This window comes from Arachis ipaensis, chromosome B5, assembly GCF_059453495.1.
Source record: "Arachis ipaensis isolate K30076 ecotype BB chromosome B5, ASM5945349v1, whole genome shotgun sequence".
Lineage (NCBI taxonomy): Eukaryota > Viridiplantae > Streptophyta > Magnoliopsida > Fabales > Fabaceae > Arachis > Arachis ipaensis.
This window is the reverse complement of record NC_142440.1, coordinates 139371996-139444084: the sequence shown is the minus strand read 5'-3', so window position 1 is coordinate 139444084 and position 72089 is coordinate 139371996. Positions and strand designations below refer to the sequence as shown.

At 40.9% G+C, this 72089-nt stretch overlaps 3 protein-coding genes and 1 non-coding gene across 4 annotated transcripts; 2 read left to right on the top strand and 2 right to left on the bottom strand.

Moving 5' to 3' along the window:
- The first annotated feature begins 14115 nt into the window (after positions 1-14115).
- On the top strand, positions 14116-14673 carry LOC148565949 (uncharacterized). Its single transcript, XM_088487312.1, has one exon. It carries the CDS (start codon positions 14116-14118, stop codon positions 14671-14673), a length of 558 nt encoding a protein of 185 aa, XP_088343438.1.
- A 21914-nt stretch (positions 14674-36587) lies between these two features.
- On the bottom strand, positions 36588-37836 carry LOC148565948 (uncharacterized). Its single transcript, XM_088487311.1, has 2 exons — positions 37719-37836; positions 36588-37624 (listed from the first exon to the last, which is right to left on the bottom strand). Exons 1-2 carry the CDS (start codon positions 37834-37836, stop codon positions 36588-36590), a joined length of 1155 nt encoding a protein of 384 aa, XP_088343437.1.
- A 16513-nt stretch (positions 37837-54349) lies between these two features.
- On the top strand, positions 54350-54453 carry LOC148565947 (small nucleolar RNA R71). Its single transcript, XR_015885523.1, has one exon. It is a non-coding gene; the product is annotated as a small nucleolar RNA R71 (small nucleolar RNA).
- Positions 54454-64971: 10518 nt separating this feature from the next.
- Positions 64972-71771, bottom strand: LOC148565946 (uncharacterized). The gene is made up of 3 exons (XM_088487310.1): positions 70722-71771; positions 65396-65827; positions 64972-65304 (listed from the first exon to the last, which is right to left on the bottom strand). Exons 1-3 carry the CDS (start codon positions 71769-71771, stop codon positions 64972-64974), a joined length of 1815 nt encoding a protein of 604 aa, XP_088343436.1.
- Positions 71772-72089: the final 318 nt, after the last annotated feature.

The window sequence follows — 72089 nt, the reverse complement described above, 5'->3', positions numbered from 1 at the left end:
ATAAGCCAGACCAAGAAAAGATATCGTTCATCACACTAAGAGCGAACTATTGCTATGTGGTCATGTCATTTGGATTAAAAAATGCAGGAGCCACGTATCAAAGGCTGATAAACAAGGTGTTTGCACCTCACTTGGGAGAACTAATGGAGGTATATGTCGAGGACATGCTGGTGAAAACTAAGGATGACGCCATCCTCTTGAACAATCTCTCACAAATCTTCCACACCATAAGATTGCACGGGATGAGACTAAATCCTAACAAGTGTACGTTTGCAATGGAGGCTGGAAAATTTTTAGGATTCATGCTAACACAAAGGGGGATTGAAGCTAACCCCAATAAGTGCAAAGCGGTCCTAGAAATGAAGATCCCGACTTGCTTAAAAGAAGTTCAACAACTGAATGACTGGTGCACGAATTGTGAATCACACTTTTCCCAACTCGTACCACTAACCAGCAAGTGCACTGGGTCGTCCAAGTAATACCTTACGTGAGTAAGGGTCGAATCCCACGGAGATTGTTGGTTTGAAGCAATCTATGGTTATCTTGTAAATCTTAGTCAGGAAGTCAAATATGTTTATCAGTTGAATTGCGAATAATCAAGAGAGCATAAATTAAAGGTTACTTGTTATGCAGTAATGGAGAATATGTTGGAGTTTCGGAGATGCTTTGTCTTCTGAATCTCTGCTTTCCTCTGTCTTCTAATTCACGCACGCACGTCCTCCTATGGCAAGCTGTATGTAGGGGGTCACCGTCGTCAATGGCTACATCCCATCCTCTCAGTGAAGAATATGCTCACATGCTCTGTCATAGCACGGCTAATCATCTGTCGGTTCTCGATCATACTGGAATAGGATTCTTAATCCTTTTGCGTCTGTCACTAACGCCCAGCACTCGCGAGTTTGAAGCTCGTCACAGTCATTCGATCATTGAATCCTACTCGGAATACCACAGACAAGGTTTAGACTTTCCGGATTCTCATGAATACCGCCATCAGTTCTAGCTTATACCACGGAGATTCTGATTAAGGAATCTAAGAGACACTCATTCAATCGGATATAGAACGGAGGTGGTTGTCAGGCACATGTTCATAGTTTAAGGAAGGTGATGAATGTCACGGATCATCACCTTCATCACAGTTAAGCGCGAATGAACATCTTAGATAGGAACAAGCGTGTTTGAATGGAAAACAGAAATACTTGCATTACTTCATCGAGACACAGCAGAGCTCCTCACCCCCCAACAATGGAGTTTAGAGACTCATGCCATCAAAGAGTACAAAGTTCAGATCTAAAATGTCATGAGATGCAAAATAAGTCTCTAAAAGTTGTTTAAATACTAAACTAGTAGCCTAGGTTTACAAAAAATGAATAAACTATGATGGATGATGCAGAGATCCACTTCTGGGGCCCACTTGGTGTGTGCTGGGCTGAGATTTAAGCAATTCACGTGCAGAGGCCATTTGTGGAGTTGAACGCCAGTTTTTGTGCCAGTTTGGGCGTTCAACTCCAGCTTTTGATCCTTTTCTGGCGCTGGACGCCAGAATTGTGCAGAGAACTGGCGTTGAACGCCAGTTTAAGTCGTCTATCCTTGTGCAAAGTATGGACTATTATATATTGCTGGAAAGCCCTGGATGTCTACTTTCCAACGCAATTGGAAGCATGCCATTTCGAGTTCTTTAGCTCCAGAAAATCCACTTTGAGTGCAGGGAGGTCAGAATCCAACAGCATCAGCAGTCCTTTTTCAGCCTGAATCAGATTTTTGCTCAGCTCCTTCAATTTCAGCCAGAAAAATACCTGAAATTACAGAAAAACACACAAATCATAGTAAAGTCCAGAAATATGGATTTTTTCTAAAAACTAATGGAAATAAACTCAAAACTAACTAGATCATACTCAAAACTATATGAAATTAACCCCAAAAAGCGTATAAAATATCCGCTCATCACAACACCAAACTTAAACTGTTGCTTGTCCTCAAGCAACTAGACAAATAAAATAGAAGACTAATAGGTTGAGAAGCAATAATATCTCAGAGTTTTTGAGTGAAGCTCAGATTCTAATTAGATGAGCGGGACTAGTGGCTTTTTGCTTCTGAACAGTTTTGGCATCTCACTTTATCCATTGAAGCTCAGAGTGATTGGCATCTATAGGAACTTAGAATTCAGATAGTGTTATTGATTCTCCTATTTCAGTGTGATGATTCTTGAACACAGCTATTTTATGAGTCTTGGCCGTGGCCCTAAGCACTTTGTTTTCCAGTATTACCACCGGATACATAAATGCCACAGATACATAATTGGGTGAACCTTTTCAGATTGTAGCTCAGCTTTGCTAAAGCCCCCAATTAGAGGTGTCCAGGGTTCTTAAGCACACTCTTCTTTTTGCTTTGGACCTTGACTTTAACCGCTCAGTCTCAAGTTCTCACTTGACACCTACACGCCACAAGCACATGGTTAGGGACAGCTTGGTTTAGCCGCTTAGACCAGGATTTTATTCCTTTAGGCCCTCCTATCCACTGATGCTCAAAGCCTTGGGATCCTTTTTATTTGCCCTTGCCTTTTGGTTTTAAGGGTTATTGGCTTTTTGCTCTTGCCTCTTGGTTTTAAGAGCTTTTGGCTTTTTCTGCTTGCTTTTTCTTTTTCTTTCTATATTTTTTTTCTGCAAGCTTTGTTCTTTGCTGCTTTTTCTTGCTTCAAGAATCATTTTTTTAGATTTTTCAGATTATCAATAACATGTCTCATGTTCATCATTCTTTCAAGAGCCAACATATTTAACAGTCTTAAACAACAAATTCAAAAGACATATGCACTGTTCAAGCATTCATTCAGAAGACAGAAAGCATTGCCACCACGTTTAACTAATTAGAATTTCTATTATTAAAACTCGAAATTTTATTGCCTCTTATTCAAAAGATCTACTACTTTATTCATGTTTGCTGATGATGAGAAAAATAAACTATAGCTTAATTGGAGATAAAATCAAAATAGATACTAATTACTACTATATGACTCCTAAGGTAAACTTCTATAAGGACACTGTCACAGATTTAAGGCAGAAATTGAAAATTAACAACCTTTATTCTGGGGGAACGGGGGTTCCTCTGATCCTTGGGGTGCTCGGTCCTACAAGAGAGGACTTTTGGCGCTTCAATTCCCTTAAGTCACGCCCTTGCTCCTCTTGTTCTTTAAACATATAGGTCAGCATTTGACTTTGTTCCTTCTGTTCTTTTATTATTTGCTCCATAGCTTCCCGTATCTTGGTAACAGACGTCTCAAGATACTCCCAGTATTCAGATTGAGGGATCTCTGGGAGGAATTCCTGTGCTCTCTTCTTGATGGGATCATCCTGTGCTTGTTGTTTTTCCATTGATGCTTTGGTGATTGGCTTCTCAATTGAGATATACTCAGTTATTCCCATCCTTACTCCAGCGTCCTTGCAGAGCAGAGAAATCACGCTTGGATAAGCCAACCTGGCCTCTTTAGAATTTTTGTTAGCAATTTTGTAGAGTTCAGCTGAAATCAGCTGATGAACCTCCACTTCCTTTCCCATCATGATGCAATGGATCATCACTGCTCTTTTAACTGTGACTTCAGAACGGTTGCTAGTAGGCAACAGAGAATACCCAATGAAGTCTAGCCATCCTCTGGCGACTGGTTTGAGATCCTCTCTCTTGAGTTGATTTGGGACACCCTTTGTGTTGGTGGTCCACCTGGCTCCAGGGATACATATGTCCTCTAGAATCTTATCCAGGCCAATGTCTGCTCTCATCATCCTCCTGTTGAAGGAGTCTGGATCATCCTTTAGCTGAGGTAGCTTTAAGATCTCCCTGATTCTGTCAGGGTGGGTATGAACAATCTTTCCTCTGACCATGGTTCGATAGTCATAGAAGGCAGTTCCAGATAGTTTATGCTTGTCAGTTTGCCACATATTAGCATAGAACTCCTGGACCATGTTCCTTCCCACTTTCATTTCAGGATTAGCTAGGACTTCCCAGTTCCTGATTCGAATTTGCTCCTGGATCTCCGGATATTCATCTTCTTTCAGATCGAATCTAACTTCTGGGATCACTGATCTCAGACCCATTATTTTAAGATAATGGTCTGAATGTTCTTTAGATAAGAACTTCCCTTGATTCCAAAGTGGTTTTGGAACGCTCTCTTTCTTGCCTCTTGGAGTGGGTTATTTTCCTTTAGGAGCCATGATCTTAGTGATCTCGGATAAACACACCAAACTTAGAGGTTTGCTTGTCCTCAAGCAAAAGAAAAGAAAGAAGAGGGATAGAAGGAGAGCTAGGTGCAATTGTTGATGGAGGAGGAGGGAGGCCGAACCCAAATTTAAAGGGATGGGGGGTGGGTTTTCGAAAAATTGGAAAAGATAAGATAAAAAGATTGAGTTGAAAAAGATAAGATAGAAGATATAGTTTAATTTTGAAGATATATGATAGATTTTTGAAAAAGATAAATCTGAATTTTGAAAAAGATAATATGGAGATTTGAAAAAGATATGGATTAGTTGAAAAGATTTTAGAGTAAAAAAAAGATAGATTTGTTTTCAGAAAAGATTTGAAAAGAGTTGGATTGGATTTGGAAAGATGGATTTTTAGAAATTAAGGATTTTAGAAATCAGGGTTCTTAACATGTTCATGTAAAAATCATGCATTGAAACATAAAATTTGAAATTAAAATGGAAATACGTGTGGAAAAATGAATCTGGCTCCTCCTTGCTATCCTGGCATTTGAACGCCCAAACACTGCCTGTTTTGGGCGTTCAGCGCCCAAATGCTGCTCTCCTGGGCGTTCAACGCCCAGCTGCTGCCATTACTGGCGTTCAACGCCCAGTGGGTGCCCATTTCTGGCATTGAACGCCCAGATTGCTATCATTACTGGCGTTTTCTTGCCAGTGAGCTCTTTTTCTCTATTTTGTGTGCCGAGGTCTTCTGTAAATGATTCCTCACTTTAGTGTCAGTGAACTTTATATAAACAAATAAAAATAAAAAATAAAAATAGGGCAAAATGCTTAGAGGATTGTTGCCCCATGGCTGGGTTGCCTCCCAGCAAGCGCTTCTTTATTGTCTTTAGCTGGACCTTGCTGAGCTCTTAATCTAGCTTCAGCGTTGAGCATTCTTGCTCAATGTTGCCTTCAAGATAATGCTTAATTCTCTGTCCATTGACAATGAACTTCTTATCAGAATCAATATCTTGAAGCTCCACATAACCATATGGTGATACACTTGTAATCACGTATGGTCCCCTCCACCGGGATTTCAGTTTCCCGGGGAATAGCCTGAGTCTAGAGTTAAACAACAGAACCTTCTGTCCTGGTTCAAAGATTCTAGATGACAGCTTTCTGTCATGCCACTTTTTTTATTTTCCTTTATATAGCTTGGCATTTTCGAAAGCTATGAATCTGAATTCCTCTAGCTCATTTAGCTGGAGCAATCGTTTTTCTCCTGCTAATTTGGCATCAAAGTTTAGGAATCTGGTTGCCCAGTAGGCCTTATGTTCCAGTTCCACGGGCAGGTGACATGCCTTACCATACACGAGTTGGTATGGAGAGGTCCCTATAGGGGTCTTGAATGCTGTCCTGTAAGCCCACAGAGCATCATCCAAGCTCCGTGCCCAATCCTTTCTACGGGTATTTACTGTCTGTTCCAGGATTCTCTTTAATTCTCTGTTAGAGACTTCAGCTTGCCCATTGGTTTGTGGATGATATGGAGTGGCCACCTTGTGGCGAATTCCATACCGAACTATGGCAGAGTAAAGCTGTTTATTGCAGAAGTGAGTGCCCCCATTACTGATCAGTACTCTAGGGACACTAAACCTGCTAAAGATATGTTTCTGGAGGAACTTCAGCACTGTTTTAGTATCATTGTTGGGTGTGGCAATAGCCTCAACCCATTTTGATACATAGTCAACTGCCACCAGAATATAAGTGTTTGAGTATGATGGTGGGAAAGGTCCCATGAAGTCAATTCCCCATACGTCGAACAACTCAATTTCCAAGATTCCTTGTTGAGGCATGGCGTAACCATGAGGTAGATTACCAGCTCTTTGGCAACTGTCACAGTTACGTACAAACTCTCGGGAATCTTTATAGAGTGTGGGCCAATAGAAGCCACATTGGAGGACCTTGGTGGCTGTTCGCTCACCTCCGAAATGGCCTCCATATTGAGATCCGTGGCAACGCCACAGGATCCTCTGTGCTTCTTCTCTAGGCACACACCTACGGATAATTCCGTCTGCACATCTCTTAAAGAGATAAGGTTCATCCCACAAGTAGTACTTTGCATCAGTAATTAGTTTCTTCTTTTGTATCCTGTTGTACTCCTTGGGTATGAACCTTGCAGCTTTATAGTTTGCAATATCGGCAAACCATGGTGCTTCCTGAATGGCAAATAAATGCTCATCAGGAAACGTCTCAGAGATCTCAAGAGAGGGGAGGGACGTCCCTTCCACTGGCTCTATCCGGGACAGATGATCAGCCACTTGGTTTTCTGTCCCTTTTCTGTCTCTTATTTCTATATCAAACTCTTGCAGAAGCAATACCCATCTGATGAGCCTGGGTTTTGAATCCTGCTTTGTGAGTAGATATTTAAGAGCAGCATGGTCAGTATACACAATCACTTTTGATCCTACTAAGTATGATCTGAACTTGTCAATGGCGTAAACCACTGCAAGTAATTCTTTTTCTGTGGTTGTGTAATTTTTCTGGGCATCATTTAGAACGCGACTGGCATAATAAATGACATGCAGAAGCTTGTCATGCCTCTGTCCCAATACTGCACCAATGGCATGATCACTGGCATCATACATTAGCTCAAATGGTAATGTCCAGTCTGGTGCAGAAATGACTGGTGCTGTGACCAGCTTAGCTTTCAGCATTTCAAACGCCTGCAGGCACTCTGTGTCAAACACAAATGGCATGTCAGCAGCTAGCAAATTGCTTAGAGGTTTTGCGATTTTTGAAAAATTCTTTATAAACCTCCTATAGAATCCTGCATGCCCCAGAAAGCTTCTGATTGCCTTAACATTGGCAGGTGGTGGTAATTTTTCAATTACCTTTATTTTTGCTTGATCCACCTCTATTTCCTTGTTTGAGATTTTATGCCCAAGAACAATTCCTTCAGTCACCATGAAGTGACACTTTTCCCAGTTTAAAACTAGGTTGGTCTCTTGGCATCTTTTCAGAACAAGTTTCAGGTGATCAAGACAGGAGCTGAATGAGTCTCCATATACTGAGAAGTCATCCATGAAGACTTCCAGAAATTTTTCCACCATATCAGAGAAAATAGAGAGCATGCATCTCTGGAAGGTTGCAGGCGCATTACATAGCCCAAATGGCATCCTTCTATAAGCAAACACTCCGGATGGACATGTGAATGCTGTTTTCTCTTGATCCTGGGGATCTACTGTAATCTGGTTATAGCCTGAGTAGCCATCCAAAAAGCAGTAATAATCATGACCTGCTAGTCTTTCTAGCATCTGGTCTATGAATGGTAAAGGAAAATGATCCTTTCTGGTGGCTGTATTGAGCCTTCTGTAGTCAATGCACATGCGCCACCCTGTAACTGTTCTTGTAGGAACCAGTTCATTTTTTTCATTATGAATCACTGTCATGCCTCCCTTTTTTGGGACGACTTGAACAGGGCTTACCCAGGGGCTATCAGAAATAGGATAAATAATCCCAGCCTCCAGTAATTTGGTGACCTCTTTCTGCACCACTTCTTTCATGGCTGGATTTAGCCGCCTCTGTGGTTGCACCACTGGTTTGGAATTATCCTCCAATAAGATTTTGTGCATGCATCTAGCTGGGCTTATGCCCTTAAGGTCACCTATGGACCACCCAAGAGCTGTCTTGTGTGTCCTTAGCACTTGAATAAGTGCCTCCTCTTCCTGTGAATTTAAAGCAGAGCTTATGATCACTGAAAAAGTGTCACCTTCTCCCAGAAACGCATATTTCAAGGATGGTGGTAATGGCTTGAGCTCTGGTTTAGGAGGTTTCTCCTCTTCCAGAAGAAATTTCAGAGGCTCTTTCATGTCCTCTGAATCTTCTAAATCAGGCTGAACATCTTTAAAGATATTTTCCAACTCTGATTCAAGACTCTCAGCCATGTTGATCTCTTCTACCAAAGAGTCAATAAGATCAACTTTCATGTAGTCTTTTGATGTGTCTGGATGCTGCATGGCTTTGACAGCGTTCAGCTTGAACTCATCATCATTGACTCTCAGGGTTATTTCCCCCTGTTGGACGTCAATGAGGGATCGTCCAGTTGCTAGGAAGGGTCTTCCTAGAATGAGGGTAGCACTCTTGTGCTCCTTCATTTCCAGCACAACAAAGTCAGTGGGAAAGGCGAATGGCCCAACTCTGACAATCATGTCTTCAATCACGCCTGATGGGTATTTAGTGGAACCATCAGCAAGTTGGAGACATATCCGGTTGGTTTAACTTCTTCAGTTAAGCCAAGCTTTCTGATAGTGGATGCAGGTATTAGGTTGATGCTTGCCCCAAGATCGCATAAAGCTGTCTTGGTGCAATTACCTTCTAATATGCATGGTATCAGAAAACTCCCAGGGTCTTTAAGCTTTTCAGGAAAGCTCTTCAGAATGACTGCACTGCATTCTTCAGTGAGGAGAACTCTTTCTGTTTCTCTCCAATCCTTTTTATGACTCAAGATCTCTTTCATGAACTTGGCATAAGAAGGTATTTGCTCAAGTGCTTCTGCAAATGGAATCTTTATTTCAAGAGTCCTGAGATAGTCTGCAAAGCGAGCAAATTGCTTATCCTGCTCCTCTTTCCGGAGTTTTTGAGGATAAGGTATCTTGGCTTTATATTCTTCAACCTTAGTTGCTGTAGGTTTATTGCCTACAGAAGTGGTTGAAGAAGCCTTTTTAGAGGGGTTGTTATCAGCATTTGTGTGTGTCTGATCCCTCACTGGCAATTGAGTGCCAGAGTTAGAAACTGGAGTGACGTGAGAAGCCAACTCCTTGTCTGTTCCTGGCGTTTGAACGCCAGAATTGTGCCCATTTTGGGCGTTCAGCACCAGATCCTGCCCATTTTGGGCGTTCAACGCCAGATCCTTGCCCATTTCTGGCGTTGAACGCCAGTCCTGCTTTGTTTCTGGCGTTGAACGCCAGTTTTGGCCATGGTCTGGGCGTTCAGCGCCAGCCTTCCACCAATTTTCTGGCGTTTTAGCGCCATAATTATTTTTTTCTGGGCTCTTACTGTCTTCAGGTGAATTTTGGGTGGTTTGCTTATTTCTTAGCTTTTTGCTGCCTTGAGGTGGGGTATTTAATGTTTTCCCACTTCTTAGTTGAACTGCTTGGCATTCTTCTGCTGTTTGCCTTGACAGCTGCTGCTTTGTTTGCTTAAACTGTTCGTCCATATGTATATTAGCCATCCTTGTCTCTTGTAACCTGTCTTTAAATTCGGCTAGCTGCTTTGTTAGAAAGTCCAATTGCTGATTGAATTCAGCAGCTTATTTTACAGGACTGAGTTCAGCAGTTACTGTTTTAACCTCTTCATTCATGGAAGGGTTGCTGCTTAGGTACAGATGCTGATTCCTGGCAACTGTATCAATGAGCTCTTGAGCCTCTTCAATTGTCTTTCTCATGTGGATAGATCCACCAGCTGAGTAATCTAGAGACATCTGCGCTCCTTCTGCAAGCCCATAGTAGAAGATGTCTAACTGAACCCACTCTGAAAACATTTCAGAGGGGCATTTTCGTAGCATCTCTCTGTATCTCTCCCAGGCATCATAAAGAGATTCATTATCTCCTTGCTTGAAGCCTTGGATGTCCAGCCTTAGCTGTGTCATCCTTTTTGGAGGAAAATACTGATTCAGGAATTTTTCTGTCAGCTGTTTCCATGTCCTTATGCTGGCTTTAGGTTGGTTATTTAACCACCTCTTAGCTTGATCTTTTACAGCAAATGGAAACAGTAATAGTCTGTAGACATCCTGATCTATTTTCTTATCATGTACTGTGTCAGCAATTTGTAAAAATTGTGCCAGAAACTCTGTAGGTTCTTCCTGTGGAAGACCGGAATACTGGCAGCTTTGCTGCACCATGATAATGAGCTGAGAATTCAACTCAAAGCTACTGACTCCAATGGAGGGTATGCAGATACTACTCCCATATGAAGCAGTAGAGGGGTTAGAATATGACCCCAGAGTTCTCCTGGACTGTTCATTTCCGCTTAGGTCCATGATGGAGAAAGGGAGATGATGTAAAATAGAAAAAAAATATTTTTATTTATTTATTTATTAATTTATTTTGAAAATAAAATAAATCAAAATAAAATAAATAAAAATGAGTAAAAGATTTTCGAAAAAGTGAGGAGAAAGAGAGTGGTTAGGAGATTTTGAAAAAGATATGATGATTTTTGAAAAAGGTTTTAAATTTTGAAATAAAAATCTGAATTTTTAAAGGAGAGAGAAAAACAATAAGATAACACAGGATTTAAAATTTTTAGATCTGAGGTTCCTTATTTTCGTAAATTTTGGGGGGGAAAACACCAAGGAACACCAAACTTAAAAATTTTAAGATCAAGACACAAGGAAAACTTAAGAACACTAAGGAAGAACACCAAACTTAAAATTTTTAGAAAACCAAAATAAATTTTCGAAAAACTCAGAAAAATCAACAAGAAAACACCAAACTTAAAGTTTGGCACAGGATTTAATAGAAAAATTATTTTTTGAAAAATATTTTTAAAAAGAAAATAAGGATTCTAAGATTCTAACACAACAATAAAAAGAGACTCTAAACAAAAAAGGAGAAATTTTTCCTAATCTAAGCAACAAAATAAACCGTTAGTTGTCCAAACTCGAACAATCCCCGGAAACGGCGCCAAAAACTTGGTGCACAAATTGTGAATCACACTTTTTCCAACTCGTACCACTAACCAGCAAGTGCACTGGGTCGTCCAAGTAATACCTTACGTGAGTAAGGGTCGAATCCCACGGAGATTGTTGGTTTGAAGCAATCTATGGTTATCTTGTAAATCTTAGTCAGGAAGTCAAATATGTTTATCAGTTGAATTGCGAATAATCAAGAGAGCATAAATTAAAGGTTACTTGTTATGCAGTAATGGAGAATATGTTGGAGTTTTGGAGATGCTTTGTCTTCTGAATCTCTGCTTTCCTCTGTCTTCTAATTCACGCACGCACGTCCTCCTATGGCAAGCTGTATGTAGGGGGTCACCGTCGTCAATGGCTACATCCCATCCTCTCAGTGAAGAATATGCTCACATGCTCTGTCACAGCACGGCTAATCATCTATCGGTTCTCGATCATACTGGAATAGGATTCTTCATCCTTTTGCGTCTGTCACTAACGCCCAGCACTCGCGAGTTTGAAGCTCGTCACAGTCATTCGATCATTGAATCCTACTCGGAATACCACAGACAAGGTTTAGACTTTCCGGATTCTCATGAATACCGCCATCAGTTCTAGCTTATACCACGGAGATTCTGATTAAGGAATCTAAGAGACACTCATTCAATCGGATATAGAACGGAGGTGGTTGTCAGGCACACGTTCATAGTTTGAGGAAGGTGATGAATGTCACGGATCATCACCTTCATCACAGTTAAACGTGAATGAACATCTTAGATAGGAACAAGCGTGTTTGAATGGAAAACAGAAATACTTGCATTACTTCATCGAGACACAGCAGAGCTCCTCACCCCCAACAATGGAGTTTAGAGACTCATGCTGTCAAAGAGTACAAAGTTTAGATCTAAAATGTCATGAGATGCAAAATAAGTCTCTAAAAGTTGTTTAAATACTAAACTAGCAGCCTAGGTTTACAAAAAATGAGTAAACTATGATGGATGATGCAGAGATCCACTTTTGGGGCCCACTTGGTGTGTGCTGGGCTGAGATTTAAGCAATTCACGTGCAGAGGCCATTTGTGGAGTTGAACGCCAGTTTTTGTGCCAGTTTGGGCGTTCAACTCCAGCTTTTGATCCTTTTCTGGCGCTGGACGCCAGAATTGGGCAGAGAACTGGCGTTGAACGCCAGTTTACGTCGTCTATTCTTGTGGAAAGTATGGACTATTATATATTGCTGGAAAGCCCTGGATGTCTACTTTCCAACGCAATTGGAAGCATGCCATTTCGAGTTCTGTAGCTCCAAAAAATCCACTTTGAGTGCAGGGAGGTCAGAATCCAACAGCATCAGCAGTCCTTTTTCAGCCTGAATCAGATTTTTGCTCAGCTCCTTCAATTTCAGCCAGAAAAATACCTGAAATTACAGAAAAACACACAACTCATAGTAAAGTCCAGAAATATGAATTTTTCCTAAAAACTAATGGAAATAAACTCAAAACTATATGAAATTAACCCCAAAAAGCGTATAAAATATCCGCTCATCAATGACCGACTTGCAGCTCTATCCAGATTCTTGGTAGGATTAGCATTAAGATCCCTACCACTTTTTTTCTCTACTAAAAAAAGGATTCCAGTTCAAATGGACTCCTGAATGCGAAGAGGCATTCCAAGAGTTCAAAAAGTATCTGAGCCAACCTCTCATTCTTTCCCAGCCTAAAGCAGGGGAAAAACTCGTATTATACTTGGCTATCACCGAGAAGGCTGTGGCATCAGCATTAATATGGGAAGATGAGATCGGGTAGCATCCTGTCTACTTTACAAGCAAGGTATTACAGGGCCATGAACTAAAGTATCAAAAACTTGAGAAGTTTGCATATGCCTTGATAATAGCATCTAGAAGGCTCCGACCTTATTTTTAATCTCACACCATAAGAGTTCAGACGAATCATCCCATGAAGCAAATCCTTCAGAAAATAGACGTTGCGGGCAGAATGGTTCAATGGGCTATAGAGTTATCTGAGTTCGATTTGAAGTACGAAACTCAGACAGCCATCAAAGCCCAATGCCTCACCGACTTCGTGGCCGAGTACGCAGGAGATCAAGAGGAGACCTCCACGACCTGGGAGTTGTATGTGGATGGCTCCTCCAACAAAGTCGGAAGCAGTGCTGGCATTATATTAGTTAACCAGGAAGGAACTCAAATAGAAGTCTCCTTGAAATTTGAGTTCTCAACTTCTAACAATTAAGCAGAATATGAAGCCTTGATTGCCGGTCTAAAGCTACCCAAAAAAGTCGGCACAACCAAAGTAGTAGCCTTCAGTGATTCTCAAGTATGGTGACTTCTCAAATTAATGGAGAATATCAGGCTAAAGACCTGAATATGAGAAGTTACTTAGAAAGGACTATGGAGTATCTTGGGCAATTCTCCGAAAATGAGGTCAGACCTATAACTCGGAAACTCAATAGTAGAGCAGACGCCCTCTCCAAGTTGGCAAGTATCAAGCCTGGTAGGAATAATAGGAGCCTGATTCAAGAAACTCTCCAAGAACCTTCCATTATAAAGGAAGATACCAAGCTAGACGTCTTAGAAGTTTCCAGATTAGACCTCGGTTGGATGACTGCTCTTGTCGAATACTTTAAATTCAATATCTTACCGGGGGAACAAAAAGAGGCCAAGAAGATCCGAAGGGAAGCATAAAACTATACTCTGGTGAGAAATGTCCTTTACAAAAGAGGGATATCTACGCCACTGTTGAAGTGCATCCCGACTTCAAAGACGGAAGAAGTCCTGGATGAAGTGCATGGTGGCATTTGTGGAAACCATCTGGGAGCGAGGTCCTTAGCCAAGAAGATTATCCGAGCTGGATTCTTCTGGCCGACCTTGCAAAAAGACACCGCCGACTTCGTAAAGAAGTGTTAACCGTGCCAGATGCATGCAAACTTCCATGTCACTCCCCTAGAAGAACTAATTTGTAGAACTTCTCCGTGGCCTTTCACAAAATAGGGACTGGACCTACTCGGACATTTTCCTTAAGAACCTGGACAAGTCAAATACCTTATAGTGAGGATAGACTATTTCACAAAATGGATTGAAGCAAAGTCTCTAGCTACCATTACAGCATAAAGAAGTCGGAAGTTTCTTTACAAGAATATCATTACTAGGTTTGGAATCCCCCACTCCACACCACGGATAATGGTACTCACTTTACCGACTCTACATTCAGGAACCTGGTGGCCAGTATGAAGATAAAACATCAATTCACCTCGGTCGAACATCCCCAAGCGAATGGAAGCCGGGGCAGCCAACAAAGTTATACTGCCAGGGCTTAAGAAAAGGCTTCAAGAAACAAAGGGAGCCTGGGCTGAAGAGCTTTCTCAAGTATTGTGGGCTTACCGAACTACACCTCATTCTACTACTGGAGAGACACCCTTTCGACTTGCTTATGGCATAGAAGCTATGATCCTTGTTGAAATCAACGAGCACAGTCCTAGGGTGAGATTTTACGATGAGGTCGGAAACATTCAAGCTCACAAAGAAGAACTTGAGTTGCTCCCAGAAGTCAAAGAACAAGCCCAAATAAGGGAAGCAGTGCTGAAGCAAAGGATGATGAATAGATATAATAAAAAGGTCATTCAAAGAAGCTTCACCCCAGATGACTTGGTTCTAATCCGAAATGACATTGGCGTAAACAAGTTGGGCGAAGGAAAACTCGCTGCAAACTGGAAGGGACCCTACAAGATAGTTGAAGTCTTAGGAAAGGGATACTATAAGGTGTCTGACCTAGGTGGATCTGAGCTTCCTAGGTCGTGGCACACTTGCAATATGAAGAGATATTACAGCTAGAAGTGAACCTCGCTCCCTGATGTACTATTTTCCCGACTTCATGGTTTTTTTTCCAAAAAAGGGTTTTCCTGGAGGGGGTTTTAACGAGGCATCAAAGCGAGGGCTAGGGGCAGAAAAGCCATAAGTTGCTCCCTTAGTAGCAAAAGCACCCTTATGAAACCACATTTCATTAGTAATAATATCTCATTTCTCTATCTCTCTACTTTTCTCTTTAAAATTTCCATTTATCATCACTACGATACGCACTGACTTAAGCTCGGAAAAGTACGAAAATCCATTGACCGACTTACGCGATCGGCAAGATAAAGTGACGAGGTACAAGTCAGTGTAAAGAGGTTATAAAATTCGATCATAGCAGCTCGAAAGTAAAATAGCTAACGACTTGTAAGTCGGAAAAGCCGAGCTGAGACTAAATGAAGTGCAAAAATAGCCTGAGTTATGAAAACAATTCAATAAATACAACGAAATTGAACGTAGGCAAACAAAGTAAATGGAAAGCGAGAAGCATTAAACTCCCTCAAAAAGTTGAAGGTAGAGGGTTCTTACAAAACCCTTACCAAAGCTAATACTACTTGGCAAAAAGTTTCCAGCCTTACTAGATAATAACAAAATTATCTAAGGAGCACCTGGTAAAAGTTTTCCAAAAAACTTCGCAAACCGAAAAAAGATTTTATCAAAAATCCTTCAAGAAAAAGCGAACATCATCACAAGAATAATAAAATAGCTACTTTGTTAAATGCCCTATCCAAAAGGACCAGAAATAAAACTTTTGTTTAAAAACCCTATTAAGGGTTAAAAGTTAGTAGGCATCCACAAAATATACGAAACATCAAAATAAAGTGTTCAAAAAAGGTCCCATAAACCAGGCCTTAAGAGAAAATTCAAATAGAACCAATAAGAGAATTGGAGTCACCATCTGGAGGAGAGGTTGGGTCGGTCGCAAAAGTCGGAGGAACAGGAGGGATCTCTTTGGTAGTAAAGGTCGGAGCAGCCCTAGGTTGAGCAGACAAACTTGGCAGGAACCCCTCGGATAAATCAGCTTTACGAGGAGGGGACTCCACTAAATGCTGCCCAGCCATTTTCAACTCAGAATCGGTAGGAGGACGAGGGGGAGACACAAATTTTCTATCAACAACGACTTTGTTAGGGTGAAGAGGTGACAAGTCCAAGTCGGGAGCCAAAACTCGAACCTACTCTTTTAACACCTCAAACACCACCTCGGTGCCTTCAGCCATAGACTCTTCCAAGTCTTGATACCCCTCCTTAAGCCGATCCAGCTCCTCCTTAAGCTCTATTTTCCAATAAACAAACGCACGTAATTCTGCTCAGCCTTCTCTTTTAAACCTTCAGCCATAGCCAAAGAGCCCATCAACTACTTCTCCCTCTCGCGAGACCTGAAAAGCGCCTCCTTCAGCTGATCCCTCTCCTCCGTCAGCCTCCTCTCATCCTCACGGAACATGGCTAGTTGACCTTCAAGAGCCTCTAGAGAATGCTGGGTAGCATTCAGAGGAGTCTTTTCCAGTTCCTTGAGTAGAGAAGTACGAATCCCTCCCCAGATTAAAATTTGGAGATGGTTTCTAAGGGAGGCATCATCCATAGCAATAGTGCAATGCGGCAGGATATGCCTCTCACGAAACTTCACCCTGTTAAAAACAGAATCACCAATATTAGAGACATCGGACTCTGAGATTTTCCTCTTCTTAGAAACGGGCTCCGAGGAGAGAAGAACTGGAGGGGTAGGTACAAAGGGAGGAGGAGGAGTATGAGGGGTGGGAAGATCTGCTGACTTGGCCAAGCCGGAGGAGGTCGCCCTTGAATCTGGCTTCAGAGGAGAAGAAGTAGTTGATGTTCTGCCTTCTTGCAATTGAGCAGCTCGGGCCCGGGCGTTTCTCTTCGCCTCCTAAACTTTTTGGTACGCTTTAGATCCACTTTTCATTTTTTTTCTACAAAAAGAAAAGAGGCAACATCAGTGAATAAGTGGAAAAAAGCAAAGAGTCATCCACGAAACAAAAAAGTAAATTGCTACCTAATTCAGTACGAACATAACTCGGAGTTTCGAGGAAGAACTTTTTTGTATCGAGATTTGGAGCCCACCCCCAAGCTTCTCGGAAGAACTCAACTACAGCTTCTTCGACCTCATCCAAATCTACCAGATGGTATTTTTTTATAGAGGCTGCCTCTACCCAGTATAAGGGAAAATGAGGCTCATCATTTTTAGTAAGAAAGAAAGGATGGTGACCCTCTACAGCTTAGACTTTGAAAAAGAAATTTTTGAAATCATGGAATAATTCATTAAAAATCGAAAATACTTTCCGGCCCTGGATGGCACGGAAAGAGACCCACTGTTGCTTGTTTTTAGACGAAGCACTAAAAGGCTTGCTAAGATGAAAAAGAAAGAAGAATATCTTCAGAGAAATCGGGAAATCAAGCTTGCGACTGACAAGCTGATAGATCTTCATAAAACTCCAAGAGTTAGAGTGAAGTTGAGAAGGAGCAACTTGACAGTAAGAAAGAATCTCAGTTTCAAAATCAGAGAAAGGAAACATCACCCCCAGCCTAGTAAAAAGGCAGTCATACATAAAAATAAAAGGGGGATCTGAATCAACCATTTTGCCAAAATAGACTCTGTCCTCTAAATCAGGGGCAACTAATTCATATTTGACCTCATCCTCCCCAGCGTCACAGAGCCTGTGGTGTTTCTGAAATTCATCAACAAAAACACTATCTACCAAAGGAACCTCACAAAGGATAGAGGCATCTACCCATCTTAATAGATCCTCGGGAACCCTCGAGGACATTTTTTGAACAAAAGGGCGAGACACAAGGGATGATATACCTACATTACGCAAAGAACAAGGAAAAATAATCAAAAATAGAGTCACATGAGAAAAAATTTTCTTTAGCAAAACAGGAACTGTCAACAAAATCATAAAAGAAAGCCTTTCAGGAAAATACGCAAAGTCTCTAAAGTTTCCTACCTAGTATGATGGCAGAAACCACAATAAATGGCACAATAAAGCCTATCCAGAGTCTCCTTCCCAACTTCTCAATTCACTTAACAGAAATAAAAGAAGCGCTGTAAAAACAAGAAAGGAAGAAGGCAGTGAGAAACCAACCTTTTTTTAGAAGAAGAAAGCCGTCGGCGAAGAATAGGGCGAGCAAGGCACCAAAAACCAAGAATACAGAAAATAGAGTGCTGAGTCGAAGGAGAAAAGGGAAGTATACCCAAAGAGAAGACGAAAAAGGAGAGAAGAAAAGAAAGGGAAAGTATTTATAAGATCTTAGGGGCATAATCATAAATTAGCCCACTCATTAAAAAGGCACACCATTACCAACGTAACCACCCCCCATGTGTAAATGCAAAAGTCGAACGGACGCGACGTTTGATCAGACGCAACGGTTGAAGAAATTCAAAATTACGTCGATTTCAAAACTAGAATCACATTGGTTTTCCGACTTGAGAAGAAATACCGACTTAAGCATCCCCGAGTTCAATTAATACTCGAATCTAACTCATAACTAAGAGATTGGACTCGAGTAGGGGCACTGTTCATACCCTGGCCCAATGCAATGGCCAGGTCCAACTAAGTTAAAAAGGCCCAATCCAAAGGGATGGCCTTCACTATTCACTTGACCTCCCCAAAGAAGTTGGACTCGACATGAGCTGGCAGATGACACTTATTCAAATAAGAAACTGCCTCTTAAAATCTCTCACCCACTTCTAGAAGAGATATCTCAACAACTCTAAGATAAAGGAACAGTTATCCACCATCAGAAGTGAAACTACTTCAGCGGTGGTTATTGGTCTAGCACCTATAAATACACAGATACACTCAGGTAAACCTAGGTTCTAATACTCTAACCTTCTTACCCCCTTGCTAACTTAGGCATCGGAGTGTCTTTGCTGGTATCACCCCCATTCTTTCACATACACAATGCGGACGGCGGCTCCCAAACGTAAACCAAGTCGGAGACCACCCTCCTCTAGCGCTTGGAACTCACAAACAAGCCCAACAATCAGTCCAGTTTTAGGTAACTCTCGGAACAATGACTTAGGAATTTCAGTTTCGTTCTTAGCCAGTTATTATAAAGAATTTGGAGTGAAGTTCGTCGGGATGCAGCAAACTCTATAAAATTATAGAAGTTCGTCGTGGTGTACGGTAAACTCATCTTAAATAAATAAAAAACGCATTTTGGTATTTAAAGTTGAAATAATTTCTTTTTGAAAATAATATTTTTTTATTTATTTCAGAAAAAAAAATCCATAAATTTTCTGGTATATTCTTTTCTATCAAAAAATATTTTTTATCTTCTATTTTACCCGAAAAAATATATATAGTAAAGTTGAACAAAATTTTATAAACACATATATATTAAAGGGAAAAATGCATATATAAATCAATTGGAGGCCAATATTACACATATTTACTAAAACGAGAAATGTTACAAGGATCTACAAGTGGACCTTTTTATGTAATTCGAATGAGACCCATTCGAATTATAAAATCCAATACTAATTCGAAGCAGTACAATTCGAATCACCGGAGAAATTATAAATCGAAGGAGGGCAATTTGAATTATGCATGGATAAAATATACTACTAATTCAAATGTGGCTAAATCGAATTATGCATGCACATGAATACCTCACTAATTCGAATTGCACCAATTCGAATTACACTCAATTTTGTCCATAGTCTACTAATCTTTATTGAATACCCATAATGAATACAATAAAAATTACATTCAATAATAAATTAAAAAATAATAATTATAAATTATTAAAAAATCTCATTATAAATGTCACCTTACGTTAAACTTATTAAGAGTACTTAAAAAGAGTACTAAAATATGTTATTTTATATGTTATTTTTGTAAACCCTAGAAAATTAATAAATAATTAGCCAATAAATTAATTATCATTCAAAGATATTAGAAAATTAAATTTTATAGTTTAGGAAAGTAGAAATATTAAAAATACAAATTTTGACATAAATTTTAAAAATTTTAGCCCAAAATCGGGCCAACGGACCGAACCAGTTGAACCAGGCCTAAACCGACCCAAGGCCCAATTCATATAAGCTTTCAACCGAAGCTTTCTCCTTCATTTTTCACTTTGATACGCTGAAAGAAGAGAGGAGAAAGAGCGTAACCGAAACGCTTAACGTCTCCGAAATTCAATTGTCCGTAACTTTCAATCCGGAGCTCCGATTGATGAGCCATCAGCGACCACGTATTCATCTCAGAATTCTCTACAAAAATAATATATCAATTTGGTAAGAATTTAGCAATTTCTTACTCATCCACTCTTCCCTAATTTTGAAATTTAAGATTTTAAGTTTGATCGATTATGTGATTTTGATGTTCTAGGCTTGAGTTAGCTTGAGAAAACTATTGGGTTTTGTTCATTTGAGCCATGGGTAAGGTAAAAAACTCCTATTTCTTGGTGAATTTCTAATTTAGTGAACTCTATGTTGATTATAATGATATTGTGTGAATTAGATTGTGTTCTTGTTGATTTGGAGTTCAATTGGGCGGTTTGAAACAAAATCCAGGTGATTAAGCTTGAGAAATTGACGTTTGAAAGTTTAGAGCTTGTGAAAGGAGAGGTTTCTAAGGTGTTCCGAGCTTAGGGAGGAATCGGCCAAGGTATGGTTTTGGTTTCTCATATATAAATATAATGTTTTGGTGAAAATATAGGCTAGATGACCATATGATAGGTTGAAAATGTGGGAATATGTTAATGCTAGTAACCTTGATGGAAATATGGAATTATATTGCGAATGAGTTGATGAATGATGATTTTGTTGAGTTGATTGTAGGAATTGTGTTAATTAATGTTGTTGATGAATGGTTATTGATGATGAAAGATTGAGGATTGGTTGAGTTATCTATATATGTGTGTTTGTTGAGTAATGAATGAATTAAGAGTTGGAAATGATTTTGATATTGGAATTGGTTTGGTTTATTGGAAATAATTTGAAAATGGTTTGAAAGGTGGTTTGGTTGGGACCCGAGTAGGGTGGCAAAGTCCGAATTTTAAAGGAGATGCTATCGAAATTTTTATAAAAATTGGAGATTTAGTTTGAAGTATTATTTAGACAAATATGGATAAAAGAATTATATTATATGACTTTTATTTATAAAGAAAAGAAATGCATTATGATGGTTTATCAGTGGCTAAGAGAAGGGGGGTTGAATCTTAGCCCCTTTTTCGCGTAATAACACTTGCTGGCCTTTGAAATAACTTCTGGAGATTTTTTGTTTTTTGTCTCGTACCTAGCCACGAGACTTTTTCTTTTTATCTCGTGACCAGGTAAGAGATATTTTTCAATTTTATCTCCTATGCAGCAGAAACAGAAATGGAGTAGAAGAAAGAGAGAGAATCGCACCAGGAAGTATCCTGGTTCAGCTGTCAAGTGCAATGCAGCCTACATCCAGTCTCCATCACAACAATGATGGAATTTCACTATAATCATCATGATTACATACACCAATTCTCCCTAGGAACTACCCTTCCTATTCGGGACAAGTCCAGAATCTAACCCCAATCCTGAACTTGACTTGGTCACCTACCAAGCTTTCAACTGCTAAGTACTAACCCAACTTGCAAGGAGATTCCCACAGAATCATGAAACACAACACAGATGTACAAAGAATCTCTAGGACATCTATGGATTTTTCTTTTAATTTTGTATACTCTGCCTTTTTCCGCTCTATGGCTTTTTCTTACAAACCTTATTGTTTGCCTTTTTCCATGAGACTCAAGAAAGACAAAACTAAATAGAAAAATTACAAAATGAAGAACATTGAAGGAGAAGAACTTCTGTTAGCTTGGGTAGTTATGAGAACTCTGTGCTTTGCACTCTTAACTCTTTACTTCAAGCCCTGGCTGTTCTCCCTTATTTATAGAAGGGGAAGCCTCCAAGGTTGAAACTGATGAACCGAGCCAACTTCTTCTTCTTCATGCAAAAACAGGTTCGGCCAGAGAGAGAGAGAGTAGAGGAAACCTAATGTAAAATCCAACATGAAATTACCTCTGTGTCTTCCCTTGTCACCAATCTTCATCAATCTGGGCCTTACATCTTGACTTGCTCCTCAAGAAGGATTCCTAGCCCTTGATGCTTCCTTGATGTTTGACAACTCCTCCTGCTCTAATCTTCTGCCTCATCCTCCACGCAGCTATAGTAGCTACCTTCTGTAGTGGTTGAGCAAAGGTAGAGACGAGCCATGCTTTCAAGGGATCTTCTTCCTCTGACCGAGCTAGATCTTCTTCCATTTTCGGGTATGGAGAGCTTGAGACTTCCTCACTACTTCTTACCATAAGTGGCAAAGATCTCAGCCACACCCTACTGTAGATCTTCTTTTTGCTAATGCCATCATCACAATGGCCTCTTGTTTGTAACTAGCTTCTCTGTGATTTTTATTGATAGCTTGCTTCATCCCTCCTTTCCTGCTAGACAAGATCGAAAGAGAGAAGAGAGAGAATAGAGAAAAGCTTACAATGTAATTAAAGAAGAAAATAAAAATGAGTTATGTTTACATTACTCATGCCTAGCCTCTGCTTCCTTCTTCTGATTACTTGCTTCTACCATCTTCTTCTCTGACAGTGAGGTGACCGAATGCAAAGAGAGAGAAGAGAGAGTAGAGAAAAGAAAAGAATCAATGGAAGTAATGTGTGATATCAATTATAATCAATTAAAATCAATTAAACCCACTTCCCATGCTTTTGCCTTGTAACGTGCATAACTCAATAAATGCCATCAAATCAATTTCAGATTTTATCTTTCCATTTACCAAGGCACTTAAAGCTAATTTATAAAATTTGGATTCCAGCCAAGGTGAGTAACGGTAACCGAAACCAAACAAGCAAAGCTTCTTCCCCTTTTCTTTTTAATTCGGTCCATACCTTGTTGGTCTAGTAGCAAATACTAATTTGGGCTTGTTCAAAAAATCTGGCCCATTTAACCAAGCATTGATTCAGCTATAATAATTAAGAACATTTTGTACCAAAGCTGAATTTTAACTTCACATTGGGCTTATTAATTTTTCTTTTAGCCCAAGACAAAATCTGCAAGCAACAAAAATTATTAATTAGCAAATATGAATTAAAATTCAAATTAATAATTTTTGTAATTAATTATATTAATAATGTTTGATCATCATAAATTTAATTTTGGAGTTTTCCAAACTCATCAATCTCCCCCTTGATGACAAACATTATTAAAAATTGAAATGGAAAGAGTAAGGATTAAAAGTACTCCCTTTGAAGATTATGATTCCTCTCCCTTTCCAACTGTTACATAACTCTCCCTAAATATATGCCATTTTACCAAGGGAAGCATTACCTGTAACATTTTTATCAAGCCTAAAGCCACCATGTATTCAACATATGGTATTTTGAAATGTTGAATGACTTGATTTATGAGTAGAAGTAGAGTGATAAACAAAACTTATTTGTTATCATATAAATGATTTTCTGCTAAAAAACAAACAAAACGCTTGAGTACAGAATACATATCAACCAAAAACACAATTGATAATTCCAAATAATTTGCTGCCAAAAAAAATTGATTGAATAAACAACATTTTCCAGCCATCATATGAGAGTCAAATTTATCAGTTTACAGCAAGGAAAATATTTTCAATTAAGCAGAGTCATATCAGAGCACAAGAGAATTATCATTACCTAACTAAGTTCCAAATACATCAAACATTTTAGCCAAGACAAATCATAATCAATGGAACATAATACAGCAGGCATTTCAAGCATTTCATCAAAACAGATCATAATCATTGGAACATGCACAGGGGTGATCATGAATCAAAAAATGATTTCAGCCCCTGTTTTTGTTTTTCAATTTTTCCAACATTTTCTCCCCCTTTTGTCATCAATGGGAAACCTGCAAGGGCAAATGACAATGATATGCAATTAACCAGAACCAGAGTATCCAAGAGTTTAACAAAATAACGGTGGTCCAAAGTATCCAACAGCATACAAAATACCAAAATACCAAAACATAACCAGAGTTCAACAAGAAACCAATAGATCAATCATTAGACAGATTGTACTCAGAGCCGGATGCATCATCCGCATCGGCAGCCCCCATTTCCTCTTCAAGATTTTGAAGCATCAGATTTACTCTTTCTTCGCATTTGATCCAGGCTTTTTCATTTTCATACGCCTGTTTTCGAGCAGCCTTGTAGGATTGCACCATTAATTTTGACATATTGGAGAATTCAGTGAGGACTTCTTTGATGGATTCTCCAACCTTTGCTGGCTCGTTAGGGCGGCTTTCTAGATCACTATTAGAATATGTAGTTGGCACAGAGCGTTTCCCTTTGTTTTTTTAGAGCCCGAAACTCCTCCTCCCTTTATTGTGAAAACTTTATTTTCTACATCCTCATTTGTTAGATCAACATTAAAATATTCAAAGATGCATATAAAAAATATTCCATAAGGAAGATTAGCCTTTTTGTTACTTCTAACACACTCCCACATGTGTCTCACCATGAGATATGCAAAAGAAATAGGAGATGAAGTAATAATAGCAAAAAGCACTAAAGTGTCAAAAACGGTTACTCTGTGGTATAAACCACTCTGAGGCATCAGAATGAGAGTGATGATTCGGTGAAGAAGAGCTCTTTCTAGACCAAGTGCTTTATGAGTTAGAATCGAGCCATTCAAAGCAAAGAAGTTTTCGCAAGTTTGATTCAAAGCAATCTGGTAAGTGACCCCTACTTGCGAGTCCCATTTTTCAGTCATGTAAGCAGCTACGCCTTCATCAACATATCCCAAGGCAGCACTGATTGTTTCCCTGTTTAGAGACATATGAACCCGCTTGACATAAGAATGAATTGCACCATCAATAAGCCTCATGTTCGCGTAGAACTCACAAACCAGGGCTGGATACACAGGTTTCTGGATGCTGAACAAAGGGATCCACTTCATATTGTTGAAGAGAGTAACAAGATTAATGCCTTTTGTAGTGAGGGATTCCAGGTTCACTATGTGAGATGCACATAAGTGACGCTTCTTTAGAACTTCATTGTGAAACTCGTATGATGCACATGAGTTAAATCTGGCTGGATCAAAGTGTGAGTGACCTTTGTTGTACTTATTTTTGAAATCAAGTGATTCCAAATTTGGTGGTTCCTTGGTGTCACGTAGAGCGTAACCCTTTGTGCGTTGTGAACTGCGACCAGAAGCATGAGGAGTAGATTTCTTTGGAGGTGAGTGAGGCAAGGACGACTGAGACTCCTCCTCTTCTTCTTCAATTGGTTCTTTATCATTTTCAAGCTTTCTTCTGGATGAAGTTTTCTTTGCTATCACCTTTCTTCTCATAGTTTCAGTTTGTTTGGAGGAAGGTGAAGGAGATGAAGAGGATGTGGAGTGTATGTGAATGTGTGTGTGTATTTGAGGAGTTGAAAATGGAGGATTTTGGTAGAGGGGTTCGGCTACTCTTCCTTGGAGCAACTTTCTTTTTCATGTTATGAAAAATGGAGAAGGAAGAGGGAAGATGAAGAGAGGCCGAAGAGAGTGGAGAGAGGTGGGAGGTTATAGAAGCATTAAATGCTGAGTGGAGAGAGAAGATTATGTGGTTAATGACCATTAAGTTGAGTGGAGAGAGAGAGGGTTGTGCGCGGTTATCAACAAGAAAAGAAGTTTAAAATTGAAAAGAGAGGTTAGCTCCTAGAATCAAGGGATGAGGGAAGGGAAAAAGATTTTGATTTGACAACAATTCCTTCCTACAAGATTTGATATGACAGCTTCCTAAAAAGTATGATTAAAAAATAAGGAACTCAAAATGGGCCAGGGTTATGACTGAGATAAAAAAGGATTAGGTGGGGCCCATGATTATTAATATTCGAATCAGTCTCCCCCTGTATCACGTCCACAAATTTGTCTCCTGCTTTTCTACGAGACAAAACCAACAGATTCATCAAAAGTCACAAATTATCAACTTAATTCAAATTTATCATTCCCAAGCTGTTTCTTAATGAACAAAATCTATCCTCACACAAAGGTTTAGTGAAAATATCCGCAAGTTGTTCTTCGGATTTCACAAATTGAATATCAATAGTACCCTTTTACACATGTTCTCTAATAAAATGATATTTTATTTTAATGTGCTTAGTTCTTGAGTGTAGAACAGAATTTTTAGAGATGTTAATAGCACTCATATTATCACAAAACAAAGGTATACTATTGATCTTTAATTTGTAATCCTCTAACTGAGTTTTTAACCAAATTAATTGTGAACAACATGTAGAGGCAGATATATATTCAGCTTCGACTATGGATAGAGCAACTGTGGCTTGTTTCTTGCTTGACCACATGTTAAGTGAGCTTCCAAGGAAGTAACACATTCCGGAGGTGCTCCTTTTATCCACCCGATCTCCCACATAATCTGTATCACAAAATCCTACTGCACAAAAGTCATTAGTTCTAGGATACCATAAGCCATAATCACTTGTTCCCTTAATATATCTAATGATTCTTTTGACGGCTGAAAGGTGGGATTCTTTTGGGTGAGATTGAAACCTAGAACATACACCCACACTTTGAACAATGTCCGGTATAGAGGAGGTAAGATACATGAGTAAACCTATCATTTCTCTATACCGTGATTCATCCACATCTTTGCCATCATCATCTTTTTCAAGCTTAGTGTTTGGATGCATTGGTGTTCCCATAGGTTTGGAATTTTCTAAGCCAAATTTCTTGATTAATTCTTTAGCATATTTTACTTGGTGAATAAAAGTGCCACTAGGAGTTTGTTTAATTTGGAGACCAAGAAAGAATGTTAGTTCTCCCATTAAACTCATTTCAAGCTCACTAGTCATGAGTTTTCCAAACTCTTCACACAAGGATTCATTGGCCGATCCAAACACTATATCATCCACATAAACTTGAATAAGAAGAATATCATCATTAGATACTTTAATAAATAAAGTAGTATCGGTGGTACCCCTTTGAAAGTGATTTTCCAATAGGAAGGCACTAAGCCTTTCATACCAAGCTCTTGGAGCTTTCCTAAGGCCATAAAGAGCCTTTGAAAGTTTGAAAATATGGTTTGGAAATTCTTTATTTTCAAAACCGGGGGGTTGTGCCACAAACACTTCTCTATCAATAAAGCCATTAAGGAAAGCACATTTGACATCTATTTGGAACATTTTAAAACCTTTATGGGTAGCATAGGCAAGAAGTAATCTAATTGCTTCCTGTTCATACCATGGGTCAAGCTGTCCGACCCGGGATGTTTAGCGACAAGCCGACCGACCTCTTCAGGTCAGACTATCCGACCTCTTCTCAAAGAGCTTGGCCAATGACCGACCTCTTCACAAAGAGCTCGGACAAAACACCACAGAGGCCCAAGTAGGCCCAAACGAAGGAACACAGCCCAATCTAAAGGCAGCTAAATCCTAGAAAGATAAAGGCGGTTCCCCAGAAGAAAAGATGACCTCATTCAAAGATAAGATAAGATAAGATAAGATAACTATCTTATCTCCAGAAAGGTCACTCCACACCATTATAAATACACTGGAGCACCCAGGTATAACTCATACTCTGATTCTACTAAAAACCTGTTTAATACCCATGCTAACTTAAGCATCAGAGTCTCTTGCAGGTACCCCCCACCTTCCAGTGATCAAGGATCAGCAGTGCAGCCAGTCCAACAAGTCGGACACAACAGCTCCGGCCTCCACTCACAGCCGGACACGTCATCTCCGACCAGCACAGAAGATCTCGTCCGAGATCGATCTACAGTTTCAGGTAACCCTCGGGAAACCTATCGCCTGTGAATGTTTACCGAGAGATATACAACACTGAGAAGATCCCACCACCTCGCCCAATCAAAAACAAAAGAGGTCAGGCGAGTTGAAGGTCCACCTCACACCAAAGAGGTCGGACGAGTTGAAGGTCCACCTCACACCGAAGAGGTCGGGCGAGTTAAGGTCCACCTCACACCAAAGAGGTCGGACAAGCTGAAGGTCCACCTCACACCAAAGAGGTCGGACAAGTTGAAGGTCCACCTCACACTAAAGAGGTCGGACAAGTTGAAGGTCCACTTCACAACAAAGAGGTCGAACAAGTTGAAGGTCCACCTCACACCAAAGAGGTTTAACTCGTCGGACAAGTTGAAGGTCCACCTCACAACAAAGAGGTCGGACAAGTTGAAGGTCCACCTCACAGCAAAGAGGTCGGACGAGTTAAACATCCACCTCACACCAAAGAGGTCGGACGAGTTGAACGTCCACCTCACACCAAAGAGGTCGGACGAGTTGAAAAGGACAATGGAGTACGAACAAGCCTTCCGAGATTTCAAAATTCTTGGGGCAACCACCCATTCTTACCCGACCAAGGGAAAGTGAAGAACTCATATTATACCTCGCAATGGAAAGTCGGGTAATAGCATCAGCAATAGTAAGAGAAGACGAAAGTGGGCAACAACCCGTCTACTTCATCAGCAAAGCTCTACAAGGGGCCGAACTAAACTATCAAAAGATAGAAAAAGTTCGCCTACGCCCTCATACTCACCTCCTGATGACTCCATAATCTCTGAAAACACTTAACACACATATCAAGGCATCTAATGGTGATAAGAGAGGATTAATATTAGCAATTATAAGTCCAAAGAAGCATGTTTTCAATCAAAGCACATAATTAAGAAGGCAAATGCAAAACCATGCAAATAGTATGAATAAGTGGGTAAAGAGTTGATAAAACCACTCAATTAAGCACAAGATAAACCATAAAATAGTGGTTTATCACTCCACCCATACTCTCCAGCTCACACTATCAGAGTTCGGACCAACCAGCCCATAAAAGGCATCCTACAGAAAACAGACTTAGCTGGAAGAATCCTACAGTGGGCAGTCGAGTTATCCAAATTCAATCTTTAATATAAAGCTTGGACAGTGATCAAATCATAGTATCTAGCCGACTTCATTGCAGAATACATTGACACCTCGGGAACTCCTACAAAATGGAATCTCTACGTGGATGACTCTTCAAACAAAACCAGGAGTGGCACAGGTGTAATTATAGAAAGCAATCAAGGAAGCCAAATCAAGCTAAATAACCAAGCTGAATACGAGGCACTACTGGCTGGTTTAAGGCTGGTTAAGAAGGTAGGAGCTTACCGAGTCCAGTGATTCACGAGTAGTGTTCATACCCTGGGTCGAGATATCCGACCTGGGATGATTGGCGACAAAGCGACTGACCTCTTTAGGTCAGGCTGCCCGACCTCTTCTCAAAGAGGTCGGCCAAATCGATAGGAAAGCCCAATAAAGGGCCCAAATAAAGGAACACGACCCAAATCCAAAGGCAACCCAAGCCTATAGAGATAAAGGTGGTTTCCTTGAAGATAAGCTAACTTCACCTAAAATAAGATAAGATAAGATAAGATAACAAACTTATCTTATTGGAAAGGTTAGCCCACACTACTATAAATACATTGGAGCACCCAGGTATAACTTATACTCTGATTCTACTAAAAACCTGTTTAATACCCATGCTAACTTAAGCATCGGAGTCTCTTGCAGGTACCCCCCACCCTCCGGTGACCAAGGATCAGCAGTGCAACCAGCCAACAAGTCAGACACGACAGCTCCGGCCACCACTCACCAGCCGGACACGTCGGCACTGACCAGTATAGAAGATCTCGACCGAGATCGACCTCCAGTTTCAGGTAACCCTCGGAACATTGGCGCTGTTGCCGGGGACCCTGGAAGTCATCCCAACACCATGGCGGATGCCCATGACAACGACCACGATTCAGATCTAGAAAATAGAACACCGCACAAGAACGTGGACATTACACTAAAGGATATTCCGGAATCCAACGGGGACAAAAACTCATCAAATCCGGGGGTAATAGAAGTGTTCATACCCTGGGTCGAGATGACCGGGCCAGGATGTTCAGTAGTAAAGTGACCGACCTCTTTAGGTCAAGCGGACCGACTTCTTTACGAGGAAGTCGGCCAAATCGACAGGAAAGCCTAATAAAGGGCCCAAGTAGAGAAACACGACCCAAAATCCAAAGGCAACCCAAGCCTAAAGGCGGTTCCCTTGAAGATAAGCTGACCACGCTCAAAATAAGATAAGATAAGATAAGATAACTAACTTATCTTATCAGAAAGGTCAGCCCACACTACTATAAATACACTGGAGCACCCATGTATAACTCATACTCTGATTCTACATAAAAACCTGCTTAATACCCGTGCTAACTTAAGCATCAGAGTCTCTTGCAGGTACCCCCACCCTCCGGTGGCCAAGGATCAGCAGTACAGCAAGTCCAACAAGTCGGACACAACAGCTCTGGCCGCCACCAGCCGGCCGGACACGTCATCTCTGACCAGTCCAGAAGATCTCATCCGAGACCGACCTCCAGTTTCAGGTAACCCATGGAACATTGGCGCCGTTGCCGAGGAACCTGGAAGTCATCCCAACGCCATGGCAGACGACCATGACAACGACCACGATTCGGATCTAGAAGATAGAACGCCGCACAAGAACGTGGACACCACATTGAAGGATGCTCCGGAATCCAGCGAAGACAAAAACTCACCAAATCCGGGAGCAATAGAAGCGCTTCAAGATTGCTTAAAACAACTTGAGAAAGAAACCCAACAGCAACGGGAGAACGGAAAGGATCTGCAAAGAGAGGTACGGCGACGTCGAGAATTGGAAGAAAAATTACAGCAATTAGAGGCCGATCTCAAATCAAAAGCTCCTCGGACCACTCCTGAGGAAAATTCACGCAAAGAACAAGATCCATTCACCAGGAAAATCATGAAAACCAAAATCCCAAAAGATTTCAAGCTCCCGGATATGATTTTGTATGATGGCACCACAGATCCTAACCATCATCTCAGCAATTTCAGAAGCAGAATGTACCTTATCGACGCCTCAGATGCCGTTCGCTGCAAAGCTTTTCCAACAACTCTTACGAAGACAGCAATCAGATGGTTCGACAACTTACCTCCAAAGTCCATCTCAAACTTTGACGACCTGGCCAAAAAGTTCCTGGCCAGATTCTCCATCCAGAAAGATAAGGCCAAGCACGCCCCCAGTCTACTAGGGATCAAGCAAGGAGAACGGGAGAGCCTCCGCAACTACATGGAGAGACTCAACAAAACATGCATGGACATTCAAAGCTTACCAACAGAGGCCGCCATCATGGGACTCATCAACGGCCTACAGAAGGGACCTTTTAGCCAATCTATATCAAAGAAGTACCCTACCTCCTTAGATGAAGTACAGGAGCGAGCAGAAAAATACATCAACATGGAAGAAAACGCTCGGTTGGGAGAAACCTCCAAATCCGGGGTCCCTTACCGAGATAAAGACAAAGAATCCAAAAGGAAAGAAGATCGGCAAGGGGAGAAAATCAAAAAGTACCATAATTACACTCCTCTCAGGGCATCCCTGGTTGATGTATACAAAGAAGTCTGCTATACAGAAAAAATCACCCCAGCGCGGCCACTCAAAGGCAAAAGGGGAGGAGGAAACCGGAAGGAATATTGTGAATACCATCGAGTCTGAGGGCACTCCACCAATGAGTGCTTCGACTTAAAGAATATCATAGAAAAATTGGTAAGAGAAGGAAAATTAGATCAATTTTTGGCTACCCGAGATGATGACCAAAGAAAGAGACGGAGGGATGAAGATGACGGACGAGCTGAACGATCACCTCGGACACCAGAAAGACACGTCCACATGATACACGGCGGATTCACAGGAGGTGGGATCTCCAAATCATCCCGAAAAAGATATCTCAAAGAAGTATATCATGTTGAGGGAAAGGAGGAAGCACTCGACATCCCTGCGATAACATTCACTAAAGAGGACGCATCCGGCATCATCTCGGGACACGACGATCCCATGGTCATCACTATCATACTAGCAAACGCCAATCTACACCGTACATTAGTAGACCAAGGGAGTTTTGCCGACATCTTATTCAAAACAGCCTTCAACAAGCTCGGCTTAGATGAAAAGGAGCTTAGAGCATACCCGAATAGTCTATTCGGACTAGGAGATACCCCGGTACAACCACTGGGATACGTATCGCTACACACAACCTTCGGAAAAGGGAACCAATCCAGGACCCTCAAGATAGACTACATCGTGGTCGACGTGAGTTCAGCCTACAATGCCCTAATAGGTCGGACAACATTCAATCAACTCGGTGCAATAGTCTCAACTCCACATCTATGCATGAAATTCCCAACTACAGAGGGGATAGCCACGATAAAAGCATATCAAAAGATGGCATGTCGCTGTTATAACGAAAGTCTAAACCTCAGAGGCAGAGGAGAAGAGTTTCATACAATTGAGCTGGGCGGAGCTCAGCGACGAGAAGAACTCCGTCCGCAGCCAGAAGGCGAGATAGAGAAGGTTCAGATCGGAGACACCTCGGACAAAACAACTAATATCGGAACGATCCTAAGAGGAGACTCAAAAGAATTACTGATACAATTCTTACGCGATAATGTCAATCTCTTCGCATGGAAAGCCGCAGACATGCCAGGCATAGACCCCAAGCTAATGTGCCACAAGTTGGCGGTCTATCCGGGATCTCGGCTGGTGCAGCAGAAACGAAGAAAACTTGGGCCAGAGCGATCCAAAGCGATGGAAGAGCAGGTACAGGCACTACTAGAGGCAGGATTGATAAGAGAAGTCAAGTATCCACTATGGCTAGCCAACGTCATCTTGGTGAAAAAATCAAATGGGAAGTGGCAAATGTGTACTGATTACACCGATCTCAACAAAGCCTACCCAAAAGATCCGTACCCACTCCCAAGTATCGACGCTCTGGTAGATGCTTCCTCTGGATATAGATACCTCTCGTTTATGGACGCATACTCGGGGTACAACCAAATTCCCATGTATCCACCAGATCAAGAAAAGACCTCATTTTTAACACCAAAAGCAAATTACTGCTATATCGTGATGTCCTTCGGTCTCAAGAATGCGGGTGCTACTTACCAAAGGCTGATGAACAAAGTCTTCTCAGACCACATCGGAAAAGTCATGGAAGTCTATGTAGACGACATGTTGATAAAGACACAAAGTGAAGACACATTACTGTCCGACCTGACTCAAGTGTTTGACACTATAAGGAGGCACGACATGCGACTCAATCCTGCAAAATGCACCTTTACGGTAGAAGCAGGCAAATTCCTAGGTTTCATGCTCACACAAAGAGGAATTGAAGCAAACCCGGAAAAATGCCAAGCCATACTCAACATGAAGAGCCCCACCTGTGTCAAAGAAGTGCAGCAACTCAACGGGAGACTGGCCGCCCTATCCAGATTCTTAGCAGGGGCAGCGATAAGATCTCTCCCCTTCTATGCTACTTTAAGAAAGGGAAAGCAGTTCGAATGGACGACAGAATGTGAACAAGCCTTCCAAAACTTCAAAGAGTTCTTAGGACGACCGCCTATCTTAACTCGACCACAAGAAGGAGAACCGCTCATATTATATCTCGCAGTAGGAAGTCGGGCAATAGCCTCAGCACTAGTCAGAGAAGACGAAAGTGGGCAACAACCCGTCTACTTCATTAGCAAAGTGCTACAAGGATCCGAACTGAACTACCAGAAGATAGAAAAGTTTGCCTATGCTCTCATCCTAACATCTCGACGACTTTGCCTATACTTCCAGGCTCACACCATTAGGGTTCGAACCAACCATCCCATAAAAGGAATACTGCAAAAAACGGATTTAGCAGGCAGAATTTTACAATGAGCAGTCGAGTTATCAGAATTCGACCTCCAATATGAAGGTCAGACGGCCATTAAATCACAATATCTAGCCGATTTTATCACAGAATTCACAGATGCCTTGGAAACCCCCACAGAATGGAATCTCTACGTGGACGGTTCTTCAAATAAGACTGGAAGCGGCGCAGGTGTGATAATAGAAAGCAACCAAGGAACCCAAGTTGAGCTCTCCCTCAAGTTTGGGTTCCCGGCCTCAAACAACCAGGCAGAATATGAAGCGTTATTAGCTGGTTTGAAGCTGGCTAAAGAGGTTGGAGCTCAAAAACTCAACATTTACAGTGATTCACAAGTAGTCACCTCACAGATCACAGGGAACTACCAAGCCAAAGATCCCACCATGAAAAAGTATTTGGATAAAACCAAGAAACAGCTCGGACAACTCAGGGAATATAAGATCCGCCACATACCCCGCGAAAAAAATGCCCGAGCTGACGCACTCTCGAAACTAGCCAGTACCAAACCAGGGGGCAACAATAGAAGCCTTATCCAGGAAATGTTACAGAATCTGTCAATCTTGGAAGAGAAAAAAGTCCTATCCATAATAAGTCAGGACCAAGGATGGATGACCCCCATAATTAACTATCTCAAAGCAGAAACACTCCCCACAGAAGAAAAGGAGGCAAAGAGGTTAAAAAGGAAAGCACAGTACTACACTATCATAAACAACATCCTGTACAAAAGAGGGATCTCAATACCATTACTAAAATGTGTGCCGACCAACAACACAAAGGAAGTACTAGAAGAAGTACACGGCGGCATTTGCGGCAATCATCTCGGAGCACGAGCTCTAGCCAAAAAAGTACTCTGAGCGGGATTTTATTGGCCAACTCTACATAAAGAAGCTGCAGAATTTGTAAAGACATGTCCACCATGTCAGAAACATGCCAACTTTCACATCGCCTCGCCAGAAGAGCTCATCAGTGTAACTTCGCCTTGGCCGTTTGCAAAATGGGGACTTGATCTTCTCGGACCCTTCCCCCAGGGATCAGGACAAGTTAAATTCCTCATAGTAGGGGTAGACTATTTCACAAAGTGGATCGAGGCAGAGCCTCTAGCCAACGCCACTGCTCAAAGAAGCCGGAAATTCCTATATAGAAACATCGTCACAAGGTTCGGGGTTCCACACTCCATCACCACAGACAATGACACTTAATTCACAGATGCAGGCTTCAGAAAATTAGTAGCCGACTTGAACATAAAGCACCAGTACACCTCCGTGGAACATCCGCAAGCCAATGGACAGGCTGAAGCTGCCAACAAAGTCATATTGGCCGGGTTAAAACGGAGATTACAAGACGCAAAGGGAGCTTGGGTAGAAGAACTTCCACAAGTTCTATGGGCATATCGAACGACGCCACACTCCACCACAAAGGAATCTCCTTTCCGGTTAGCATACGGAATAGAGGCGATGATTCCAGTAGAGATTGAGGAAGGATCGCCCAGAGTGGTTCATTACATTGAGGGAGCAAACTCCCAACTTCAGAGGGAAGAGCTCAACCTACTACCTAAAGTCCAAGAAAGAGCTCGGATCAGGGAAGAAGCACTAAAACATCGAATGGATTCCAGATATAATCAAAGGATAGTGCTGAGAAGTTTCACAGAAAATGACCTCATCCTAATCCGAAATGATATTGGAACAACTCGACCAGGAGAAGAAAAGTTGGCAGCAAACTGGAAAAGACCCTACCGAGTTGTAGAAGTACTTGGGAAGCGCTACTACAGACTGTCCGAACTCGATGGACGAGAGCTTCCCAGATCATGGCACGCCTGCAACCTAAGAAGGTACTACAGCTAGAAAAAGTGAAAGATCTCACTATTGGATGCACTCTTTTTCCTGAAAGGGTTTTTTAACGAGGCACCAAGTTGAGACTCAGACACTATCCGACTTAAAGGGATGAAAAATTCCCACATGTATATATTTGCATTTTCCTTTGAATAAAATATATATTTTAGATATTCTACAAGTTTCCAAGACGCATTAATCTGAAGCATTCGTTATCCGATTATAAAGCAACAGATCGGCATAAAGTGAAAAATAATTTCACTGCACGATCACGATAAAGACAATCGTCCGATAAAGGTGAAAATTCGATTCACCTAAAAGACGATCTAAAGATAGCAACCACCTTCTACAAATCGGCAAAGATGAACACAGAATAATGTAAGAAGTTATCGAAAGTTATCCGAGAAAGAACCTGACGAGGTCTTATGGATTGCTAAATAATAACTTAAAGACTGGCTGACGTTAAGAAGTCGGACCAAGTCAACCCAAGTTATAAGTAAACCCTGGAAAGAGGTCTGGCTTAAAGAGGATTACTTTAACTTAGAAGGGATCGACATGACAAAGTCAGCCCAAAATGAAAAGTTATAAAAGTAGTCCCTGAAAGAGACTTGACAAAGGTCCAAAAAAGAGGACTACAAAAATAACTTAGAAAGAGGACGACGCAAAGAAGTCGACCTCCTACAAACAAGTTATAAGAGTAATCCCTGAAAGAGATCTGACAAAGATCCAAGAGAGAGAACTACAAAATAACTTAGAAAGAGGACGACGCAAAGAAGTCGACCTCCTACAAACAAGTTATAAAAGTAATCCCTAAAAGAGATCTGACAAAGATCCAAGAAAGAGGATTACAAAAATAACTTAGAAGAGGTCGACATAACGAAGTCAGTTTCCTACAACAAACAAGTTATAAAAGTAATCTCTGAAAGAGACCTGACCAAGGTCCAAAAAAGAAGATTACTAAAAATAACCGAGAAAAGATCGACATGACGACGTCGGTCAACTACTTGGAAAAGGACAAAGAAGTCGGTCATGGATTGCTAATTGGATCCACGCATCTACGACCTCCAAGTACAAAGCAGTTCAAAGAGGCTGAGCAACAAGGCTTCAACATTCTCGAAACATATAAAAACTAAGATAGGCGAAAGCAAGCATGACATAAAATAACAAAGCTTCAGGGTCAGACCCAAAAGCTTAGAAGCTACTCGTTGTGTTTTTCAAAATAATGGGTTGCTAAACAAGCAACCAGAAAGAGTGTCAGCAAAATAAACCAACTACGAAATAAAGAATTTTAAAGCCCACAAGCCGGGCCAACTACACAGATATCCAAAATAAATTAGCTAAGGATTAGAAGACTTTTTAACAGCATCAGCCTGAGGAGAAGGAGGGCGAGCCTGGAGAGGAACAGCATCTACAGTACCATCATCCCGGTTTAAGATCTGGCAGTCAGGATCAGAAGCGGGAGGGCCGACCTCGGCAGGAGGAACAGTAGGAGCTGACACCTTGGTAGAAGACACAGGGAGGGGATCAACATCATCATCATCCTCGTCATCAGGGACAATCTTACCATCCCTAACAACATTATCTAGGCTGAAGAGAGTAAGGTCGGCCTCGGGAGCAATAATCCGAACTTGCTCTTTTAGGTTCTCATAGGCAGCAGTTACGCTACAAACAAGATGACCTTGGAGCTCGGAGTAATCAGCTCGGGCGTTCTCCAACTCCGCCTTCAGACGCATTCCCTCCCGATAGGATGTAACATAGCTGTCTTTATGCCTCAGCGCCGTGTCCTCGGCCAGCCTCACAGAAGCCGCCAGAGAAAGTGAACTCGCCTTCTCGTTCTCCAAATCCTTCTCCAACTTGGCTACCCTTACTTCAAGCTCCTCCTTCAGGCCCTTCATCCGATCAAACTCCTGTTTAGCCTCCTCCATAAAGGCTTTGGTGGCGTGGAGAGGAAGATTTTGAGAAGTCCGGTATAGGGCAGCCCCCATATACGCCATTCTAACACTACTTCGAGTTATAAAGTCCAGATGACGAAGGAGCGACACGTCGTCCATAGGAAGGGCACCGTAGGGACCGATTTGTTGATCCACAAATTCAACGGCATTAAAGTTAGGAGCATCAAGGTTGAAAGGCTCAGCTATTTTTTGTTTCTTGTTGGGAGGAGCACCAGAACTAGAGGCAGAAGTCGGTGGAGGGTCAACCAGACGAACCCGAGGAGTAGGGATCACCTTCCTCGGCCCGAGAGAACTCGGCACAGGTGGCTTTACTTGCACTTGGGAAGATCCCTCCCCGGCCGCCTTGGCCGAGATGTTCTGAGCAGCAGTCGCCTTCTTTGCCCTTTTGAAGGCCTTCATGGATTCATTATTTTTTGACATCTCTACAAACACAAAATCAGGCACAATAAAGGGTTACAATCACAAGATGAGGAAGCAAAACTAAGAAACAAGTATAGAAACAAGTCAGGCAAATACCCAAAATAGCCTGGACCAAGGATGGCTCATTCAAAAACCTTTTTGTATCAAGATGGGGTGGTGCTCCCCATAAATCCTCAAGAACAACAACAAAGGCATGCTCAACATCGTCAAGCATATCCCAGGAATAGCGAGACACTCTCACCTCCTTCTGCCACTCTAGAGGGAAAGAAGGCTCATCATTTTCATCAAGAAAAAAGGGGCGGGCCCCCTTGACAGCACGAACTTTAAAGAAGTAATTCTTGAAATCCTTAAAGGACTCATCATACATAGCAAACACTTTATGGCCCTGGGCAGACCTGAAAGAAACCCAGGAAGCTTTCTTTTTCGAAGAACCACCAGGCTTGGCGGAAACAAACAGGTAAAGGAAGAGAGCCTGAGAAGGTGTTACACCTAACTCTTGGCAAAGTAGCTGAAAAATTTTGATAAAACCCCAGGAATTCGGGTGAAGCTGGGACGGGGTAATATTACACGACCACAACAGGTCGATCTCAAAAGCAGTAAAAGGAAAAATAATGTCCAGTTGACTGAAGAAATATTCGTAGGCATAGAAGAAGGGACGCTCCCCCTCGATGGAAGTCGAAAAACAAACCCTCTCATCAGAATCAGCAGCAACAAGCTCATAATCCCTCTCCCAGGCACTGTTACCAAAAATCCTATGGCGCTTCCTCAGCTCTATGCAAAATTCATCATCCACAACAGAAACACACATCAAGACAAGGGAGTCCAGCCAATCGGACATCCCCTCGGGAACTCTGGAAGACATCTCTAAAATGTTATTGCGAGAAGACATGAGGCCAACTAATCCTACAATAAGAAAAGAAGATTGGATTACCAAAAAGCATCTCGGGCAAAGGGCGAAACAACTCGACCAATATGATACAGAAGAACAAACAGAAAAGGAAAACCCCAAGACTCAAACCAAAGTCCTGGGGCATCCTTTGGAGGCAGTAACAAAGCAGGTGTTCCGAGGGTTACCTGAAACTGTAGGTCGATCTCGGACGAGATCTTCTATGCTGGCCGGAGATGGCGTGTCCGGCTGGCTGATGGCGGCCGAAGTTGTTGTGTCCGACTTGTTGGACTTGCTGCACTGCTGATCCTTGGTCACCGGAGGGTGGGGGGTACCTACAAGAGACTCCGATGCTTAAGTTAGCATGGGTATTAAACAGGTTTTATGTAGAATCAGAGTATGAGTTATACCTGGGTGCTCCAGTGTATTTATAATGGTGTAGAGTGACCTTTTTAGATAAGATAAGTTAGTTATCTTATCTTATCTTATCTTATCTTTGGGTGAGGTCAGCTTATCTTCAACGGAACCGCCCTTCTCTCTGTAGGCTTGGGCTGCCTTTGGATTAGGCTGTGTTCCTTCATTTGGGCCATTTACTGGGCTTTCCTGTCGATTTGGCCGAGTTCTTCGTAAAGAAGTCGGTCCGCTTTACCTAAACAGGTCGGTCGCTTTGCTACTGAACATCCCGGTTCGGACAGCTCAACCCAGGGTATGAACAGTGCCCCTGCTTGAGCTCGGTTTTCTTTTTTGAGGCCGAGTTCTCAACTTCGGTCCTTCTCTAGTAGAGCCGAACTCAAGCACTTTGTCGATTCCTTTGTAGAAGCCTTTTTGAATGTAGAACGTTTTTTTTCCTTTAAAAGCACGCGCTTTTATATCGGCGCTTTGGGAACGTGCGAGGGTTTAATGCTTTCATTAATTTTAACATTAATTGCCCCGTTTCCCTTTGGCTCTTTTATTTTGATTTTGAAAACCCAGAAACGGTTTCTCTCCTTCGCCCTTTTTGTAACTTCTTCGCATTTTTTCCTTCATTCTCTCGCTTTGAACTTTTCTTTGTGTTGCGGCGTTGTTTGATTTTTCTGAAGCCTCTGCATGGAGTTCGTAGTTTCGCGTTTCAGCCCAGCGACGTTGCTTTTGCTCGTGTCTTTTCTTTTACTTCGAGGTAGCGATTCCAGATTTCGTCGTCCCTCTTCAACTTCCCTAAAGCCTGCTGCTTTTTCAGGTTGGTACTAACTTTCTTGCTTCTTTCACGGCTTCATTTTTAGTTTTTGGGTGAAGCTTTTGCTTTTGCATGTTTGAAAGTTTGAACCTTTTCGTGATCTTGCATTTGTTTGTTGCTGTAAATGTGTTTTTCTTGGCTTTCTTTTGTGTGCTCTTCTGGCATTTCCGTTGAGGCTTTCTAAGGTTATGTTGTTGCTTCTGATTTTTTACTATCTGATAGAAACTCTGCATCCGTTCCTTGCTTTGCTTGATTGCTTTTTGTCTGATTTCTCAAAAGTTCGTACCTTTGACGATTTCCATTTGGCGTGTTTTGATGTTTTGGGAATGCTTTTTGCTTGGCTGACTGTGATGACTTATGCCTCTGGAAATGCTTGCTTGTTTGAAGTCTTTTTCTTGTTTGAAATATGCTGGGGTGAGAGCTGTAGATTTCTACTAGAAACCTTACTTGATTATTGCCTCCAAAGGATGCCCCAGGACTTTGGTTTGAGTCTTGGGGTTTTCCTTTTCTGTGTGTTCGCCTGTATCGTGTTGAGTTGTTTTCTCCCTTGTCCGAGATGTTTTTAGTAATCCCATCTTCTTTTCTTACTTGTAGGATTAGTTGGCCTCATGTCTTCTCGCAATAACATTGTAGAGATATTTTCCAGAGTTCCAGAGGGGATGTCCGATTGGCTGGACTCCCTTGTCTTGTTGTGTGTTTCTATTGTGGATGCTGAATTTTGCACAGAGCTGAGGAAGCGCCATAGGATTTGTGGTAATAGTTCCCGCGAGGGGGATTATGAGCTTGTTGCCCCTGATTCTGATGAGAGAGTTTGTTTTCCGACTTCCGTCGAGGGGGAGCGTCCCTCCTTCTATGCTTATGAATACTTCTTCAGCCAATTAAATGTTACTTTCCCTTTTACTGCTTTTGAAACTGACTTGTTGTGGTCCTGTAACATTGCTCCGTCCCAGCTTCATCCGAACTCCTGGGGTTTTATCAAAAATTTTCAACTTCTTTGCCAGGGGTTGGGCATAACACCTTCTGAAACTCTTTTCCTTTATCTTTTTGTCTCGTCCAAGCCCGGGGGTTCCTCAAAAAAGAAAGCTTCCTGGGTTTCTTTCAGATCGGCCCAGGGGCATAAAGTTTTTGCCATGTATGATGAGTCGTTTAAAGATTTTAAGAACTACTTCTTCTGAGTCCGTGCTATTGAGGGGGTCCGCCCCTTTTTTCTTGATGAAAATGATGAGCCTGCTTTTCCTCTAGAGTGGCAAAAGAATGTAAAAGTGCCACGTTACACATGGGAAATGCTTAGTGAGGTTGAGCGGGCCTTTGTAGTTATTCTTGAAGATTTGTGGGAGAAGCCTCCCCATCTAAATACGAAGAGATTTTTGAGTGATCCATCTTTGGTTCGGGCTGCTTTGGGTACTGTCTGATTTGTTTTTATACTTGCTTCCGAGCTTTTCTTCTCCCATGTTGTAACTTGTCTTTTTGTGGTTTGATTTTGTGTTTTTCAGAGATGTCGAAGAATAATGATTCTATGAAGGCCTACAAAAAGGCGAAGAAGGCGACTGCTGCTTTAAACATCTCGGCCAAGGTGGCCGGAGAGGGATCTTCTCAGGTTCCAGTTAAACCTCCTATACCAAGTTCTCCCGGGCCGAGGAAAGCAATTCCTACTCCTCGGGTTCGTTTGGTCGATCCTCCACAATCTTCTGCTGCAGCTTCTGGTGCCCCTCCTAGTAAGAAACAAAAAACTATTGAGCCTTTCGACCTTGATGCCGCAAACTTTGATGCGGTTGAGTTTGTGGATCAACAAATCGGCCCTTATGGTGCTCTTTCTATGGACGACGTGTCGCTTCTTCATCATTTTGATTATATAACTCGGAGTGGTATTAAGTTGGCACACATGGGAGCGGCCTTATATCGAACTGCTCAAAGTCTTCCTCTCCATGCCACTAAAGCTTTCATGGAGGAGGCTAAACAGGAGTTTGATCGGATGAAAGGTTTGAAGGAGGAGCTTGAAGTGAGGGTGGCCAAGTTGGAAAAAGATTTGGAGAATGAGAAGGCGAGTTCCACTTCTCTGGCGGCTTCTGTGAGACTGGCCGAGGACACGACTATGAGACATAAGGATAGTTATGTGATATATTATCGGGAGGTGTTGCGTCTGAGAGAGGAGTTGGAGAATGCCCGAGCTAATTATTCCGAACTCCAAGGTCATCTTGTTGGCAGTGTAACTGCTGCCTATGAGAACCTGAAGGAACAAGTTCGGGTTATTGCTCCCGAGGCCGACCTGACCCTCTTTAGCTTAGATAACGTTGTAAGGGATGGCAAGGTTGTCCCTGATGACGAGGATGAGGATGATGTCGAACCTCCCCCTGTATCCTCTGCCAAGGTGTCGACTCCTGCTGTTCCTGCCGAGGTCAGCCTTCCCGCTTCTGATCCTGACTGTCAGATTTTAAATCGGGATGATGGTACTGTGGATGCTGTTCCTCTCCAGACTCGCCCTCCGTCTCCTCAAACTGATGCTGCTGAATAGTCTTCTGGCCCTTAACCCATTTATTTTGGATATTTTCGTAGTTGGCCCGGCTTGTGGGCTCTTTGAATTCTTTTTGTTAAATGTTGATACTTTCTTGTTGCTTGCCTAGCAACCTTTTGTTTTGACAAACAAAAGTAACTTTCTAGCTTTTGAGGTAGATTTTGGTGGCCTCTGAAGCTTTATAACTTTATATCATGCTTTTGCGCTTAATTCAGTATCTTTTTTGTTTTCTGAGGATGTTGGAATCCTGCAGCTCGACCCTTTTGGATTGCTTTGTACTTTGTAGCTTGAATCCTTTTGTGGTTGTGGTTATGTGGGTCTAACTTGTTCTTCGGTTTTCTCGTTCTTGCTTGTGTTTCTGACGATCTATAACCGATTTCTTCAAGTATGGTCCTCCAAGTTATTTTGGTGGTCCTTTGTCCGGTCTCTCTCAGGGGTTACTTTGGTAACTTGCTTTGTAGTAGGCCGACTTCTTTATGTCATCCTTTTCTAAGCTATTTTGTAATCCTCTTTCTTGGATCTTTGTCAGATCTCTTTCAGGGATTACTTTTATAACTTTTTTAGTAGTAAGAGTCCGACTTCGTTATATCGGTCTCCTTTAAGTTATTTTTGTAGTCCTCTTTTTTGGACCTTTGTCAGGTCTCTTTCAGGGATTACTTTTATAACTTTTTTAGTAGTAAGAGTCCGACTTCGTTATATCGGTCTCCTTTAAGTTATTTTTGTAGTCCTCTTTTTTGGACCTTTGTCAGGTCTCTTTCAGGGATTACTTTTATAACTTTTTTAGTAGTAAGAGTCTGACTTCGTTATATCGGTCTCCTTTAAGTTATTTCTGTAATCCTCTTTCTTGGATCTTTGTCAGATCTCTTTTAAGGATTACTATAACTTTTTTAGTAGTAAGAGTCTGACTTCATTATATCGGTCTCCCTTAAGTTATTTCTGTAATCCTCTTTCTTGGATCTTTGTCAGATCTCTTTCAGGGATTACTTTTATAACTTTTTTAGTAGTAGGAGTCTGACTTCGTTATATCGGTCTCCTTTAAGTTATTTTTGTAGTCCTCTTTTTTGGACCTTTGTCAGGTCTCTTTCAGGGACTACTTGTATAACTTTTTCATTTTGGGCTGACTTTGTTATGTCAGGCCCTTCTAAGTTAAAGTAATCCTCTTTAATAGGGTTGGCCAGACCTCTTTCCAGGGTTTACTTATAACTTGGGTTGACTTGGTCCGACTTCTTAACGTCGGCCAGTCTTTAAGTTATTATTTTAGCAATCCGTAAGACCTCGTCAGGTTCTTTTTTAGATCACTTTCGATAACTTCTTACATTATTCTGTGTTCATCCTTGCCGATTTGTAGAAAGTGGTTGTCATCTCTAGATCGTCCTTTGGGTGAATCGCGTTTTTACCTTTATCGGACGGTTGTCTTTATCGTGATTGTGCAGTGAAATTGTTTTTCACTTTCTGCCGATCGGTTGCTTTATAATTGGACGATGAATGCTTCAGATTAATGCGTCTTGAAATCTTGTAGAATATCTAAAATATGTTTTATTCAAAGGAAAAGTGCAAATATATACATATGGGATCATCCCTTTAAGGCGGATAGTGTCTAAGTCTCAACTTGGTGCCTCATTAAAAAACCTTTTCAGGAAAAAGAGTGCATCCAATAATGAGATCTTTATCTTTTCTAACTGTAATACCTTCTTAGGTTGCAGGCGTGCCATGATCTGGGAAGCTCTCATACATCGAGTTCAGACAGTCTGTAGTAGCCCTTCCCAAGTACTTCTACAACTCGGTAGGGTCCTTTCTAGTTTGTTGCCAATTTTCCTTCTCCTGGTCAAGTTGTTCCGATATCATTTCGGATTAGGATGAGATCGTTTTCCGCGAAACTTCTCGGCACTACCCTTTGATTATATCTGGAAGCCATTCGACGTTTTAGCGCTTCTTCCCTGATCCGAGCTCTTTCTTGGATTTCGGGTAGCAGGTCGAGCTCTTCCTTCTGGAGTTAGGAATTTGCTCCCTCATTATAATGAACTACTCTGGGCGACCCTTCCTCAATCTCTATCGGAATCATTGCCTCTATTCCATATGCTAATCGGAAGGGGGATTCCTTTGTGGTGGAAATTAGTGTCATTCGATATGCCCATAGGACCTGTGGAAGCTCTTCTGCCCATGCTCCCTTTGCATCTTGTAATCTCCGTTTTAACCCGGCCAATATAACTTTGTTAGTAGCTTCGGCCTGTCCATTGGCTTGTGGATGTTCAACGGAGGTGTACTGGTGCTTTATATTCAAGTCGGCTACTAGTTTTCTGAAGCCTGCATCTGTGAATTGAGTGCCATTGTCTGTGGTTATTGAATGTGGAACCCCGAACCTTGTGACAATGTTTCTATATAAGAATTTCCGGCTTCTTTGAGTGGTGGCGTTGGCTAGGGGCTCTGCCTCGATCCACTTTGTAAAGTAGTCTACCCCGACTATGAGAAATTTAACTTGTCCTGATCCCTGGGGGAAGGGGCCGAGAAGATCGAGTCCCCATTTTGCAAACGGCCAAGGCGAAGTCACGCTGATGAGCTCTTTTGGCGGGGCGATGTGGAAGTTGGCATGTTTCTGACATGGTGGATATGTCTTTACAAATTCTGTAGCTTCTTTCTGTAGAGTTGGCCAATAAAACCCCGCCCGGAGTACTTTTTCGGCGAGAGCCCGTGCTCCAAGATGATTGCCACAAATGCCGCCGTGTACTTCTTCTAGTACTTCCCTTGTGTTGGAGGTCGGCACACATTTTAGTAATGGTATTGAGATCCCTCTTTTGTAGAGGATGTTGTTTATGATGGTGTAGTACTGTGCCTCCCTTTTTAACCTCTTTGCCTCCTTTTCTTCTGTGGGGAGTATTCCCGCTTTGAGGTAGTTAATTATGGGGGTCATCCATCCTTGGTCCTGATTTATTATGGCCAGGACTTTTCACTCTTCCGAGATTGATGGGTTCTGTAGTATTTCCTGGATGAGGCTTCTATTGTTGCCCCCTGGTTTGGTGCTGGCTAGTTTCGAGAGTGCGTCAGCTCGGGCATTCTGTTCGCGGGTATGTGGTAGATCTTATATTCCCCGAGTTGTCCGAGCTGTTCCTTGGTTTTATCCAAATATTTTTTCATGGTAGGGTCCTTGGCTTGATAACTCCCTGTTATCAGTGAGGTGACTACTTGTGAATCGCTGTAGATGTTGAGTTTTTGAACTCCAACCTCTTTAGCCAGCTTCAAACTAGCTAATAAAGTTTCATACTCGGCCTGGTTGTTTGAGGCCGGGAACCCGAACTTGAGCGAGAGCTCGACTTGGGTTCCTTGATTGCTTTCTATTATCACGCCTGTGTCACTTCCCATTTTATTTGAAGAACCATCCACATAGAGATTCCATTCTGTGGGGGTTTCCAGGGCATCTGTGAATTCTGCAATGAAGTCGGCCAGATGCTGCAATTTGATGGCCGTCCGAGGTTCGTATTGGAGGTCAAACTCTGATAACTCTATTGCCCATTGTAAAATTCTGTCTGCTAAATCTGTTTTCTGCAGTATTCCTTTTATGGGTTGGTTGGTTCGAACCTTAATGGTGTGAGCCTGGAAATACGGGCGAAGTCGTCGAGATGTAAAATGAGAGCATAGGCAAACTTTTCTATCTTCTAGTAGTTCAGCTCGGATCCCTGTAGCGCTTTGCTAATGAAGTATATAGGTTGTTGCCCACTTTCGTCTTCTCTGACTAGTGCTGAGGCTATTGCCCGGCTTCCCACTGCGAGATATAATATGAGCGGTTCTCCTTCTCGTGGTTGAGATAAGATAGGCGGCCGTCCTAAGAACTCCTTGAAGTCTTGGAAGGCCTGTTCACATTCTGTCGTCCATTCAAACTGCTTTCCCTTTCTTAACGTAGCATAGAAGGGGAGAGATCTTATTACTGACCCTGCTAAGAATCTGGATAGGGCGGCCAATCTCCCATTGAGTTGCTGCACTTCTTTGACACGGGTGGGCCTCTTCATGTTGAGTATGGCTTGGCATTTATTCGGGTTTGCTTCAATTCCTCTTTGTGTGAGCATGAAACCTAGGAATTTGCCTGCTTCTACTACAAAGGTGCATTTTGCCGGATTGAGTCGCATGTCATACTTCCTTATAGTGTCGAACACTTGAGTTAGGTCGGACAGTAATGTGTCTTCGTTTTGTGTCTTTATTACCATGTCGTCCACATAGACTTTCATGATTTTTTCGATGTGGTCTGAGAAAACTTTGTTCATTAGCCTTTGATAAGTAGCACCCGCGTTTTTGAGACCGAAAGGCATCACGATGTAGCAGTAATTTTCTTTCGGTGTTAAAAACGAGGTCTTTTCTTGATCTGGTGGATACATGGGGATTTGGTCGTATCCCGAATATGCGTCCATAAACGAGAGGTATCTATATCCGGAGGAAGCATCTACCAGAGCGTCGATACTTGGGAGTGGGTAAGGATCTTTTGGGTAGGCTTTGTTGAGATCGGTGTAATTAGTACACATTCGCCACTTCCCATTTGATTTTTTCACCAAGACGACGTTGGCTAACCATAGTGGATACTTGACTTCTCTTATGAATCCTGCCTCCAGTAGTGCCTGTACCTGCTCTTCCACAGCTTGGGATCGCTCAACTCCCAGTTTTCTTCGTCTCTGTTGCACCGGCCGAGATCCTGGATAGACCGCCAACTTGTGGATCATTAGCTTAGGGTCTATGCCCGGCATGTCTGCGGCTTTCCATGCGAAGAGGTCAACATTATCTCGTAAGAATTGTATCAGTAATTCTTTTGAGTCTCCTCTTAGGATCGTGCCGATATTAGTTGTTTTATCCGAGGTGTCTCCGATCTGAATCTTCTCTGTCTCACCTTCTGGCTGCGGACGGAGTTCTTCTCGTCACTGAACTCCGCCAAGTTCAATTGTATGAAACTCTTCTCCTCTGCCTCTGAGGTTTAGACTTTCGTTATAACAGCGGCGTGCCATCTTTTGATCTGTCTTTATCGTGGCTATCCCTTCTGTAGTTAGGAATTTCATGCATAGATGTGGAGTCGAGACTATCGTGCCGAGTTGATTAAGTGTTGTCCGACCAATTAGAGCATTGTAGGCTGAACTTACGTCGACCACAATGTAGTCTATTTTGAGGGTCCTGGATTGGTTCCCTTTTCCGAAGGTTGTGTGTAGCGATACGTATCCCAGTGGTTGTACCGGGGTGTCTCCTAGTCCGAACAGACTATTCGGGTATGCTCTAAGCTCCTTTTCATCTAAGCCGAGTTTGTCGAAGGCTGTTTTGAATAAGATGTCGGCAGAACTCCCTTGGTCTACTAATGTACGGTGTAGATTGGTGTTTGCCAATATGATAGTGATGACCATGGGATCATCGTGTCCCGAAATGATGCCGGATGCGTCCTCTTTAGTGAATGTTATCGCCGGGATATCGAGTGCTTCCTCTTTTCCCTCGACATGATATACTTCTTTGAGATATCTTTTTCGGGATGATTTAGAGATCCCACCTCCTGCGAATCCGCCGTGTATCATGTGGACGTGTCTTTCTGGTGTCCGAGGTGATCGTTCAGTGATATCCGAAATTGTTACTCAGAGGTTGTAAAATTTGTTGTTCGTTCTCTCCCTGGCAATGGCTCCAAAAATGTGTGCACAGTACCATGGTCCAAACATAACTTCACAACTTCAGACAACTAACCAGCAAGTGTACTGAGTCGTCCAAGTAATAAAACCTTACGTGAGTAAGGGTCGATCCCACGGATATTGTCGATATGAAGCAAGCTATGGTCACCTTGTAAATCTCAGTCAGGCGGATATCAAATGGTTATGGAATTTTTGAATAAATAAACAGAAAATAAAGATAGAAATACTTATGTAATTCATTGGTTAGAATTTCAGATAAGCGTATAGAGATGCTTTCGTTCCTCTGAACCTCTGCTTTCCTGCTATCTTCATCCAATCAGTCTTACTCCTTTCCATGGCTAACTTTATGTAAGGGCATCACCGTTGTCAATGGCTACATCTCATCCTCTCTGTGAAAATGGTCCGATGCGCTGTCACTGCATGGCTAATCATCTGGAGGCATCACCACTGTCAATGGCTACATCCCATCCTCTCTGTGCGCTGTCACTGCATGGCTAATCATCTGGAGGTTCTCGATCATACTGGAATAGGATTTACTATCCTTTTGCGTCTGTCACTACGCCCAGCACTCGCGAGTTTGAAGCTCGTCACAGTCATTCAATCCCTGAATCCTACTCGGAATACCACAGACAAGGTTTAGACTTTCCAGATTCTCATGAATGCCGCCATCAATCTAGCTTGTACCACGAAGATTCTGATTAAGAGATCCAAGAGATACTCATTCAATCTAAGGTAGAACGGAAGTGGTTGTCAGGCACGCGTTCATAGGGAATGATGATGATTGTCACGTTCATCACATTCATGTTGAAGTGCGAATGAATATCTTAGAAGCGGAATAAGTTGAGTTGAATAGAAAAACAGTAGTACTTTGCATTAATTCATGAGGAACAGCAGAGCTCCACACCTTAATCTATGGAGTGTAGAAACTCTACCGTTGAAAATACATAAGTGATGAAGGTTCAGGCATGGCCGAATGGCCAGCCCCCAAACGTGATCAATATGATCCAAAGATGAACTAAAAATCATAAGATGTAAATACAATAGTAAAAAGTCCTATTTATACTAAACTAGTTACTAGGGTTTACAGAAGTAAGTAATTGATGCATAAATCTACTTCCGGGGCCCACTTGGTGTGTGCTTGGGCTGAGCTTGAAGTTTACACGTGGAGAGGTCATTCTTGGAGTTGAACGCCAGTTTGTAACGTGTTTCTGGCATTCAACTCTGGCTTGTGACGTGTTTCTGGCGTTTAACTCTAGACTGCAGCGTAGAACTGGCGTTCAACGCCCTTTTGCGTCATCTAAACTTGGCCAAAGTATGGACTATTATATATTTCTGGAAAGTCCTGGATGTCTACTTTCCAACGCAATTAAAAGCGCGCCATTTTGAGTTCTGTAGCTCCAGAAAATCCATTTTTAGTGCAGGGAGGTCAGAATCCAACAGCATCAGCAGTCCTTCTTCAATCTCTGAATCTAATTTTTGCTCAAGTCCCTCAATTTTTGCCAGAAAATACCTGAAATCACATAAAAACTAATAAAAACATCCCTAAAAGTAACTAGATCCTACTAAAAACATACTAAAAACAATGCCAAAAAGCGTATAAATTATCCGCTCATCACAACACCAAACTTAAATTGTTGCTTGTCCCCAAGCAACTGAAAATCAAATAGGATAAAAAGAAGAGAATATACTATAAATTCCAAACTATCAATGAAACATAGCTCCAATCAGATGAGCGGGACTTGTAGCTTTTTACCTCTTGAATAGTTTTGGCATCTCACTTTATCCATTGGGGTTCAGAATGATTGGCATCTATAGGAACTCAGAGTTCAGATAGTGTTATTGATTCTCCTAGTTCAGTATGTTGATTCTTGAACACAGCTACTTTATGAGTCTTGGCTGTGGCCCTAAGCACTTTGTTTTCCAGTATTACCACCGGATACATAAATGCCACAGACACATAATCCCAACCTTTTCAGATTGTGACTCAGCTTTGCTAAAGTCCTTAATTAGAGGTGTCCAGGGTTCTTAAGCACACTCTTTTTTTGCTTTGGACCTTGACTTTAACCACTCAGTCTCAAGTTTTCACTTGACACCTTCACGCCACAAGCACATGGTTAGGGACAGCTTGGTTTAGCCACTTAGGCCAGGATTTTATTCCTTTAGGCCCTCCTATCCACTGATGCTCAAAGCCTTGGGATCCTTTTTATTACCCTTGCCTTTTGGTTTTAAGGGCTATTGGCTTTTTCTGCTTGCTTTCTCTTTCTCTTTTTTTTCGCTTTTTTTTTTTCGCAAGCTTTGTTCCTTGCTGCTTTTTCTTGCTTCAAGAATCATTTTTATGATTTTTCAGATTATCAAATAACATGTCTCCTTGTCATCATTCTTTCAAGAGCCAACATATTTAACATTCTTAAACAACAACTTCAAAAGACATATGCACTGTTCAAGCATTCATTCAGAAAACAAGAAGCATTGTCACCACATCAATATAATTAAACTTAAGTTCAAGGATAAATTCGAAACTCATGTACTTCTTGTTCTTTTGAATTAAAACATTTTTCATTTAAGAGAGGTGATGTATTCATAGGACATTCATAACTTTAAGACAAAGTTACTAAATACTAATGATCATGTAATGAAGACACAAACATAGATAAGCACTTAACATAAAGAAAACGAAAAACAAAAAATTTAAGAACAAGGAATGAGTCCACCTTAGTGATGGTGGCGTTTCCTTCTTGAGGAACCAATGATGTCCTTGAGCTCTTCTATGTCTCTTCCTTGTCTTTGTTGCTCCTCCCTCATTGCTTTTTGATCTTTTCTAATTTCATGGAGTATGATGGAGTGCTCTTGATGCTCCACCCTTAGTTGTCCCATGTTGGAACTTAATTCTCCTAGGGAGGTGTTGATTTGCTTCCAAAAATTCTGTGGAGGAAAGTGCATCCCTTGAGGTATCTCAGGGATTTCTTGATGATGAGCTTCCTCATGTGTTTCTTGAGCTCCATGAGTGGGCTCTCTTGTTTGCTCCATCCTTTTCTTAGTGATGGGCTTCTCTTCCTCAATGGGAATGTCTCCTTCTATGAAAGCTCCAGCTGAGTAACATAGATGGAAAATAAGATGAGGAAAAGCTAGCCTTGCCCAAGGAGAGGGCTTTTCGGCTATTTTGTAGAGTTCAAGGGAGATGACTTCATGAACTTCTACTTCCTCTCCAACCATGATGCTATGGATCATGATGGCCCGATCCACAGTAACTTCAGATCGGTTGCTAGTGGGGATGATGGAGTGTTGGATGAACTCCAACCATCCTCTAGCTACAGGCTTGAGGTCCAGTCTTCTTAATTGAACCGCCTTGCCTTTGGAGTCAATCTTCCATTGAGCTCCTTCCACACATATGTCCATGAGGACTTGGTCCAACCTTTGATCAAAGTTGACCCTTCTAGTGTAGGGGCGTGCATCTCCTTGCATCATAGGCAAGTTGAACGCCAACCTTACATTTTTCGAACTAAAATCTAAGTATTTCTCCCGAACCATTGTAATATAATTCTTTGGATTTAGGTTCTTACTTTGATCATGGTTCTTAGTGATCCATGCATTGGCATAGAACTCTTGAACCATTAGGATGCCGACTTGTTGGATGGGGTTTGTTAGAACTTCCCAACCTCTTCTTTGGATTTCATGTCGGATCTCCGGATACTCATTTCTCTTGAGCTTGAAAGGGACCTCGGGGATCACCTTCTTCTTGGCCACAACATCATAGAAGTGGTCTTGATGAGCTTTGGAGATGAATATTTCCATCTCCCATGACTCGGAGGTGGAAGCTTTTGTCTTCCCTTTCCCTTTTCTAGAGGATTCTCCGGTCTTAGGTGCCATCAATGGTAATGGAAAAACAAAAAGCTTATGCTTTTACCACACCAAACTTAGAATATTGCTTGCCCTCGAGTAAGAGAAGAAAGAATAGATGAAGAAGAAGAAGAAAATATAGAGGAGAGGAGGGAGATGTGTATTCGGCTAAGAAGGGAAAGAGGGGGTTGTGTTGTGTGAAAATGAGGAAGAATGAAGGGCTTTATATAGGGAGGGGAGGGGGTTTAGTTTCGGCCATATAGGGTGGGTTTGGATGGGAAATTGATTTTGAATTTTGAAGGTAGGTGGAGTTTATGAGGTAGGTTTATGGGGAAGAGTGGATGGATGTGAGTGGTGTTGTGGTGATAGGGAAGAGAGATTGAACATTGAGAAGAGGGAAGAAAGTGAGTGGTGGTAGGTGGGGATCCTGTGGGGTCCACAGATGCTGAGTTGATCCTGTGGGGTCCACAGATCCTGAGGTGTCAAGGATTTGCATCCCTGCACCCATTAGGCATGTAAAATGCCTTTGCATGCAATTCTGGCGTTTAAATGCCGAATTGGTGCTTGTTCTGGGCGTTCAGCGCCCAGATGCAGCATATTTCTGGTGTTGAACGCCAGTTCTATACTTGTTTCTGGCATTCAGCGCCAGCTTTCCTCACTGTGCATTTCTGGCGTCTGAACGCCAGGATGCTGCTTGTTTCTGGCGTTCAACGCCAGATGCTCCTTACTGGCGTTTAAACGCCAGTAAGATCCTCCTCCAGGGTGTGATTTTTCTTCTGCTATTTTTTATTCCGTTTTCAATTTTTATATTTATTTTGTGACTCCACATGATCATGAACCTAATAAAATATGAAATTAAAATTAGATAAATAAAAATTGGGTTGCCTCCCAACAAGCGCTTCTTTAATGTCAATAGCTTGACAGTGGGCTCTCATGGAGCCTCACAGATGTTTAGAGCATTGTTGAGACTCCCCAACACCAAACTTAGAGTTTGGATATGGGAGTTCAACACCAAACTTAGAGTTTGGTTGTGGCCTCCCAACACCAAACTTAGAGTTTGACTGTGGGGGCTCTGGTTGACTCTGCAGTGAGAGAAGCTTATTCTGCCTCTTTTCCATGTTTACAGAAGGGTAACCTTGAGTTTTAAACACAAAGGAGTCCTTATTCAATTGAAGGACTAATTCACCTCTGTCTACACCAATCACAGCTCTTGCTGTGGCTAGGAAGGGTCTTCCAAGGATGATGGATTCATGCTCATCCTTCCCAGTGTCTAGGATTATGAAATCAGCAGGGATGTAAAGGCCTTCAACCTTTACTAACATATCCTCTACTTGTCCATAAGCCTGTTTTCTTGAGTTGTCTGCCATCTCTAATGAGATTTTAGCAGCTTGCACCTCAAAGATTCCAAGTTTCTCCATTACAGAGAGTGGCATGAGGTTTATTCCTGACCCAAGGTCACATAGAGCCTTCTCAAAGGTCATGGTGCCTATGGTACATGGTATTAGGAACTTTCCAGGATCCTGTTTCTTCTGAGGCAATGTCAGTTGATCTAATGCATTTAGTTCATTGGTGAACAGGGGAGGTTCATCTCCCCAAGTCTTATTACCAAATAAATTGGCATTCAGCTTCATGATTGCACCAAGGAACTTGGCAACTTGCTCTTCAGTGACATCCTCATTCTCTTCAGAAGAAGAATATTCATCAGAGCTCATGAAAGGCATAAGGAGGTTTAATGGAATCTCTATGGTCTCTAGATGAGCCTCAGATTCCTTAGGTTCCTCAGAGGGAAACTCCTTGTTGATCACTGGACGTCCCAGGAGGTCCTCCTCCTTGGGAATCACATCCTTCCTTTCCTCCTTGGATTCGGCCATGATGGTCATTTCAATGGCCTTGCACTCTCCTTTTGGATTTTCTTCTGTATTGCTTGGGAGAGTATTAGGAGGAATTTCAATGATCCTTTTACTCAGCTGGCCCATTTGTGCCTCCAAATTTCTAATTAAGGACCTTGTTTCATTCATGAAACTTACAGTGGCCTTGGACAGATCAGAGACTAAGTTTGCTAAATTAGAGGTATTTTGTTCAGAATTCTCTGTCTGTTGCTGAGAAGATGATGGAAAAGGTTTACTACTGTTAAACATGTTTCTTCCACCATTATTAAAGCCTTGTTGAGGTTTTTGTTGATCCTTCCATGAGAAATTTGGATGATTTCTCCATGAGGGGTTATAGGTGTTTCCATAAGGTTCACCCATGTAATTCACCTCTGCTATTGCAGGGTTCTCAGGATCATAAGCTTCTTCTTCAGAAGATGCCTCTTGAGTACTGTTGGATGCAGCTTGCATTCCATTCAAACTCTGAGAAATCATATTGACTTGCTGAGTCAATATTTTATTCTGAGCCAATATGGCATTCAGAGTATCAATTTCAAGAACTCCCTTCTTCTGAGGCGTCCCATTACTCACAGGATTCCTCTCAGAAGTGTACATAAACTGGTTGTTAGCAACCATGTCAATGAGTTCTTGAGCTTCTGCAGGTGTTTTCTTTAGGTGAATAGATCCACCTGCAGAAGTATTCAATGATATCTTAGCTAATTCAGACAGACCATCATAGAATATATCCAGGATGGTCCATTCTGAAAGCATGTCAGAATGACACTTTTTGGTCAGTTCCTTGTATCTCTCCCAAGCTTCATAGAGGGATTCACCTTCTTTCTGTCTGAAGGTTTGAACATCCACTCTAAGCTTACTCAGCTTTTGAGGAGGAAAGAACTTGGCTAAGAAAGCCTGACCAGCTTATCTCAAGAGTTCAGGCTATCTTTAGGTTGAGAATCCAACCATATTTTAGCTCTGTCTCTTACAGCAAAAGGGAAAAGCATGAGCCTGTAGACTTCAGGATCTACTCCATTAGTCTTAACAGTATCACAGATCTGCAAGAATTCAGTTAAGAACTGAAAGGGATCTTCAGATGGAAGTCTATGAAACTTGCAGTTTTGTTGCATCAGAGAAACTAATTGAGGTTTAAGCTCAAAATTGTTTGCTCCAATGGTAGGGATGGAGATGCTTCTTCCATGTAAATTGGAATTAGGTGCAGTAAAGTCACCAAGCATCCTCCTTGTATTATTATTATTTTCGGCTGCCATCTCCTCTTCCTGTTCGAAAATTCCTGTAAGGTTGTCTCTGAATTGTTGTATTTTAGCTTCTCTTAGTTTCCTTTTCAGAATCCTTTCAGGTTCAGGGTCTGCTTCAACAAGAATGTTCTTGTCCTTGCTCCTGCTCATATGAAAAAGAGGGAACAGGAAAATAATAATAATAGGGATCCTTTTTACCCAGGTATAGAGGTTCCCCTTTTGTGAGTAGAAGAAGAAAAGAATGTAATGTAAAGAAGGGAAGAAGAGAAAATTCGAACACAGATGGAAGAGGGGTTTCGAATTTGGATGAGATAAAGTGTTAGTAGATGAATAAATAAATAGAAGGAGATGAGAGAGAAATAGGATTTTCGAAAATAAAATTTTGAAAAGGGGTTAGTGATTTTCGAAAATTAGGAATGAAATCAAATTAAAATTAAAAATTGAAACAATTAGTTAATTAAAAAGAAATTTTGAAAAAGAGGGAAGAGATTTTCGAAAGTGAGAGAGAGAGAGAGTTAGTTAGGTAGTTTTGAAAAAGATAAGAAACAAACAAAAAGTCAATTAGTTAGTTGAAAAAGATTTCAAAATCAATTTTGAAAAGATAAGAAGATAAGAAGTTAGAAAAGATATTTTAAAATCAAATTTTTGAAAAAGATATGTTTTAAAAAGATATGATAGGAAGATATGATTAGAATTAGTTTTGAAAAAGATTTGATTTTTAAAATCACAATTAATGACTTGATTCACAAGAAATCACAAGATATGATTCTAGAACTTAAAGTTTGAATCTTTCTTAACAAGTAAGTAACAAACTTGAAATTTTTGAATCAAAACATTAATTGTTGAAGATATTTTCGAAAATTATGAGATAAAATTAAGAAAAAGATTTTTGAAAAATATTTTTAGAATTTTCGAAAATGACTAAGAAAAATGAAAAAGATACGATTTTTGAAAAAGATTTTGAAAAAGATAGGATTTTTAAATTGAAAATTTGATTTGACTCATAAGAAACAACTAAATTTTAAAAAGTTTTGAAAAAGTCAACTCAAATTTTCGAAAATTTATGAGTAAAAAAGGGAAAGATATTTTTTTTTTTTTTTTTTTTGAATTTTTAATGAAGAGGGAGAAAAACATGAAAAAGACTCAATGCATGAAAATTTTGGATCAAAACAATGAATGCATGCAAGAACACTATGAATGTCAAGATGAACACCAAGAACATTTTGAATGTCAAGATGAACACCAAGAACTTATTTTTGAAAAATTTTTTATGCAAAGAAAACATGCAAGACACCAAACTTAGAAATCTTTAATGCTTAGACACTAAGAATTCAAGAATGCATATGAAAAACACCATACAACACAAAACAATATAATATGAAGATCAATCAAGAAGGTTTATCAAGAACAACTTGAAGATCATGATGAATGCAATGTATGAATGCAATTTTCGAAAAAAATGCAAGATGAGTATGCAATTGACTCAAGACTCAAACAAGAAACACAAAATATTTTTTATTTTTATGATTTTCAATTTTTTTTTTTGGATTTTTGTATATTTTTTTCGAAAAACATATAGAAAAAAGAAAATAAGAATTTCAAAATTTTTAATATGAATTCCAGGAATCTTGTACTCTTAGTCTAAAGCTCCAATCTGAGGGTTAGGCATGGCTTAATAGCCAGCCAAGCTTTAGAAGATACAAATCAAGCATACAACAGCTGAAACTTCATCCAACTTCATATACTTATAAGTGGAAGCCTCAGTCTAAAAGAATTAGACATGGCTTTACAGCCAGCCAGGCTTCTACATGCTTCATGAAACACTAGAATTCATTCTTAAAAATTCTGAAGAAAAATATATTTTTGAAAAAAAAAATTTTTTGAAAATATTTTTTTTTCGAATATTAATTGGGAAAAACGAAAAAGAAGAAAATATTTTTGAAAAATTTTTGAAAACTTTTTGAAAATAAAATAAGAAGAAAATTACCCAATCTGAGCAACACGATGAACCGTCAGTTGTCCAAACTCGAACAATCCCTGGCAACGGCGCCAAAAACTTGATATGCGAAATTGTTACTCAGAGGTTGTAAAATTTGTTGTTCGTTCTCTCCCTGGCAATGGCTCCAAAAACGTGTGTACAGTACCATGGTCCAAACATAACTTCACAACTTCGCACAACTAACCAGCAAGTGCAATGGGTCGTCCAAGTAATAAAACCTTACATGAGTAAGGGTCGATCCCACAGAGATTGTCGATATGAAGCAAGCTTTGGTCACCTTGTAAATCTCAGTCAGGCGGATATCAAATGGTTATGGAATTTTCGATTAAATAAACAGAAAATAAAGATAGAAATACTTATGTAATTCATTGGTTAGAATTTCAGATAAGCGTATAGAGATGCTTTCATTCCTCTGAACCTCTGCTTTCCTGCTATCTTCATCCAATCAGTCTTACTCCTTTCCATGGCTAACTTTATGTAAGGGCATCACCGTTGTCAATGGCTACATCTCATCCTCTCTGTGAAAATGGTCCGATGCGCTGTCACTGCATGGCTAATCATCTGGAGGCATCACCGCTGTCAATGGCTACATCCCATCCTCTCTGTGAAAATGGTCCGATGCGCTGTCACTGCATGGCTAATCATCTGGAGGTTCTCGATCATACTAGAATAGGATTTACTATCCTTTTGCGTCTGTCACTACGCCCAGCACTCGCGAGTTTGAAGCTCGTCACAGTCATTCAATCCCTGAATCCTACTCAGAATACCACAGACAAGGTTTAGACTTTCCGGATTCTCATGAATGCCGCCATCAATCTAGCTTGTACCACGAAGATTCTGATTAAGAGATCCAAGAGATACTCATTCAATCTAAGGTAGAACGGAAGTGGTTGTCAGGCACGCGTTCATAGGGAATGATGATGATTGTCACGTTCATCACATTCATGTTGAAGTGCGAATGAATATCTTAGAAGCGGAATAAGTTGAGTTGAATAGAAAGATAGTAGTACTTTGCATTAATTCATGAGGAACAGCAGAGCTCCACACCTTAATCTATGGAGTGTAGAAACTCTACCGTTGAAAATACATAAGTGATGAAGGTTCAGGCATGGCCGAATGGCCAGCCCCCAAACGTGATCAATATGATCCAAAGATGAACTAAAAATCATAAGATGTAAATACAATAGTAAAAAGTCCTATTTATACTAAACTAGTTACTAGGGTTTACAGAAGTAAGTAATTGATGCATAAATCCACTTCCAGGGCCCACTTGGTGTGTGCTTGGGCTGAGCTTGAAGTTTACACGTGGAGAGGTCATTCTTGGAGTTGAACGCCAGTTTGTAACGTGTTTCTGGCGTTCAACTCTGGCTTGTGACGTGTTTCTGGCGTTTAACTCTAGACTGCAGCGTAGAACTGGCGTTCAACGCCCTTTTGCATCATTTAAACTCGGCCAAAGTATGGACTATTATATATTGTTGGAAAGCCCTGGATGTCTACTTTCCAACGCAATTAAAAGCGCGCCATTTTGAGTTCTGTAGCTCCAGAAAATCTATTTTGAGTGCAGGGAGGTCAGAATCCAACAGCATCAGCAGTCCTTCTTCAACCTCTGAATCTGATTTTTGCTCAAGTCCCTCAATTTCAGCCAGAAAATACCTGAAATCACAGAAAAACACATAAACTCATAGTGAAGTCCAGAAATGTGAATTTAACATAAAAACTAATAAAAACATCCCTAAAAGTAACTAGATCCTACTAAAAACATACTAAAAACAATGCCAAAAAGCGTATAAATTATCCGCTCATCATTCAGCTCGTCCGTCATCTTCGTCCCTTCGTCTCTTTCTTTGGTCATCATCTCGGGTGGCCAGAAATCGATCTAATTTTCCTTCTGTCACCAATTTTTCTATGATATTTTTCAAGTCGAAGCACTCGTTGGTGGAGTGCCCTCGGACTCGATGGTATTCACAATATTCTTTCCGGTTTCCTCCTCCTCTTTTGCCTTTGAGTGGTCGTGCTGGGGGAATTTTCTCTGTGTGGCAGACTTCTTTGTATACGTCGACCAGGGATGTTCTGAGAGGAGTGTAGTTATGGTATTTTTTTATTTTCTCCCCCTGTCGATCTTCTTTCCTTTTGGAGTCCTTGTCTTTGTCTCGATAGGGGGCCCCAGATTTTGAGGTTTCTCCCAGCCGAGTGTTCTCTTCCATGTTGATGTATTTTTCTGCTCGCTCTTGTACTTCGTCTAAGGAGGTAGGGTACTTTTTTTATATAGATTGGCTAAAAGGTCCCTCTCGTAGGCCATTGATGAGCCCCATGATGGCGGCCTCTGTTGGTAAACTTTGTATGTCCATGCATGTTTTGTTGAATTTTTCCATGTAGTTGCGGAGGCTCTCCCGATCTCCTTGCTTGATCCCTAGTAAGCTGGGTGCATGCTTGGCCTTATCTTTCTGGATGGAGAATCTGGCCAGGAACTTTTTGGCCAGGTCGTCGAAGTTTGAGATGGACTTCGGAGGTAAGTTGTCGAACCATCTGATCGCCGTTTTCGTGAGAGTTGTTGGAAAAGCTTTGCAGCGAACGGCATCTGAGGCGTCGGTAAGGTACATTCTGCTTCTGAAATTGCTGAGATGATGGTTGGGATCTGTGGTGCCGTCGTACAAAATCATATCCGGGAGTTTGAAATCTTTTGGAATTTTGGTTTTCATGATTTCCCTAGTGAATGGATCTTGTTCTTTGTGTGAATTTTCCTCAGGGGTAATCCGAGGAGTTTTCGATTTGAGATCGGCTTCTAACTGCTGTAGTTTCTCTTCCAATTCTCGGCGTCACCGTACCTCCCTTTGTAGATCCTTTCCGATCTCTCGTTGTTTTTGGGTTTCTTTCTCAAGTTGCTTTAAGTGATCTTGAAGTGCTTCTATTGCTCCCGGGTTTGCTGAATTTTTGTCTCCATTGGATTTCGGGGTATCTTTCGGTGTGGTGTCCGCGTTTTTGTGCGGCATTCTGTTTTCTAGATCTGAGTTGTGGTCGTTGTCATGGCCGTCCGCCATGGTGTTGGGATGACTTCCAGGTTCCCCGGCAACGGCGCCAATGTTCCGAGGGTTATCTGAAACTGTAGGTCGATCTCGGACGAGATCTTCTATGCTGGTCGGAGATGGCGTGTCCGGCTGGCTGATGGCGGCCGGAGCTATTGTGTCCGACTTGTTGGACTTGCTGCACTGCTGATCCTTGGTCACCGGAGGGTACCTGCAAGAGACTCCGATGCTTAAGTTAGCATGGGTATTAAACAGGTTTTATGTAGAATCAGAGTATGAGTTATACCTGGGTGCTCCAGTGTATTTATAATGGTGTAGAGTGACCTTTTTAGATAAGATAAGTTAGTTATCTTATATTATCTTTGGGTGAGGTCAACTTATCTTCAACGGAACCGCCCCTCTCTCTGTAGGCTTGGGCTACCTTTGGATTGGGCTGTGTTCCTTCATTTGGGCCCTTTACTGGGCTTTCCTGTCGATTTGGCCGAGTTCTTCGTAAAGAAGTCGGTCCGCTTGACCTAAACAGGTCGGTCGCTTTGCTACTGAACATCCCGGTTCGGACAGCTCGACCCAGGGTATGAACAGCAGGGTTTCTGGAAAAATCTACAGCTTACGTCTCGGCTTCCCCCGAACAAGAAAGGAAGATTTTTAAACAGCAAGTATTTTTCGTAGGAGAAAACACGAAAAAGTTTAAAAAATTATCAAAGCCACTATCTTTTTACACTCTACCAGCAAAAAGCTTCGGCAACATCAAACACGCCTAACAGAAACTATCAAAGGCACAACCTTTTTCAGAATCAGACAAAAAGCAATCTTCAAACAAAACAAGGAAAAGATGCAGATTTCTGGGTATTGGTATCAGATAGAAACAACAGAACATGCAAAAGCCCTAAAAAGAATCAAGTAACAGGAAAAAAAGATCATGCAGAAGATAAAGAAACTCCTAGAACACACATTTCAACAACAATTAGGCGCGACAAAAACAGAAAGATCCAAACTTTCTCTAAAGCAAAATCAAAACTTCATCACAAAGCCAAAACAACGAAAGAAAAATAATATATGGATGGAACTCACCTGGAGAAGGAAAAAGCTTCAGAAAAGAGACGTAAAAATGAAAGCTGCCCAGAAAATCACCAAGTGACGCCGCTACGCAAGAAAAGCAGAAATGTGGGCAAAAGACAGAGAGCGAGAGAACAAAGGAAGAAATTGCGAAGAAGTTACAAAAAGAGCAAAGAAGAGAAACCGTTTCTGGGCTTTCGAAAATCAAAATAAAGAGCCAACGGAAAACAGGGCAATTAATACTAATTAATGAAAATATTAAACCCTCACACGTTCCCAAAAGCGCTGATATTCAAGCACGCGCTTTTAGAGAAAAACGTTCTAAATTCAAAAGATGCTACAAAGGAATCGACGAAATGCTTGAGTTCGGCTTCATTAGGAAAGGACCGAAGTCAAAAGACTCACCCCCAAAACAAAGAAGACCGAGCTCAAGCAGGGGCACTGTTCATACCCTGGGTCAAGATATCCGACCTGGGATGATTGGCGACAAAGCGACCGACCTCTTTAGGTCAGGCTGCCCGACCTCTTCTCAAAGAGGTCGGCCAAATCGACAGGAAAGCCCAATAAAGGGCCCAAATAAAGGAACACGACCCAAATCCAAAGGCAACCCAAGCCTATAGAGATAAAGGCGGTTCCCTTGAAGATAAGCTGACTTCACCTAAAATAAGATAAGATAAGATAAGATAACTAACTTATCTTATCGGAAAGGTCAGCCCACACTACTATAAATACACTGGAGCACCCAGGTATAACTCATACTCTGATTCTACTAAAAACCTGTTTAATACCCATGCTAACTTAAGCATCAGAGTCTCTTGCAGGTACCCCCCACCCTCCGGTGACCAAGGATCAGCAGTGCAACCAGCCAACAAGTCGGACACGATAGCTCCGGCCGCCACTCACCAGCCGGACACGTCGGCACCGACCAGTACAGAAGACCTCGACTGATATCGACCTCCAGTTTCAGGTAACCCTCGGAACAAGTAGTCACCTCACAAATAGAAGGGAGCAACCAAGCTAAGGATCCCACCATGAAAAGTACCTCGGGTAATTTGGGGGACCCTGGACAAAACCAGAGAACAGCTCGGACAATTCGGGGGACCCTGGACAAAAACAGAAAACAACTCAGACAACTTGGGGAATATGAGGTCCGCCACATACCCCGAGAACAGAATGCCCGAGCTGATACACTTTCAAAACCAGCCAGCACCAACAGCTCAGATAATTCGGTGATGGTTTCAGTGGCTAAGAGAAAGGGGGGTTGAATCTTAGCCCCCTTTTGCTTGATAACCCTTGCTAACTTGTGAGACCAATTCAGGAAGCTTTTTGTCTTTTTATCTCGTTACTGGACACGAGACTTTTTCTTTTGTCTCGTCCCAATCCACGAGACTTTTCTTTTTGTCTCGTCCCTAGCCACGAGACTTTTCGTTTTGTCTCGTCGCTTGGCACGATATATTCTTGGTTTTTGCTCCTGTGCAGTAGAAACAGAAATGGAGTAGAGAAGAAAGAGAAATTACACCCAGATATATCCTGGTTCAGCTGCTAAGTGCAGTGCAGCCTACATCCAGTCTCCATCACAAACATGATGGAATTTCACTATAATCAATCTGATTACAACTTGTAAAGTGCTAACCCAACTTACAAGGGGATTCCCACAGAATCATGAAACACAACATAGATGAACAAAGGAACTCTAAGAACATCTATGGTTTTTTCTTTTAATTTTGCACTCTCTGCCTTTTTCCGCTCTATGGCTTTTTTCATACAAACCTCACTGTTTGCCTTTTTCCATGAGACTCAAGACATGACAAAATTAAACAGAAAAATACAAAACAGAATACATTGAAGGAGAAGAGAAAACGGTTAGCTCAGGTAGCTCTGAGAACACTGTGGCTTGCACTCTCAAACTTTCTCCTTGCTCCAAACAGTGGATGTTCTCTCTTTTTAAAGAAGAAGGAAGCCTCCACACTTGAAGCCAACACTCAAACCAACTTCTTCCTCCTTCAACAAACATAACCGGTTCGGCCACATAGAGAGAGAAGAGATAACCATGCAAAACCCAACATGCAATTACCTCTAGTCCTTTCTTGATCATCACTCTTCATCAATCCGAGCTCTCCATCCTTGGCTTGTTCTCCAAGATGGATTTCTGGCCCTTGATGCTTCATGATGATGATGACTTCATCTGCTTCCATCTCTGCCTCAACCATCACTTCGCCACTCTAGCTACTTCTTGTGGTGGTTGAGCAGAATCAAAGATAAGCCAAGCTTCAAGAATCTCCCTTGTTGGCCAAATCTTCATCCTCCATTTTTGGTATGAAGAGGCTAAGATATCATCACCATATCTTACCATATGTGATAAGAATCTTAGCCACAGCTCCTTTTTATTTTAGTATGTTTTCTTGCCATCATTGTGATGGTCTTTAGGCTTGCTCTCCCTTCCTTTCGGTAGCTTATTTTTGCTTCCATGGCTACCAATGTTTCCTGGACAATGTCCGAAAAAGAGAAAGAAAGAGATGAGAGAGAATATAACTTTGGAAAAAAAGTGATTAAATGAGTTGATCAATTCAAATGAAAAAGTGCTTTCAGTTCCCTTAGAGTGGCGTGTAGCTTTGAGCACATCAATCATGTCACTTCATTTTCTCTCTCATAGTTCCCATGCTATTAATGATAATTGAATGCATTTGAAATCCATCATGTGGCAAACATTGAGATCCGTTGGAAGCAATGGAACATTGCTTTCTATGCTTAGTGGATTCGGATCATGCATTGGGAACTTTCATCAAATGTGAAGTTGGGCTTAGTTGCAACAACTTTTAATTTCTGGCCCAATTAGTAACATTTGCTTTCCTGATGTATATTTTTCGGATCATTCATTGAGCACATAAGAAAGCATTTATTTGGGCTTGTAGCAATAATATTCATTCTGGCCCAATTAATAACTCAGCCTCATAGCATGAGAAACATGTAACAAGGTTTATTATTTGACACAATTTAGGCTTAAACCAGAGTTTCATTCTCGGCCCAACACAAAATCTGCACAACAAAATTATTAATTAAGCAACTATGAATTAAGATCAAATTAATAATTTTGTAACTAAATATTTCAATAATGTTTGTTCATCATCAAAAATTAAGTAGGAGTTTTCCAAACTCATCAATCTCCCCCTTGATGACAAACATTATTAAAATTGAAATGGAAGAAAATTTAAAAATTGAGTATGAGTACTCCCTTTGAAGATTGAATTTCTCCCCCTTTCTAAATGTCACATGGCTCCCCCTTGATGTATGCTTATTTTACCAAGGAAAGCATTAACCTGTAACATTTTAATCAAGCTTCAAGTAACAATGTTATTTAGCATATTACATGATGTTAAATGCTTGATTTATGAGTAGATTTACATTGATAATCAAAAAACTCATTTGATATCATAAACTGATTTTCTGCTCAATCTTTTACACACACCAATCAACAAGAAAGTTTATTCAAATATTTTTCTAAACAAGATATCAGAGCATTATTAGGGTGAGAAAAATATTTGAAGTATATATGGTCAAAACATGGCAGTTTTTATGCTTTCCATAGTTTAAAGGAACTGCCAAAAAATTAAGCATATTAACCAAGATGAAACAGAGTTTTAATCATGCATATACATTCATCACGGTTAATTATCAATCAGTCTTCATAAAACAAATGCATTGTCAAATCATTATAAAACAATATCAGCAAACACAATGCAGTTTCAATATTATCATCAAGCTTTCATCAAGCACCAAATATAACAAGGGTGATCATGAATTTTCAACAGAAAATTTCATCCCCTGTTTTCTATTTTCTCCCCTGTTTTTCATATTTCAATTTTCAGCTTTTCTCCCCCTTTTGTCATCAAAGGGGCATTATGTACCTGCAGCAAGAAAGCATTGGCAATATAACAAAATACTCATAAGATGCCAAATAAGTCAAAGTGTCAAGAAGCAGTGAGTATCAAGTCATGCTACAACAAAAGAGAGATTGAGCCTACTTATGCCAACATCAAATAACATAAAACAACAGTCATCAATCATCTGATAGATGAAAGGCAGAGTCCTCAGCGCCTTCTTCACTATTATCGCCCAGATCCTCTTTAAGAGTTGCTAACATCAGGCTGACTCTTTCTTTGCAATTTTTCCAAGCTTTCTCGCTCTCAGAGGCTTGCTTGCGAGTCTCTTTGTGAGATTGAATCATCATGTCGGCCATGTTTGAGAATTCTCTCAAAATTTCTTTGATGGATTTGACTGTTTTGGAAGACTCTGGCCGAGTCTCATGGTCACTATCCGATGCCACAGATTTGCCCCCCTTTGGTTCCCTTAGTCGCTCCTCCTCCTCTGATTGAGGATACTTTGTTTTCCACTGCCTCATTCAACAGATCAACTTTAAAGTATTCAAAAATTCTAGTTAAAAACATGCCATAAGGTAGGTTAGCCTTTTTGGTGCTTCTAACAGAATCCCACATATGCCTAATCATAATATAGCCAAAGGATATCGGAGTAGAGGTAACTAAAGCAAATAAAATGAGACAGTCAGAAAATGTTACTCGGTTGTGTGAGCCGCTTTGGGGAGTGAGAATATGGGTGATGATTCGGTGAAGCAGAGAGTTGACTGGTCCTAAAGCTTTGTGGGTTGGTATCGTTCCATGCAAGCTAGAAAGATTCTCGCAGATGTGCTGAAGAACCGCTTTGTATGAAATGCCGACTTGTGTATCCCATTTATCTACCATATACGCTCGTGGTCCTTCATCCTTGAAGCCCAGGGCCGCTCCAATAGTCTCAGAATCAAGGGCTATTTGAACCCTTTTGACATAGGAATGAAGAGTGTCGTCAATGAGTCGCATATTGGCATAGAACTCTCGGACTAAGCCAGGATAAACTAGTTTCTGAATGAGAAGAAGTGGCTTCCAGTTGAGGAGTTCAAATAGAGAGGAGATGTTGATGCCTTTGTTAGTAAGAGTGTCGAGACTAATAAGGTAGGTTGCACACAAGTGACGTTTTTCCATAACCTCATTGTGAAACTCAAAAGAGGTACAAGAGTTGAATCTGCTCGGATCAAAGTGGGAGTGAGTCTTGCCATACTTATTTTTGAATTCCAGGGATTCCAAATTTGGAGGTTCGGTGGTGTCGTGAAGAGCAAAACCCTTAGTCTTTTGAGTGCTCTTCCCGGATGCATGGGGAGTTGATCTTTTTGGTGGTGATTATGGAGGGGAAGGAATGGGAGAAGTATGAGACTCCTCTTCTTCTGCCACGGGAACACGGTCCTTCTTCTTCCTTGAGAAAGTTTTTGTGGCAATGACCTTTCTTCTCATTGTATCTGTGCGTTTTGAAGGGGGTGAGGGTGATGAAGATGATGTAGAATGGATGTGAATGTGTGTGTGTGATTATGGAGTAGACTGTTTTTGAGAGAATAGGAGCCTTTCACTTTTTCTTGGCGCGATTTTCTTTTTCATGGTGATGGAAGAATGAAATATGAAAGGTTGGTGCGGTAACCGAATGAGTGGGGAAGAAGGAAGGTGAGAGACACATTAAATGAGGACTGGAGAGAGAATTTGGTGGAAGTAATGACCATTAGTGGGCGGTTAATGACCATTATGGAGAGGTTATTACCCAAGAATGATTTCTCTTTTAATTTTTGAAATCTAAAATTGAAAAGTTGTTGCCTTAAATCAAGGGATTAGATGGAAAGATGGATTTGATTTGACAATAACCACTTCCAATAAGATATGATGACACAAGGAAGAAGATTCTTATTTGCATAGAGAGATAACTAACAAAACTGTTAAGGTGGGGTCAAGGAATTTTGGTGGGGCCCATAAAATTTTGAACTCTGCGTTGCCTCCCCCTTGACCACAGCTCCTTCATTATCCTTGTATTTTTATCTCGTCCAAACCTACGAGACAAAACTGAACAGAATCAACTTTTCACAATTTATCAATGAAACTTAAATCAAACAATCCCAAACTTTTTCTCAGTGTACAAAATCTATCTTCACAGAGGGGTTTTGTAAAAATATCAGCAATTTGGTCTTCAGATTTTACAAATTGAATATCAATAGTACCCTTTTGCACATGTTCCCTAATGAAATGATATTTTATCTCAATGTGCTTGGTTCTTGAGTGCAGAACAGGATTTTTTGAAATGTTTATTGCACTCATATTATCACAAAATAAGGGTATACTATTGATTTTTAATTTGTAATCTTCTAATTGTGTTTTTAACCAAATTAATTGTGAACAGCAAGCAGATGTGAAAATATATTCAGCTTCAGCTGTGGATAGAGCCACTGTGTCTTGCTTCTTGCTTGACCACATGTTGAGTGAGCTTCTAAGGAAGCAACACATGCTAGAGGTACTCCTTCTATCCACTCTATCTCCCGCATAATCTGCATCACAAAACCCTACTGCACAAAAGTCATCAGATTTAGGATACCATAATCCATAATCACAAGTTCCCTTAATGTATCTAATGATGCGTTTAACAGCCGTGAGATGGGATTCTTTTGGATGAGATTGGAACCTTGAACATATACCCACACTTTGGACAATATCCAGTCTAGAGGAGGTAAGGTACATGAGTGAACCTATCATTCCTCTATACCGTGTTTCATCCACATCTTGGTCATCATCATCCTTTTCAAGTTTTGTATTAGGATGCATAGGAGTACCCATTGATTTGGAATTTTCTAGGCCAAACTTTTTGATAAGTTATTTTGCATACTTTCCTTGGTAAATAAAGGTACCACTAGGAGTTTGTTTAATTTGGAGGCTAAGAAAGAAAGTAAGCTCTCCCATTAAACTCATCTCAAACTCACTAGTCATGAGTTTTCCAAACTCTTCACACAAGGAAATGTTGGCCGATCCAAATACAATGTCATCAACATAAACTTGAACAAGGAGTATGTCATCATTAGATGCTTTAATAAATAAAGTAGTGTCGGTGGTACCCCTTTGAAATTGATTTTCCAACAAGAAGGCACTAAGCCTTTCATACCAAGCTCTTGGAGCTTGTCTAAGACCATAAAGAGCCTTAGTTAATTTGAAAACATGATTTAGAAACTCTTTATGTTCAAAACCGGGAGGTTGTGCCACATACACTTCTCTATCAATAAAGCCATTAAGGAAAGCACATTTAACATCCATTTGAAACATTTTGAAATCTTTATGGGCGGCATAGGCAAGAAGCAACCGAATTGCTTCCATTCTAGCTACCGGAGCAAAAGACTCATCAAAATCTATACCCTCTTCTTGATCGTAACCTTGGGCCACTAATCTAGCCTTGTTACGAACAACTTGTCTATCCTCACCAAGTTTATTTTTAAATACCCACTTAGTACCCGTTACCTTCTTACCATCCGGATGAGGTACTAATGTCCAAACCTCATTCTTGTCAAATTGGGCAAGCTCCTCTTGCATAGCTTTAACCCATGATGGGTCTTCAAGAGCTTGTTTGACATTGTTGGGCTCCATTTGTGACAAGAGAGCAAAGTTGCTAGGTTCGGTTTGCCTTTTGGTGGAGGATCTTGTTGTTACACCGTGAGAGGGATCACCAATGATGTAGTCATGAGGATAACCCCTCATAGACTTCCATTCTCTAGGCTTTCTGACAGGTGTAGAGCTTTGATGAACTTTTGGTGGTCTCTCTGTTTCAGTTGCTCGTGCCTGCTCAGGAGACAAAATGGAAGTGTCTCCTTCAATCTGACGAGATAGAACCGGGCTGACAGATTCTTCATTTTGCACAGATTTGGAATTTTCTTTATTTGTTCCAGCCTCTTCACAATCTGAATCAATATCTTTCACAATACTGGGAATTAAGTTAGAATCACAAAAAGTAATATGTATGGATTCCTCTATTGTCCTATGCTCCTTGAGATAAACTCTATAGGCCTTACTTGTGGTGGAATATCCAACAAACATTCCTTCATAAGATTTTGGATCAAATTTTCCAAGGTTTTCCTTATTGTTGAGCACAAAACATTTGCATCCAAAAACATGAAAATACTTAAGATTTGGAGGGATTCCTTTCCATAGCTCATAAGGTGTTTTCTTTAACCCTTTTCTAATGATTGTTCTATTCAAAATATAACATGCTGTGTTCACAGCTTCAGCCCATAAGAATTTAGGAATTTTACTCTCACATAACATAGCCCTAGTCATTTCTTGAAGGCTTCTATTCCTTCTTTCAACCACCCCATTTTGTTGGGGGGTTCTAGGGCATGAGAAATTATGAGAAATCCCTAAGTCATCACAGAATTTTTCAAAGTCTTGATTTTCAAATTCTCTTCCATGATCACTTCTTAAATGGGCAATTTTCAAATCCTTTTCATTTTGAATTTTCTTGCAAAGGGTGGAAAAAGCATGAAAGGCGACATTCTTATGAGCAAGGAAAAGTACCCAACCAAATCTAGTGTAATCATCTACTACCACAAGACCATAGTGTTTACCTCCTAAACTTTGAGTTCTAGTAGGACCAAATAGATCAATATGTAACATCTCCAATGGCCTTTTGGTTGATATTCCATCTTTTGATTTAAAAAAGGATTTTACTTGTTTGCCCAATTGACAAGCATCACAAGTAAGATCCTTATCAAACTTGATGTTTGGAATTTCTCTAACCAAATTTCTTTTGACTAGCTTAGAAATTTGATACATGCTAGCATGTCCCAACTTTCTACGCCAAAGCTATTTTTTAGATTCAAAAGATGTAAAGCATTTTACATTTTGTTCCTTTAAATCCTCAAGAGTTAATCCATACACATTGTTGCATCTCTTAGCTTCAAAAAGAACATCCCCAGTTTTCTCACAAACAACTAAACAAACAAACTTCTTAAAAATAACTTCAAAACCCAAATCACATAATTGACTAACACTAAGTAAATTATGTTTCAAGCCATGTACAAGAAAGACATCATTTATACAAGATGAGAAACTTTTACCCACTTTTCCAACAGCCACAATTTTTCCTTTTGCATCATCACCGAATGTGACAAGTCCTCCATCATAGTCATCAAGCTTTATGAAGAAGGTTGTCTTTCTGGTCATATGCCTAGAGCATCCGCTATCCATATACCACATATTTTCCTTCCTTTTGGATGCTAGGCACACCTACAAAACAAGCTTAAGTAACCTTAGGTATCCAAATCTTTTTGGATCCTTTTACGTTAAACCATCTTCTATGTCCTAAGCCATTGTAATCAAAAACAATTTTATAAACCTTATCACCAATCATTCTTTCACCAAAAAAACATTGAATGAGAAAGTGTCCATTTCGTTTGCATAGTCTACAAAATCTTGGAGTTGCTGTTTTGTTAAAGTAGGTTGGGTCTTGATACCTTGTATCATTTGAAGATGAAGCAATGTTTTCAAAATGAGATTTTTCAGATTTATAAAACCCTAACCCAGCCTTATCATAGAGAGATTTTTGACTAGCCAAAATTTGATTCATATTTTCAGAACTTTGGGTGAACTTGGCTAAGTCTTCCTTAAGTCTTTTAACCTCTTTAAGCAACTCTTCATTTTGCTTAAAACAATCTACATATGCAAGAACAGAATGGTCACTTTCACAGCTTCTAACTTGGGCTCTTAACTGCTTATTCTCTTCAACAAGATCACAAGCAGTTTTGGCCTCTCTCACTTTTTCTTTTAGAAAACTGTTTTCAGCCTTAAGAATGGTGATTTGTTGTTCAAGTTCTTGATTTTCCAACAGAAAACATCTTATTTTTTCCGAAAGGTGGTCTATCATAAGATGAAGATCTTCAGTGTTAGGGTTATGAAAGACTACCTGATCTATATGGTCAGCCATGAGACATGTTTGTGACTTTGTCTCAGTTTCTTCATCATCATCGTCGGAGTCATTCTCCAAGTCTTCCCATGAGGCCATCAGTCCTTTCTTCTTTCTTCTTTTCGGCTTTTCCTCCTTCTTCAACTTGGGACAATCATATTTGAAATGCCCCATTTCCTTGCAATTGTAGCAAGTTACTTTGCTAAGGTCTTTCTTCACTCTCCTTGAGCTGCTGCCTTTGCTTTTGAGCTTTGCCATTTTCCTGAATTTTTTTGCAAACAACACAAACTCATTTTCAGAAGAGTTATCACTGGATTCATCATCCAGAGGGTTAGTCATAGAAGAAAAAGCAATTCCTTTCTTTTTTGAATCCTTTTTTAAATAGGTGTTTTCAAAAGCAAGAAGATTTTCTCTCAAATCATCAAGTGTCATGGAGTCTAAGCTACTACTCTCAGAAATAATTAAAGCTTTTGTTTCCCATTCTTTTGTAAGACATCTCAACACTCTTCTCACTAGCACAGATTCTGAATGTGTAATTCCAAGAGCATCTAAGCTAACAATGATGGTGTTGAATCGTTCGAACAGTTCATCAATGGACTCTCCTTCCTTTATTGCAAACATTTCATATTCTCTGTTTAGCATATCTGTCCGAGTCTTCTTTACAATGGTGGTTCCTTCATGAGTGATTTGTAGCTTGTCCCAGATTTCCTTTGCCGTTGTGCATCGAGATACCCGTCGGTACTCCTCAAAGCTGATAGCACAGTTAAGCAGGTTTACTGCCTTGGCATTTAACTCTATTTTCTTCCTATCTTCTTCGGTCCATCTTGCTTCTGGTTTGAGAGAGACTACTCCTTCTGCACTTGTGGTAGTTGGAAATTGAGGCCCTTCCAGAATAATCTTCCAAAGTCTGTAATCCACTGCTTGTACAAATATCTTCATCCTCTCCTTCCAATAAGTATAATTTTTCCCATTGAAAAGAGGAGGTCTGTTGCTTGATTGACCTTCAGTCAGATTATAGGACACCACATTTGCGCCACTGTTTTCTGCCATAAGGATCTTTTTTCCAAGCTGCAAAGCTTGATCTCTTTGAGACCAAGCTCTGATACCAATTGATGGTTTCAGTGGCTAAGAAAAGGGGGATTGAATCTTAGCCCCTTTTTGCTTGATAACCCTTGCTAACTTGTGAGACCAATTCAGGAAGCTTTTTGTCTTTTTATCTCGTTACTGGACACGAGACTTTTTCTTTTGTCTCAACCCAATCCACGAGACTTTTCGTTTTGTCTCGTCGCTTGGCACAAGATATTCTTGGTTTTTGCTCCTGTGCAGTAGAAATAGAAATGGAGTAGAGAAGAAAGAGAAATTACACCC

Excerpts from the sequence above, each read along its gene's own strand:
- LOC148565949 (XM_088487312.1), top strand. The coding sequence starts at position 14,116 with ATGGAAGCCGGGGCAGCCAACAAAGTTATACTGCCAGGGCTTAAGAAA.
- LOC148565948 (XM_088487311.1), bottom strand. The coding sequence starts at position 37,836 with ATGCTTGACGATGTTGAGCATGCCTTTGTTGTTGTTCTTGAGGATTTA. Across the intron at positions 37,625-37,718 it reads CTTGGTCCAGGCTATTTTGG|AGATGTCAAAAAATAATGAA; the intron begins GTATTTGCCTGA and ends TTGTGTTTGTAG.
- LOC148565946 (XM_088487310.1), bottom strand. The coding sequence starts at position 71,771 with ATGGCAGAAAACAGTGGCGCAAATGTGGTGTCCTATAATCTGACTGAA. Across the intron at positions 65,828-70,721 it reads TGGCTGACCATATAGATCAG|AAACTAGTTTATCCTGGCTT; the intron begins GTAGTCTTTCAT and ends CTTCTCATTCAG. Across the intron at positions 65,305-65,395 it reads TTAGGCATATGTGGGATTCT|TGGAAAACAAAGTATCCTCA; the intron begins GTTAGAAGCACC and ends TGAATGAGGCAG.